We start from the raw sequence: 69,976 nt of genomic DNA, 5'->3' as shown, positions 1-69,976 counted from the left end.
CCGAGGGCAGGAAACGGGCAGGGGCGAGGTGGGAATGTGAGGGCAGCGAGGCCTGTGCCGGCTGGAGCGCAGCAGCCGCTCCCCTGTTGGGAGAGAGTGGCACCCAGCCAGACACAGGACAGGGAGAGCCTCTGGGGACCTGACACCAGGGCACGGCCTTGTCACGCTTCCTACACGACAGTCCCTTCTGGAGCCAGGCGCGTGCACTCCTTTGAGGATGTTTAATGTGGTTATTCTTTGACCCTGCAACTTTGCTGGGGTGTACGCACTAATACCTGACTCTTGTCCCACAAGCAAAAGGAAGAAGGACCCAACGGCGCTGTGCCAGGGGAGGAATGAAATACACCGGCTTACGGCCACACCCTCAAATCAGGCAGGAGACGCCACTCAAGGGAGGACACTCATCCGTAGGAATGACTATTCCACCCGCAAACCCAGAAACACACACATGACATGAAGACACGTGCGTGTGCTTAGGGAGCTGCCCGGAGGGAAATACACTCAGGGCACAGCCAGAGAGCGCCAGCCTACCAAAAGGATGTACGCGACTACACAAAAACAAGGCTTCTCTTGGTCTTCAGGGAAGAGCTGGACACAAGGGAATATTCCTTGGCCACTGTCCAGCAGGGCCGCTTTGTCTGTATTGGAACCCAGAGGTGTGGGGGATGCATAGGCAGAGACGGGGACAAGCGCCCATGAGAGCCGCTGGTGCCTGGAGTGTGGGCGGAGCAGCCGGAGGGACCCTGCCGCCCTGAGTCCTCCACCTCCAGCCGCCCCCCGACCCCAAGTGTGGGCAGCTGGGCCCGCCCACTTGTCTCTAATTGGGCACATGGCCAGGTGAAGTCCAAAGTGAGCCGCCCACAGGAACTTCAGGCCCACGTTCCTGCCCTTTGGTAAACAAATTCTAACCTCAAATTTGAATCCACGCGCGGATGTGCACCTAAAATAATACCATGTAAATGCCTTGAAATATCTCCGTGTCTGAAAAGTTCAAGTGTCACAGACGCTGTCTTTCTGATTCTCCTGAAATGGAAACAACTCAATTAGAAACCAACACTCTACCCAATGCCCTGGGTGTGGGGTGCCGGGGGTAGCTGAGGAAGGAGGAAGAAAAAAAATTAAAAACCCCAAGCACAACCCAGCAGAAATCAGCACAATGAGCCACAATCCCAAAAAGTCCTTTCCACCTGAAAACACAGTTCTGGCCAACCGCCGATTCCTCCCAGAACAACAGATTACGGGCCCGGGAGGAACCTACTGCTCGAGACAAATGCTCTGTTTCTGTCTTTTTCCTCTTTCTGTCTTTATGATGAATGCCTTCCAGTAAATAGCAAGACAGTGAAGTGGAATCGGGCCTAACACATGTGGCAGGGATGGCAAGGGACGCAGACCTGGGACTGCTAAGCATCGCAGATGCTCCTTGAGTTACACTGTGGTTACACCCCTATAAGCCCACTGTAAGTCGAAAATACCCTAAGATGGAAATGCATTGAACCCCTCTAACCAACCACACATCACAGCGCACGGCACAGTCGGCTGTCCCCATGGTGACCATGGGGCTGCCCCGCCCCCCGCCTCAGGGAGCAGATCAGAAGCACAGTGCTAGCCTGGGAAAGATCTGAACCCAAAATTCCAGGTATGGGTGTTAGGCAAGGTGTACGGTTCTCGTGGCCTTCATAAAGTCCAAGAATCATAAGTCAGGGACTTCTATACCAAAAGTCCCCGGCTCTCGGTCCCCATGGTGCCCAGGAATGTTAGTGGACTTCAGACGCGAGAGTTTTGATGTTATGCACACGCTGTTGGCAGGGAGGGTCCACTCCCAGGGAGAGGAAGAATTTCATAAAAACCTCCCGTTCTGGTTCCTTCAAAGTGTGGATCACAGGGGCGAAGAGCCCTGCCTCTCTCTGCACAGGGACCCGGGATGTCCACACAGGGACCTCCCTGCCCACAGGCCACCGACCCGCTGCAAACCAAGGCAGATGCAGGCCGGGGCTGCCCTGCTTGTCCCACAGAGGACGAAGGAGTGGGAGAAGGTAGGGAAGGGGGAGGGGGAGGCCCGGCTGAGCGACCACCTTCAGGCTCTGGGTGCCCAGAAGGGGCCCCGGGAGGAGGTGGCTGCTCGTTCCCCAGACCAGATGGCCATGGCCTAATGCTCAGTCCACAGACTAAGGTGCAAAGGGACTCGAGAGACACCCACATGGGACGTGTGAACTTGCCGCCTGCTTGCCCTTAAAGCTACTGGGTGGTTAGCGTGAGCGGGAGTCCCCAGGAAAGAGGACTTCCAGCAACCCAAGAGAGGGGTTGGGGGTTCCTGCAGCCTCAATCCGTGGAGCTAGGAGACGCACGTGAACACCCCAACAGTCAGCCCTGGAGAGGCTAGCATGGTCCGACGGTAGCCAGCTCCCTGCTCCTGGAAGCGGGCAAGCATATTCTGGACAAACCACTAGGAGCAGACCTAAGCCTCCACTTAAGGTCCAGATGCCGCAGCAAGCCCAGAGCCTGGGCTCTTCCTGGGCACAAGGCAGACACCTTAACTCCACCCACGGCCGCCCCGCCCACCACCCCGGCCCCGCCCACAAAGGGAAGCCTTCCCTTCTGCCCTTCGTTCAGTAAGGGATGCCCTACTGGATGCTGGCCACGCTCCCCAGGGCGGCCGTAGGAGCTACTGCAGCCAGGCCAGCGCAGCAGTCTCCTGTCCAGGCCGGGGTCTCCTGTCCAGTCCAGCCCCGCCCACCCCTCCTCTCCTGGCTCCCACTGTGTGAACACAACTCAGCAGGGACCAGCCAGACCCGGTCACGAGGAACAGGTTAAGGATGTGGGCTGGCTCCCCAACATGGGACCTGGCCAGAAGACACGCAACGTCCCCAAGCACTTCCTAATTCAGTCCATCTCCTACTTCTGTTTCTGGAAGCCAGGAAAAGCCCCTTGGTTGAGCAAATTGGGCCTTCATATCGAGAAGCTATGCTTTTAATAAAACAGATTAAAAAAAAAAAGGCGATCAAGTGGGGAAAAAGGACACTGGGAGAAGTCAGATAACAACCTGGTATCTGAAGAGCTTCCAGAAGACTCCTCCTTTGGGCCATGTTGGGTCCAGCCGTGGGCCCTGGGCTGAGAGGTGGGCGGCTGTGTCGCAGCTTCCGGGGCCAGAGTTGGACCCCGCAGACGCAGGGGTGTGAGCGATGTCTGCGCAGGCACGCTCACCTCTGCAATGCAGAAGCCTCAGGGTGTTCCCAACGTGCATTACCTGGAAACTTCCTTACTGCTCCGCTTTCCAGGGGCCTCACGGCGCCCAGCAGGACGGGTTTTTCCACTCTGGCTGGGGGCAGGCGCCCAGGGAAGAGTGTCCAGTGGCGTGTTTGTCTACGTGGTTCTCCCAGGGTCACTGGGCTGTGGACTTGCACAACCAGGCCTTCCGGTACCACAGGCGAGCGGACTGCTGACAGCGCTCCGGGGACAAGGGTGGGACACACCTTCCTGCCGCCGTGCTCTGAGCTCCTACCACCCAGCCGCCGCCGTGCGTGGAGCTCCTACACCCAGGGGTTTGGGGGCATGACCCATTCAGACCCACCGGAGAGGGTCTGAACAGGCACAGGTGTGTCTCCCCAAATAAAAACACAAAATGCCACCCCTGGAAACCCAGAAGTAACTCAGGTTTATGAGAGGGGTGTGGCTCTTTGTCTAAGCTATTCTTGGAAGTACAGTAAAAACGTCATCATTTCCGAACACGTTATCTTCCAGGAACTTTGGAAGGGAGCGAAGGCTGCCCCGGAACGGGAGTACCCTTGGTTCTCCTCCTGGCAGCCGACTTTGTGGCCTGAGCTGCCAGTTAGCTCTGGGAGAGGCTTCCTGGAAGCCGGCCCCGGGATGTAGGGGAGGGCAGGCTTCCTCCAATCGCAGAAGTCTGGGGAGAAGAGGGGGCAGCACAAAGCTGGAGGGTGGGCTCTGCAGGGGCTCAGGGACTGAGTACTGGGTCACACATTCCCCAGGTGTCGCAGGAAGACTTGAGGGGGAAAGAGGACAGAAGAGCAACTTTGGGGCTAGCACCATGGCGTAGCGAGTGAAGCCTGCAGGGCCAGCATCCCATATGGGCGCCGGTTCAAGTCCTAGCTGTGCAGCCAACTGGGGAGTGAACCAGTGGATAGAAGAGCTCTCTCTCTCTCTCTCTCTCTCTGCCTCTCCTTCTCTCTCTGTGTAACTCTGACTTTCAAATAAATAAATCTTAAAAAAAAAAAAGAAAAGCAAAGCAACTTTGGCAGTGGATGTGAACGCTCGAGGTGGACTGGGAAGACCCTAATTCCAAGCGTCAGACGTTACAGAAATAGCAACTGGAAAACCAGCTCGGAGTGCTTCTCCTTCTGATCACAGTGATCATGCAGAACCCGAACAAGTCACGTGCGTTCAACGAGACAGCACGCACCCCACAGACACACAAAGCACACGGAAGTGAGGACACTACACTCCCCCTCCCCCGGGCCTGGCATGTCCCCACTGCGGTCCGGCGTTAGACAGACGGATCCGACTTACAACACTTCAACTACACGACATTCCTACCTCCCCAGGTAAGCAAGCGCACCCGCACAACCAGTCTGTTTTTCACTTCCAGTTCGGGGCTCAGTAAATGCCAGGAGACACTCAAGACCTGATCATGCAACAGACTTTGTGTCAGGTGGGTCTGCCCCACTATGGGCTCCCGCAAGTGTTCTGAGCCGAGTGAAGGGGCCTCGGCGGAGCTTCGCTGTCCAGTCAGGTGTACTGAGTGCATTCTCAGCTTAACCGTGGCCTCTGGGACCTAGCCTCGTGGTAAGACAGGACGTTCCTATTTATATCCCGAGATGTGGCCCTGCAGTGGGTGTGAGAGGCTTTGGTCCCTGGAATGGGTGATGCTGCTAGGCGGTCAGCTCCGGCCTGGGCTGGGCTCCCAGTGCTGAGATACAGGGATTTTCTGGAACACCGGGCCCCTTTCTTCTCACATTCGACCCTGCAGCAACACCTCCGTCAGCCTCAGGGGTCACAGGAGGTCCTCTCCCTGCCCTGGCCCCTATCCCGAGCACCTGACGGCGCCCAGCGGCGGCTGCACCAGACCCAGCACGCCTCCGCCCTTGCACGTCCCCAGGTGTGTTCAGAACAAGAGTGGCCGGGGGGCCTGGGATTCATTTCCCTCCTGGTGAGGGGACCTCACGGAGGACGTGTGCAGGGCTCCGATGCAGACTTCTAAGGGGTAAAATGGGGGCTGGGGGCACCAGGGTTCTGACCCCTCGGCACACACGAACATGATCTGGTTTATCCGCCCTAGCCCAAGCCCCGAGGCAGGGCAGGTTCCAGGTGTGTCCCGGGACCTCTGGGAAGGCATCGGCTCACTCCTCAGCATGAGCCAGGAGGCTGAGGAAGGGCAACTAACTCACCCAGACACTCCGGGAGGACTCGTGGGCACGGCGCAATTTGGAAAGTGCTGCTATGGGGGGCTCCACTCAGGCTGGTTCTCAGCCCAGCTGTACACTGGGACCACGGGAGAACTTGAAAAATGCCCACGCCTGCCTCCCGCCCCTGCGACGCTGCTCCCGTGGTCCAGATGGTGCCTGGCCACTGGCACCTGAGATTCTGCAGGCCTCGGGGAGAAGCACCTGTTTAGGTCACCACCTCTGGACCAAGGAGGGCAACCGGCACGGTCCCCTGTGGGGTTCTTTCACATGACATAGTGACCGATCGAACACACCTGAGACGGACCCCAGTCCCTGCCTCTTAGGACGGCTGGGAGGAGCTGCAGGTGGGATAACAGAGCTATGACGGCGAGGAGAGGGGGAGGCGCGACCCACAACTCGGACCCGGCATTCTCTGCTCGTGTCAGCTTGCTCTTGCGCTCATAAAGCAAGGCCTTCCTCCCAAGCAACAGTAGAAGGACATTCATCTGGCTAAAAAAAAAAAAAAAAAAAAAAAAAAATTCAAAAAGACTCAAGCAGAACGCCCAGGAACATTCAGTGCTGGGCGATGTCACGAAGCGAATTCTTCTCCCATTTCATCATCTGATTTATGCACAGAGAGACCTTCCAGGAACATCGCCCTGCCTGGCCTCTGGGCATTTCAGATGGAGAAAAAACACCCCAGCACCCGAACAGAGGGCTCCTGGGCGAGGTCCAGCACCCAGTCGTTAACACGCGGAGGGCACAAACTCTGGGCCCCCTCAACCCAACACAGGAGGGCCCAGCCTCACGACAGTCGGACAGTTGGCCCAGGCCCGGCCAAGGCAGGGTCGGATGGCAGTTCTGCGAGCTGCTGACCCTGGGCAAGCGTGCAGACCGCTCTTACCTCCAGTTCCCCAGCCATAAAACAAAGATACAGGCGGCGTCTTCACAGTGGTTGTGGGGATGAAAGGAGGTTTTTTTTTTTTTTTTTAAGCACTGAAGTTAGTTCCTGGTAGGTATGCGGAGATTAGCGCACTTCACTGTTACAACATCCAGGATGTTCTATTGGGGTTCAAAGTGGTGCAGCTCTCCTGCAAAGTTGGGCAATCGCTGTAAAGAGGCTTAAAAAGGTTCAGAGCCGATGAGCCGACTTCGGAAAATCTGACGCGGGGGAACAACCTCAAAGCCAGAGTGAACAGCAGGGAGCGAAAGGAAAACAAGGGTCTGGTGAACACCAGTCTACACGGTACGCGTTAGTCACTGGTCACGTGACCGAGTGGCCCCTGGGTGAACACCGGCGAAGAGATGCTCGGAGAGAAACAGCAGGATACGAAGCGACGCAGACCTCACAGGTAAAGCGAAGTTCAAAGGCAGCGCCTTCAGTGCCGAGAAGGACCGGGAAGAGCGCGGGGCAGCGGTGCCCGGAGCTTGCGCCTGGTGTAGGGCGCTACGGGTGATGTTTCTCTTACTTCCCTTTCCACATTGTTTTCTTTAATACATACGCATTATTTTTATAATGCAAAACCAAACCCCATTTAAAAAATAATAAAGCTCCCATAGCCCACAGGCAATGATGGCTCCGTTCTTTACGTCTTCAAGGCCACGATACTTCTTGTACACGGCCCCTCAATCTTGAGAATTTAACTGAGACCCTTAAGATGTCTGATGAAAGGGCCCCGATGATTCGGGTGTCATCTCCTTTGCTTGAAACGCCCTCGCTCCTCTGTGGCCGAGACTACCGCGAGGGAAAGCCGGCGCCCACGCAGGTGCAGCCAGCCCTGTACTTACCACCGTGGGTCTCCATGGCGCGCTCCGGACACACGGCTGACCCCTCCGACCCCACACACCAGTACATGCTGGGAAGGCTCTGCGACATGCCAGCCATCGACCCTGGAGACAGCGGGTCTCTGAAGACAGGTGCCACCGCGGTCACTGCTGCTGCCACTGCCCGTGGGGTGGGTGAAGGCATGGGAACACGGTCATGGCTGAGCAGGAAGCTGGGACATCCTGCTGGCAAAGAGCAACATCAAATCAGAAAGCTGCGGCAAGTGTTTTCCTGCACCCTGCCAATACCGACTGTGGCAAGGTCATGCACCCTACCAATCCTGTGACAAGGTTTCCTTCTCTTTGCAACAGGTCTCTTCCCAGGCCATCACCAGGAGGGAGGAGTGAAAAAAAACAGAGTGCACCCCACCTCCCATCTTCACACTGGGTTTCCATCTTGTCTACCTGAGAAGCAATCACAAAACATGTACTTGTACAGGGTCCCTCTCAGTCAACACACATCGCAGTGCCAGGGACACACAGGGTCCTCCCTTTGCCCAGGACAGATTCTTCTGAAAGCCCAGAGCGGGACAGGAAATCTCACAAGGGGAGGCAGGTGAAAGGCCCCAAGAGAAAGGTCTCGAAGGAATCGCGACTGGTGAAGTCAAGTTAGCGGGAGCTTTGGGGGTTCACAGAAAGGCGCCCCACAGGTTTTACCCCTTGCTCCCAGGGGACGTTTGGCAATGTCTGGCCATATTTTTGGCTGTCACAATTTGGTGGTGGTGGGGTTGCTACATGTACAGAGTTAGGAGGGGTCAGGGACGGTGCTAAACATGCCACAGTGCACAGGACAGCTGTGCGCAACGCGAGCCATCTGGTCCCAAACGGCTCCAAGGTGGAGAAGCTCTGAGTCAGAGGAAGAGGAATCTAAATCGAGAAGTGGGCGTCTGCAGAGCGGGGAAGACGCCCCTCGGGACATCCAGGTCCCAGTCTCAGTTCTGTTCCAATGCCAGCTTCCTGCCCGAGTGTACTCCGCGAGGCAGAGTGACGGCTCCAGCAATGGGGCTCCTGCCACCCCTGTGGGGGACTTGGACTGAGTTCCTGGCTCCAGGCTCTGGCACCCACTCAGGGTCACTTGGGAATTCAACCATGACAAAGAGTGTGCAGTCACTCTCCACGCAGGGCTGGCGGGTCGCTGGCCGCAGTGGCAGCGAGAGGACTCGGCTGGCCTGGGGGTCCTCCACTTGCCCGATTAACACACTCAACAAGATGCTGGCTCCCCCCACAGCTGGTGCCGTCCAGACGGTGCCCGAAGCGGCGTGAGCCCTGGGCAAGCTACAGAGCAAAGGCCGCAAGGGCACTGGAAATCTCTTATCCCAGAGCCTGGCAATCAGGAACGTGGCCAAGTGGCGGCCTCTTCAAGGCAGAGGAAGGTGCAGGAGCAGGCCACACGGAGCCTTGGTCTCGCCATGATCCAAAGAGGGAAAAGTCTAGAGAAACGGTGTGTGGGTAACGCCTGAGCAGGACCAAGGGGAAGCCGGGTTGGCAAAGAACCCGATTCGGAAAATTAGCTGGAGATGGGGCCGGGGGGAGCCGGCAGCCAGGGAGTCAGGATGAGAGTGCAGAAGCTGAGCAGCTCCGTGGCCGCCGGCCTCTGGACACCCCTCTGAGAAGGGCGGCCCACAAGCACCAGGTGCCATTTGAAAAGCCCGAGAGGCAGACATTCCTTCTGAAAACAGAAGTGCCCCAGCACACACTGCATTCAAGTTTAAAAAAGACTGCAAAGTGTTTCAGGCTAAGCCTCGCCCAGGACACGCTGTTCCCCTTTTCAGTTTCCTTTTGCAAATCGCTCTACCGAAGTCGGATTCTGCTGCTGGAGCAATTTTTAAATGATTCGTACTTTGGCTTCAGCTCCAAGGTAGAAGCATGAAGACGAGGTAGCTCAAGATTGCTCCGTCTTTGTCTGCAAGCAGATGTGTGCTTCCTCCAGCTGCATCTGGGGATGGACCACGCAGCAGTGGTGGCCGTAGGTGACGCACTTTCTTTTCTTTTCGAAGTCTCCACAGAGCACCAGGAGGTCTCCTGCAGCCATGTTTGTCTTTATCATTTTTTTTTAAACTTCACCAATTTCCTTTGGCCAACTCTTAACTACCTGAATTCGTGAGTAAAATTAAATACTTAATGGAAAACAAAATAGAAGCTTCCATTCACCCTACCTTGTTTTCCCCAAGCCCTTTCTGGGAGGAATGGACTAGTGAGTCTTGAAGCTGGGAGGGGGGGCAGACAGCTCAGTAAGCTAGCTGCCCTAAGGTTTCTGACGGGAGAAACCCAGGTCTTTTTCCAGAAGGTTCTGGGAGGAGGGGGCCGACAATACCAAAGTGTTAGAAGACCCTTGCAGCCGGTGCCGCAGCTCAATAGGCTAATCTTCCGCCTTGCAGTGCCAGCACACCGGGTTCTAGTCCCGGTCGGGGCGCCGGATTCTGTCCCGGTTGCCCCTCTTCCAGGCCAGCTCTCTGCTGTGGCCAGGGAGTGCAGTGGAGGATGGCCCAAGTGCTTGGGCCCTGCACCCCATGGGAGACCAGGAGAAGTACCTGGCTCCTGCCTTCGGATCAGCGCGGTGCGCTGACTGCAGCGGCCATTGGAGGGTGAACCAACGGCAAAGGAAGACCTTTCTCTCTCTCTGTCTCTCTCACTGTCCACTCTGCCTGTTTTAAAAAAAAAAAAAAAGACGACCCTTGCAAGTCTGGCAGGTCCTAAGTGCTTTTATTGTCCAGCTCCCACGTGAATCAAAGGGCCAGGTCAAGGTGGCTGGTCCACAGTTCCAGATGCCAGCCGTTCCCTCCGTACTGTTCGTGACCCTCGATCGCTACTGGTTTGCCTACAAACCTAAGTGTAATGGGTTTGTGAACACCAACATATAATGGAGCTGCAGGCCAGAGAAGCATACCGTTCTGTCACAGCTCGGCACGCAACGGCTGGGAATGAAAGTCCTACGCAAGTCTGGAACCACAAACGAGGGCGTCTTCAAAAAGTTCATGGAAAATGTGGCTTATAAAAAACACTATGCATGAGCCAGCACTGTGGTGTAGCGGGTAAAGCCGCTGCCTGAGATGCCGCATCCCATATGGATGCCAGGTTGAGTTCCGGCTGCTCCACTTCACCCAGCTCTGAATCTACGTGGGTAAGCACTGGGGGATGGCCCAAGCGCCTGGGCCCCTGCACCCACGTGGGAGACCCGGCGGAAGCTGCTGGCTCCTGGCTCTGGCCCGCCCAGCCCTTTGGGGTATTGAACCAGCAAATGAAGAATCTCTCTGTCCCTCCCTCTCTGTAACTGTGCCTTTCAAGTAAATAAATATATCTAAAAAATTATGCATGGTTTTCAATATTTTTGCATCAAAATAAACATATGTTTTAATTCCATGTGGCACATGTTTGCAGTATTCTTGTATAAGTTATGCTTGTCCAATCATCAGTCACCATAGCATAGCTAGCCACAGTGGTCATGCATACTCAGTCACTGTAACCACCACTGGGCACTGGGCGTCTCCTGGGGACCCTGCAGAGGGCAACACAGACCTGGTCCCATCCCAGGAGCTCCAGTGAAGACCCTGAGGTGACAAAGAAGACATAGAAGGAACGCACAGCCAGTGGACTTGCAAGATGCGTGCAGAGAGAGGGGTGTGGAAGAGAGAGGGTGGCAACGGCAGGCCATCTAAGGCCACGCGTGCAGCCAGGGCCAGCAGTGCAGAGGCCCAGAGCTGGACAGTGACCCAGCCAGGGCAGCCGGGGGATGGTGGCCTGGGGCTCTGGACAGCAGAGGCCGGATTGCCTGGGGGTGTCGGAGCAAGGGGCTCCCTGGATTTCATGCCAGTGGCGAGGCAGGAGACATGCTGAACAGAGGGCCAGCACTGTCCTGTGCATTTGTTATTTTAAAACAAAATCACTCTGGCCGCCAAGGGGAGCGGGAGCGGAAGGGGGCTGTCACCTGGGAGAGGCTGGGGCCTGGACGAGGAGGGGCAGACAGGGCACAGTGTGGGACACCCGCTAAAGACAGCACCTGGACAATGTGGGCAACTGTGGGGCTTCCACCTGGGCCTAAGAGTGCACTTGGGGGGGGGGGGCTTACCCCTCCCCCAAAGTGTGCTTTGGGAACAAGCTAGGTGCAGGTTAAAATGCAGTTAACTCTCTCTCCCTTCCCTTCTGGGCCACAAGCGAGCCTAATGAGAATCAAATCATAAAAGGTGTCTAATGCCAATGTTTTCCCAAATCGGGCACACTCTAGCGGTTCCTCTAATTCACCTTGTTACCCGTGAGCGAGCGGGAGTTTTATATAAATAGGGTGCCTCCGGCTAGAGGTTTGCTAAAAACAGAACCGAAGGCCCCTGTTTTTCCACCGTGGCAGGGGAGGTGACTGGGGGTGGGGGGAACCTTCACGGCCTCCAACTCCGGGAGGGCAGGTGGGCGCTGGCACCGGCGGCCCACCGCCTTCCAGGGTGGACCCCCAGCCTGCCCGCACCCCTTTCTGGGGTCTGCGCTGGCAAGGTCGCCCGCAGGCTCCAGGGTCGCAGGCAGAGAGCCAGGCCCCAGGGAAGGACGCGTGCCGCAGACCCCGGGGAGGGGGAAGGCGCCCCGAGTCCCTTCCCGACACCCGCGCGCGCTCCAAGTAGAGGCAGAGGAAACCGCCCCGGTGTTTCTCGCTTTTGCCTCTTCTCGCCGGCCGCCCTGGCCTTGGCCTTGTCCAGCACGGGGTTCCGGGGTTCCCGCACGACCGCGCTCCCGCAGGCTGGCGGGATCCGGGCTCGGCAGGAAGAAGAGGGGCGGCAGGGGAGGATCGCCCCGCGCCCTCCGCGCCCCTCGGGCTGCGGCCCGCGGCCCCTGCGGGGAAGACCACCCGGGCCCGACCCCGCAGCCGCTGGTAGCGCGGGGCCTGGGCTGCGGGGCGCGCCGACCCACGGGCAGGCAGAGGCGGTGCGGACGCGGACGCTCGGCGCCAGGCCCGGCAGCAGGAGGCAGCCGGGCCCTCGGGGGGCGCGGGCCGGAGCGGCACTTACCTGCTGCGGCGGCGGCGGCGGGGTCGGGGTCCGGCCGCGCGGGGTGGGCCCGCAGGACAGCAGCCGGCCAGGGCCTGGCAGTGCCCGCGCCCTGAGCCCCCCGCGCCTGGGGCCGCGCGCCGGGGCCGGGCCGGGCCCAGACGCACTTCCTCAATCCTGCGGCGGGCGGGCGGGCCGCGAGGGCGGGCGGCGGGCGGCGCGCAGGGCGGCCAGCCCTCCCACCGCGGGCGCCGGCAGTCCCCGCCTCAGTTTCCCCAGCCTGCAAAGCCGAGGCGATGCAGAGCTTGGGTACTGACGCTGGAGACGTCCGGATCCCCGCGCCCTCATGGGGCCGGGCGCCCTGCTTGATCCCACGCGGGGCGGGGGCGCGCGGAGCTCCGCCAGGCACCCGCAGCCCCTCGGCGGGTGGGCCTCCAGCGTGCGTGTCGCCCCGCGTCCCGCCCTGCTCCTCGCGCGTGGCTCCTTCCCGGGCGGTGTAGGGAGAGGATGGAGAATGCGGATTGTGAAAGAAAGCAAAACACCCCTGGATCTGGACGACTTTTGCCCCGGCCCAAGCCTGCATTTGGATCCCAGTTCCCGAGAACTCTGGCGCCGATGGCGTGTGCCGTCGGGTGGCGCACGGATGCCAAGGCGCTGCCAAGTGGGGGACCGTTTCTAACCGTCCGCTCTGGGGCGGGCAAGGAAAACTCGGTGGAAACCGGCCACTCGTGGCGCCTCGGTCCGAGGCTAGTGTCCACGCTCCCCTGCTCCCCGCGCCCGCCCGGGAGAGAGGCAAGGCCGACGGCTCGGGAGCCAGCCGCCCCGGGCTCCTCTCTCGCGACGTGGCGACGCCAACTTCCCGGGGCTTCGCACGCAGCGCGGGGACAATGCGCCGCCCCCCTCGCCGCGGCTGCAGGGTCCCGCACGCGCCCCGGAGCGGGTGGGGGGCTCGGGGACACCCGCAGCTCCGGCCTGTTCCCCCGAGGCCGCCCTCCCCGCAGAGCGGGCGCAGCGTCTTGGTCCGAGTCTCACGCCACACGGCGGTTATGGCAGAGCCCGAGACGCCTGGAGGTGGAGACGGACGCAGAGCGGGACGCACGCGCGGCCCCGCCACCTAGCGCCGCCTCGCGGGATCGCCGGACCCGGGAGGGGACGTGGCCTGGCGGTGCCCTACTTTGTCTTTAAACCCGCTTGGGGAAATGTCCCCCGGGGTGGACCCGCGGATGGCCCGGTTCTACCCAGCCGTGAGCTCTGTCCGTTAGGCGCGCTCAGCCGCAGCGTGGCCTAGAAGGCGCAGACGGGGCGGTCACGCTTCGCCTTCTTCCTGAGGTCGTCTGACCCAGGACCCCCGAGGACCCCACACCCTCCCCCCAGGCTGGCGAGAACTCCTGCAGCCTGAAGCCGGCTCCTGAGCTCGCGTCTCCGCCCGCTGAAGACCAGGGCTGGGCCTCCCGCCCGCCTGCACCTGCGCGTCTCCCACTGGGCACCTGCCGCGCAGGCACAGCGTCCTCTCCTTGTCCACCTGCAGGCTCAGGTCCTGGCTCGGAGCGAGCGAGGAACAGCGACACTGGGGAGGCGGCACACGACCTTCCAAAGGGCCCACTTTATTATTCATTTTTAAAGTTGTATTTATTTTTATTTGAGATGCGGAGCAGTAGAGAAAGGTTGAGAGATCTTCCATCCACTGGTTCACTCCTTGAACGCCCTCAGCACCCGGTGGGGGGTGCAGGATGAAGCCAGGAGGCCAGAACTCCACGCAGACCTCCCGCTGGGGGGCAGGGACCCAAGCACCGGAGCCAGTGCCTGCTGCCTACGGGGGTGCCTGTTAAAGTTGGCCTGTGCCCCGCCCCCGAGTCCTGGGGACAGGCGCCTTGATGTGGGCATGTGGCCATCCCAGGTGGTGGGTTAGCCCCGCCCACAGTGCTCACGCCAAAGGGTCTGTTTGTAGAGAGACATGCCTCCACATACCTCCCCCCACACACCACACACCGCACAGGTACCACACACACACCACACACACACACACCACCACTCCCCACATACACCACACACTGCACAGGTGACCCACAGTCACCCCAACATACCACATACCTCCCCCCACACACCATGCACACCACATACCACACACACCACACACTGCACAGGTACCACACACACCACACACACACACACCACCACTCCCCACATACACCACACACTGCACAGGTACCACACACACCACACACACACACACCACCACTCCCCACATACACCACACACTGCACAGGTGACCCACAGTCACCCCAACATAACACATACCTCCCCCCACACACCATGCACACCACATACCACACACACCACACACTGCACAGGTACCACACACACACCACCCATACACATACCACACACCACTGCCGCATACACCACACATCACACAGGTGACCCACAGTCACCCCAACATACCACATACTTCCTCCCACACACCAAACACCGCACAGGTACCACACGCACACCACACACACACCCCACACACACCACCACTCCCCACATACACCACACACACACCACAGTCACCCCAACATAACACATACCTCCCCACACACACCATGCACACCACATACCACACACACCACACACTGCACAGGTACACACACACACCACACACCACTCCCCACATACACCACACACACACCACAGTCACCCCAACATACCACATACCTCCCCCCACTCACCATGCACACCACATACCACACATGACACACTACACAGGTACACACACACACCACCTATACACATACCACACACCACTGCCACATACACCACACACACACCATGTACACCACACACACCACACACCACACACTACACACATACCACCCATACACATACCACACACCACTGCCACATACACCACACACACACCATGTACACCACACACACCACACACCACACACTACACACATACCACCCATACACATACCACACACCACTGCCACATACACCACACACACACCATGTACACCACACCACTCCCCACATACACCACACACACACCACCCACAGTCACCCCATCATACCACATACTCCCCACACACACCATGCACACCACATACCACACACCACACACTGCACAGGTACCACACACACCCCACACCCCACATACACCACATGCATATCACACACACACCACCTACAGTCACCCCAACATACCACATACCTCCCCCCACTCACCATGCACACCATGTACCACACACACCACTCACTGCACAGGTACACACACACCACACACACATACCAAAACACACACCACCTATACACACACCACCCATACACATACCACACACCACTGCCACATACACCACACACACACCATGTACACCACACACACCACACACCACACACTACACACATACCACCCATACACATACCACACACCACTGCCACATACACCACACACACACCACAGTCACCCCAACATACCACATACCTCCCCCACACACCATGCACACCACATACCACACACACCACACACACACAAGTACCACACACACACCACCCATACACATACCACACACCACTGCCGCATACCACCACACATCACACAGGTGACCCACAGTCACCCCAACATACCACATACCTCCCCCCCCACACCATGCACACCACATACCACACACACCACACATCACACAGGTACCACACACACCACCTATACACACACCACCCATATACATACCACCCATAAACACACCACTCCCACATACACCACACACACCACCCACATACCTCATACCTCTCCACAACCCAACCCCATGCACACCACATAGCACACACACCACACACTGCACAGGTACCACCCACACCACACACTACTCCACAAATACACCACACACATACCACACACCACCCAGTCACCCCAACATACCACATACTCCCCCCACACACATCACACACACACCATGTACACCACATACACACCATACACTCCCACAGTTACCCCAACATATGCCATACCTCCCCACACACCTCCCCCCCAACACCCATACACATACCACACACACACACACAAATCATGTACACCACATGCACCACACACTGCACAGGTACCACACCGCACACACACCACCTATATACACACCACAAGCCAGTCCCCACATAGAGCACACACACACTACCCACAGTCACCCCAACATACCACATACCCCTACACCACAGTGTCACCTTAACATACCATATACCTCCTCACGCACAGCACACACACAACACCCACACACATACCACACACCACTCCCTACATACACCATGACACCACATACACACACACTACACACACCCCCAACATACTGCATACCTCCCCCACCACATACCACACCACAAACCACTCCCACCTATACGACATGTACCATACATATACCACACACACCCCCACACCACCCACAACCCACACACACCGTGTACACCACACACACACACAATACCAACACATAACATATACCCCTTCACACCATAAACATACATGTATACCGCATACACAATACCACCCACATACCATGCATGCCACATACCTCACTGCCCACACATAACATACCCCCCCACAACCATATATCCCACAGGTACAATATCACACCCTACAACCCCCCACATCCCCAACACCGTGCACATCTCCCATGCAGAACATATACACGCATACCACAACCCCCAATACCACACACACCACATGGCACACTACCCACACATACCACACCCTCCCGCACACGCATCACACACATCACACACAAATACCATACTCCCACAACACACACACACTATATATCACACACACAATACCACACCCCCACCATGTATCACACACACCATATATCACACAAATCTCACACCTCAAAACCCCCACCCCACACAACACACACACACATCTCCCATGCACAACACATATACACATACCACACCCTCCCACATACACACCACACATCATGTATCACACACAATACCACACACCCTCCATACCCCCACACACAATACCACACCCTCCATGCCCCCCATAACATACATACCATGTATCACACACAAATACCACACACCACACAACACACACACATCTCCCATGTACAACACATACACACATACCACACCTACACTCACAATACCACACACACACACACACACACACATATCACCACCTATGTGGTGTTCCTGGAAGGGGTCCTTTCAGGGAGTCCTGCTCAGGAAAACCAAGTGAAAATCCCCTTTTCTTCTTCTTTTTTTTTTTTTTTTTTTTTTTTTTTTTTGACAGGCAGAGTGGACAGTGAGAGAGACAGAGAAAGAGAAAGGTCTTCTTTTGCCGTTGGTTCACCCTCCAATGGCTGCTGCGGCTGGTGCGCTGATCCGAAGGCAGGAGCCAGGTGCTTCTCCTGGTCTCCCATGGGGTGCAGGGCCCAAGCACTTGGGCCATCCTCCACTGCACTCCCGGGCCACAGCAGAGAGCTGGCCTGGAAGAGGGGCAACCGGGACAGAATCCGGCGCCCCGACCGGGACTAGAACCCGGTGTGCCAGCGCCGCAAGGCGGAGGATTAGCCTAGTGAGCCGCGGCTCCGGACAAATCCCCTTTTCCTATGATTTTCTGCCCACTTCTGGATCGAGAAGGGACTGTTCCTAAATACATTAAAACACATACACACCAACACGGGCCTAAGGGTGCTCTGATACGAGCCACCCTGGGGAGGTTTCTTACAGGGGTCCTGCTCCCCCCCCCCCCACCGTGGCCACAGCAATCTGGGCTCTTGACCTAAGTGCACAGGTGGAGGTGGGCCAGCCCCGTCAAGTCCGAGGAACACTCCTGACCCAACCCGTCAGCTCACCGAGGTCACGGGCCTTAGAAACAACCTGGACCCCATTCCTACACCCTCAAGTTAAAATGACAGCTACCTGTGCACAGGCCTGGGGGATGCAGGGTTGTCCCTGTGCCCTGGGCAACCTGTGCCCTCTCAGTATCCCACGCCCACATCAACATCCCTTCTTGACGAAGACAGACAGCCGCCATGAGTCTTAGCCAGTGATGGCAGAGCCATCGGTGAACCCGCATGGCCACACAAAGCCCTGGGCCTGCCTGACCCATGGAGCAAATGTAATTTTATTCAAAAAAATCATCCACACTGCTTTTCTTTTCTTTTTTTTTTCTTTTTAATAAGCCATTTAGTACAGAAGGTCTCAGAAAGAAAGAGGCCCACCACAGAATTACAATGGGTTTGGTCACATGAAAAACCATTTCTCAGATATCTGATTTTATGTTATTGCTGCTGCCTGGATGAACAATCTGCAATTAGCATCAGAATTCCCAGTCCAGTAGATTTTTAGACCATACCACAGGAGTAAACCTTAAAAGAAGTGAAATCTAACACTAAATAGATTTCCATTGCTAAATACAGTATTTTACAGAAGGTTAAATATACCACCTCTGTGTACTTACAACTATAAAAAGATACATTAACTATAGCAATTATAAATAATGTAGTGTTTCATCGTAAAGGCATTATTGTACAAGGAAAGAATGAGAACCTTCCAACGTCTCACTGTCGTGGTTAGCGTCTCTAGTCACGTGATAAAATACTGCAAATTCAGTGTATGAAGCCAAATCCTGGTTTAGCAAGTCGCTGGCCGTCTACATGGTGCGCGCTAACTGAAGGAGAGGAGGTGGGTTTCCAAGCGCGGACCTTGGACGAGGGTGCACAGGTGACTGCCCACGTGGCTGGTCCCACGTGGGCTTCATTCTGCTGTGACCCCTCCAGCGCATTCTCAGCCGTAAGCACTGTTTTCCCAGAGGACCACTCGTGTATGGGGACAGCACAATTTAAGCTGGTTGTGGTTTTGCAGCCACATGGCAATGCTCTCAGCTTCCCAAGTGCAGGCATGGAATTGCAGATCACCGGGCTGCACCAGGGAAAAAAAAACTCCACGACCAAGTCTCCCGGATGAAGACCCAGGGCCTCCATGGCACCCAGCGGCTGCCTGTTAGCTCATCAGATGCTCCCATCAGAACAGGGGTTGGAACAGGCAGAGCTGCAGGCACACAGCGGCTGCCTGCGCTTCACCGACCTCAGATGGGCGGAACGGGACATCGGCAGAGCCAAGCTGGGCAGGCTCAGCAGGAACCACCACGAATACGGAGCGTGGTGTCCGTGCGCCATTTGTAAAAGCAAGTTCCAGCTCCGATTCGCCAGAAGCGGGGCTTAGTTGTCCCAGGACTTGCCACGGGCTGCGGAGTCCTTGGCGACAGAGGTGACTCTAACCATGCTTCCTGCCTACGCAAGTGCTGGTTTCAGGGCCGCCATGACAAGGGTGTTACAAGCCCTGTGTGCTGCCGCCTTGGTCCCATCCCAAAGGCGGCGCTGGCTTTTGGCTGAATCCCAAGGTTCATGTTTGCAGACTCTGCACTGTGCATGCCCAAGGCCCTGGCTACCCTCCCACGGTCCACCCTCTCCAGAGACGCCCAGCATTGGATATGGGGGCAAAACTATCCCCCCTTTTTTTAAATTAACAGTGCTAATCCTCTCCCATGCGTGGAACGGTCCCACCCTTTCCCCAGAGAGAGGGGCTTGTTCTGTGGGCAGGGCACCCAGAGGCCACAGGTGCAGGGCTCTGCGTGCAGAACAAATCCCTCCTGGTCTGGAGCAGCTCCTGGACATTTCAAAGGCCACTTCCTGTGATCAGAGCCCTGAGTGTCTTCAGTGTCTCCCAGCCCGGGTCTCAAGGGGAAATGGCTCCCCGGCCCCCTCCCCAGGCAGGGCTACGGCTTCCCATGCAGTACGTGGGCCTGGCCACAGCTGGGTCCGCAAGACACCCGCGCGAGGGGAAAGTGAAAGTCATTCAACTCCAGCAGGATGGACGCGTCCAGAAGCAAACGTCCTGGGCAGGGCGGCGGTGCCGAGGTCCGTCTGTCCCAGGGGTGAGGAAGGAGCCCACCTGCCCTCAGGGGCTCTTGTCGTCCAGCTTGATGGTCACGGTTTTCACTTCTGTGTATTCGGCCAGAGCGTATTCGCCTCTGTGAGCACAGAAAAGAACAGAATTCAAGCAGGGCGCCAGCACGCGGTGCCTCTCGGGTGCATTCATTAAAAACATTTATCAGATGGTCCCAACAGTCAGGGCTGGGCCAGGCCCAAGCCAGGAGCCAGGAGCTTCTTCTGGGTCTCCCATGTGGGTGCAGGGGCCCAAGCACTCAAGCCATCCTCCACTGCTTCCCAGGCCATCAGCAGGGAGCTGGACCGGAAGTGGAGCAGCCCGGACTCGAACCAGTGCCCAAGGGAACTTTCTAATGCTCGCTAACTCTGTCCGTGGCTGGGGTCTACCCAAAGGTCAGACTGTGACCGCCCCGAGAGAAGCGTGCACAGCCAGACGCTCAAGGCACCGGCTGCAAGTGGAAATGCTGATATCTGTGCAGGTGCCGCTTCTGAAATATTCCAAGGGCTGAGGGGTTGAGGGGCTGTCGTTGCAGAATAACGGGTTGAAAAAGAGGTGAGTCCCCCTGGGGTGCGGGGGCAAGAGCCTGCGTGGGTGCAGGGCCGGCGCAGGCAGCGGAAGTTACACGGCTCTGACGGCTTCAGGATGGCAGTTTGGAGCCGCTTCGAAGGACAGAGGGAGGTTGAGGCCAAGGCTGTGCACTGGGCCTCAGGGCCCCTGGTCCCCCGGTTCTCAGAGTCGGGCCTCAGACCAGCAGCCTCAGCTTCCTCTTCCAACTTGCTGGCAATGCAGGTTCTCAGGCCTCGCCTGGACCCCTGTGGTGGACAGAATAAGCAGCCCCTCCCCCGGGGGTCCGAGTCCTCCTGCCCTGAACCTGTGAGTAGGTTAGGTTAATGGCAAAGGAGAATTAATGCTGCAGGTGGAATTCAAGTTTCTGATCAATCTCAAACATGGAGTGATGGCCCTGGATCTCCTGGGTGGGCCCAGGGTCATCGTCGGGGTCCTCAGAAGTGGAAGGGGGTGGAGCCCCTGCGTCCCACATCGGAGTCCTGGGTTCCAGTCCCAGCTCCACTCCCAATTCCAGCTTCCTGCTGACATGCACCCTGGGAGGCAGCAGACGGTCAGTCAGGTGGCTGTGTCCCTGCCACCACGTGGGAGACAGGGACTGAGGTCCCAGCTCCCAGCTTTAGCCTGGCTCAGCTCTGGCTCTTGCGGCCGTTTGTGGAGTGAACGGGTGCATGGAGGATTCTCCTCTCTCTCCTCTCTCTCTCTTCCTCTCTCTTTACCCCCTTCTCCCTTTCAAATTACACAAATAAGTAAATTTTGAAAAACACAAGTGATCAACCTTCAAAAAAAAAAACAAGTGGGAGGGACTGCAGCAGAAGGGGGTCAGAGAGGAATGAGAGCCCCCCGAGGAGGCTGCGGCCCGGCTCGGAGCAGGTGCGAGGGCAGGCAAGCAGCAGCGAGGAACCCTGGGGCCTCCAGGGCCGGGAAAGGCAGGGAGACTCCCCAGGGAATGGGCCTTGACTTTGGCTCTGCGAGACCCCATCAGAGCTGCACCCCGTGATAACCTGCTGTGCCAGCCACCGATTTTGAGGTGCCCTTGCAGCAGCAATAGAAAGCAAACGCGCTCTGACCGGCCCTGCAGCGCCCCCCACTGGGCGCTCTGAAGGTCGTGCCTACCCGAGCCTTGGTTTAGCACTAGTGAAATGGGAACACTGTCACCCCCTGGTGGCTGTGGCAAGCAGAGCCGGTTCCCACCCTGTGACAGCTAACAGTGAATGAGGAAGATAACGCTGTCATTTAATCATGAAATGCCACGGAGGTTTGTCGGCAATTTTCTAAAACAAGTAGTTCTAGTTTTCTAAAACAACCCGTGAGAATGAGTGCCTTATTTCGTAATATTTCCTAAATGTAACACATAACATAAAAGCCATAAATATGTTAAATTCAACATTTGCAGGGCAGGTACTCTGTTTAAGACATTCAGGGGATAAATGAGAAACTAAAAACAAATAACATTTCCCAGCCGGCGCCGCCCCGGGTTCTAGTCCCAGTTGGGGCGCTGGTTCTATCCCGGTTGCTCCTCTTCCAGTCCAGCTCTCTGCTGTGGCCCAGGACTGCAGTGGAGGATGGCCCAAGTGCTTGGGCCCTGCACCCCATGGAAGACCAGGAGAAGCACCTGGCTCCTGCCTTCCGATCAGCGCGGTATGCCGGCTGTGGCGGCCATTTGGGGGGTGAACCAGCGGAAGGAAGACCTTTCTCTGTCTCTGTCTCTCTCACTGTCTAACTCTGCTTGTCAAAAAAAAAAAAATTCCAGCCATGTGTGAGAACCCGAGTGCTGTTTTCCTTAATATGTAAACAGCGCTTACAAACAAATAAGGAAAACACAAATGACCAAATGCAAAAGTCAACAAAAGGCATAAATAATCCGTGTGCAGAAAAAAGAAATGCCAAGTGTCCGTGCATGTAATGCTGCATTGCAAAAGTTCACAGCCGCTGATGGTTTAGCAACTTTGTACAGGAAAGCAAGCACAGTGGCGAAATCCTGCTGGACCGGCAGCGAGATCGCCCCTGCGGGAACCACAGGGACCCCCCCCCCATTCTTCCTAATCCCCCAGGCGCTGCCCTGGTTCAAGTTCTTGCAGGGATGTTTCAGCCCAGTGTGGTGTCTCCTAACTGGTTTCTCAGCCACTCTCATCCACCTCGGTGCTCCTGGGAACGCCAGGACGGGCCAGGGGCTGGTGGCTGTGCTGGCGAGAAGAGCCTGGTGTCATGCCTAAACCCTCAAAGATGCCCCGAAAATGCTTGCCAGGGAATGCGTGAACGGATGAGCAAAACGAACGGTGGAGGGTGTTTACAGTGGGACTGTGGGTCAGGGAGAGAGGCCGTGCCTTCCCACCTGTCTGCCGGGTGGGCTTCTGGGTTGCTGTGCTACTTCTGTTGCAAAGCAAAACAAAGACCGAAGAAGAAAAGCACCCCGGAGGAAGCTAAGTTGCAAGCCCCAGCCCCACACAGAAACAGATCCTGCAGCGGCCCCTGGGTGGGCGGCCAGCAGCCAGCCCAGCCCGGCCCAGCCCAGGAGGCCGACGATGGGGAAACCGTGTTCACCGCCCCGTGCTCCGGCATGGGAAGGGGGAATTCTTGCCACATGAAGACATTAATTAGACCCAAGTGAGGAGGGAAGCTGCCGTCTGCAGGCTCCTTGTGAGTTATCTTAGCACTAGTTTCGAGTGTATGATGAGGGTCCAAAGAACAGGCAGGAAGCACCCCACACTGTGCTCACTGAATGCCGCAGGTGCTCCTGGGCCCTGCTCTGTGGCGGGCCAGGGGGTACTAAGGAGCTGGGGCTCCCAGGGCAGTGGGCAGGGAGGTGGAGACCAAGAAAGGACATGGTGAGACAGCGTGGGAGCCCGCACAAGCCTGGACACAGGCAGGCCGCACACGCGTTCCAGAACCTTCTACACTACTCAAGGACAACTGTTTTGGGACCTGGAGTCTGTGCTACAAAGCAAGGCTGTGTGTGACCTCTGGCAGGAGGTCGGAGTCGGGGCTGGGGTCCCCAGACCCTGTGGCCTGCCGGCTGCCGGCAGCAGATCAGAGCTGACAAATGACCGTGTACGCCCTGGTGGCTTCCTTCCAGGTGGTCTACAAGGTGACCCCTGTCCACAAAGGCGCCGTGCTGCGGTGGGTCCCAGAGCCCAGCTGCCAGCCTTCATTCTGGACTCTGTCACTCACTGGCTCCCTGGGCCACTGCTGCATCCGAGATCAGCTGTACTCATCTCGTGGAGTGCGGTGGGAGGCGTGAAGGGACATGCGGGGGCAGCGAGGCAGAGCGCGCAGGGCAGGCACCCAGGGGCTGCAGCCAGGGCCTCCTGTCGCTGTGGGCACGCAGGTGGACAGGGCAATGAGGCAGGGGCTCAGGGAGCACAAACCCAACCAAGCCACCAGGGGAGGCCCTATGTTTTCTGCAGAGAGTCTTTGTGGCCAAGAATTTACAGACATTCCCTGACAGGGAACCCGCAGGGAGAGAGCACCCAGGCCTCCTAGGGTACTGGAGTCAGCTGTGGACTGAATCCCGTGCTTTGTCCCGGGATGGAAGCCTGCCCCGTCCTCCGTGACATCTTAAAACCTCACAGGGGGCCGGCGCTTCGGCTCACTAGGCTAATCCTCCGCCTAGTGGCGCTGGCACACCGGGTTCTAGTCTGGGTCGGGGTGCCGGATTCTGTCCCGGTTGCCCCTCTTCCAGGCCAGCTCTCTGCTGTGGCCAGGGAGTGCAGTGGAGGATGGCCCAAGAACTTGGGCCCTGCACCCCATGGGAGACCAGGAGAAGCACCTGGCTCCTGTCTTTGGATCAGCGCGATGCGCCGGCCACAGCGCGCCGGCCGCGGCAGCCATTGGAGGGTGAACCAACGGCAAAGGAAGACCTTTCTCTCTGTCTCTCTCTCTCACTGTCCACTCTGCCTGTCAAAAAAAAAAAAAAAAAAAAACAAAAAAAAAAAAAAACAAAAAAAAAAAACTCACAGGGGAGCCGTACAAAGGCGCCACCAGGGTCTGAGCTGGGGGGACGCATGAGTCCCTTCCCACTGTAAGACTTACCACACTACGTATGGGGTAAAGCATGTGTATGTAAATCACACGGGCTATTGAAACAGCAATAAACACTCCAGCCAGTAGAGACGTCCCCACGTGCTGTCAGGGATGGTTTCTCAGGACATCGGTCCTACAAGATGTTTGTCCACGAAGGCTAATAAAACCCTGCACCCCACCAAGAAAGACGCAGGGAGAGAAAACAGCCTGCAGCTGCAAACCACGGCGTCTCCCCCATTGAAACACCACCTGCGGCTGGGCCAGGCATGGGAAGCCCAGCCCGTATTTCAAACCCATGGAGCTCATGCTCCCAGCAAGCAAGACAGACAAGAAATACGGAGGGCTGATGACCATGCTGATGGGGCCAGGGAGGCCCAGCAAGAGGCTGGCCAGAGCGGGCACCAAGAAGGAACCTGGGGGACCCAGGGTGAGTCCCCAGGGCTAAGAAGAGGCTTGGAGTCTGCCATGGGTCAGAGCCATTCCTCCCTGCCAAGGGTGGGGATTGGTGAGAACAATGCCAACCCACAGCTGGCAAAAGCCACCGTGCTCAGTGGCAGCTGGGGCCCCCCAAAAGAAGGGTCCACGGCCTTCATGCTGTGCCCACCCCCCTGTTGCAAATACAGCAGGCTTGGGCGGAGGGAACACTCACAGTTCTCGGCCATTTCCCGACATCTTAAAGCCGCCAAACGGAGCCTGCGCGTAGAGGGCGTTGTAGCAGTTGATCCTAGAGAGAGAACGCAAAGATGCTCCAAGTTACCTGGGGAAGAACCAACCACATCTCTGGCCTCCCAGCAGCAGCATGTGATGTGGAGTGTTGCCTAAAGCAGGGCCTTGTGGGCCGGCGCTGTGGCGTAGCAGGTAAAGCTGCCGCCTGCGTCACTGGCATCCCATATGGGTGCCGGTTTGTGGCCCAGCTGTTCCACTTCTGATCCAGCTCCATGCTAATGCGCCAGGGAAAGCAGCAGAAGATGGCCCAGGTACTTGGGCCCCTGCACCCTGTGGGAGACCTGGATGAAGCTCCTGGCTCCTGGCTTTGGCCTGGCCCAACCCTGGCCATTGCAGCCACTTGGGGAGGAAACCAGAGAATGGAAGATCTGTGTGTGTGTGTGTGTGTGTGTGTGTGTGTGTGTGTTTCTCCCTCTCTCTCTGTAACTCTTTCAAATAAATAAATCCTTTTTTTTTTTTTTAATAGCAAGGCTGTTGATCAAAGATTCAGTGAGCCAAACACAGTGTGCTCTCTTCCCATCAGAAACCAAAATGTGAATATTGGGCTGGTGCTGTGGCATAGTGGGCTAGGCCTCTGCTTGCGGCGCCGACATCCCATATGGGTGCTGGTTCATGTCCTGGCTGCTCCTCTTCATATCCAGCTCTCTGCTGTGGCCTGGGGAGGCAGTGGAAGATGGCCCCAGTGCTCGGGCCCCTGCACCCACATGGGAGACCCAGAAGAAGTTCGTGGCTCCTGGCTTCAGATTAGCCCAGCTCCGGCCATTGCAGCCATTGGGGAGTGAACCTTTCTCCCTCTCTCTCTCTCTGTAACTCTGCCTCTCAAATAAATAAATAAATCTTTTATAAAATAAGATATGAATATTTAAATTCAGAGTTTCATTGGGACAGGAATGGGATGAGAAGACAGGAAAAAAAAAGAGGAAATGACCTCAAAGTCCTCCTGTTCCCGGCTGTGTGATTCTGGATGTGTTACTCAGCCTATGTGAACCTCAGTTCACTCATCTTTAGAATGGGGATAACAATACACGACCTGCAGAATTACAGGAGAGGCCGGGATTCGCACAGCATCTAGTCACAACCACAGATTTAGTTGGGGAGACAGGGCTGCACAGAGCCCAGACTCGGCACCGGGGCCCCCACGGCTGTGTGCACTTGGCCCCCGTGCCTGTGGGCTCCACATCCTCAGATTCTATCAACCACGGCTCAGATTGCGTCGGTACTGAACATGGACAGACTTCCTCTTGTCCTTACTCCCTAACAATGCAGTCTACCAACCATTCACGTGCCACTGCACTGTGTCAGGTATTGTAGCTGTCAGAAGCGATTCAAGGTGTTTGGGAGGGAGCTGGTGTTGTGGCACAGCGGGTAAAGCTGCCGCCTGGGACGCTACATCCCATGTGGCTGGTTTGAGGTAAAGTTGCTGTACTCAATCCAGCTTCCTGCTAATGGCCTGGGAAAGCAGCAGAAGATGAGCCAAGTGGGAGACCTGGAAGAAGCTCCTGGCTCCTGCCTTTGGCCTGGCCCAGCCCCAGCCACTGGGGCCATTTGGGGACTGAACCAGCTGATGGAAGATCTTTATCTCTCTCTCCCCTTCTCTCTGTACCTCTGCCTTTCAAATAAATAAATCATTTTAAAAGTGTTTGGGAGGATGTGTGTAGGTCCTGTACAAATGCTACTTTTATTTCATTTAGAGGACTTGAGCAACCGTGCGGACCCCAACTTGTGTGGATACCGAGGGACAGCTGTCCTAGCTGTGTGACCCAGCAAGTCCCACAGCGTCCACTTCCTGCTCCGTGAATTGGGGCGCCTGATACCGGAGCTGCATGAACTCCAGGAGGGGTTGTGAGGACCCATCAGAACAGAGTGTGCTGGCTCGAGACACGTGATGGCAAGCTTCCAGTTAGTGGAAGGCAAGAGGCTGGGGAGAGCCCAACACATGAACGCATACACACACCTGCACACACACACATGCACCCGAACGCACACACACCCTCCACATACACACACATGCATGACACCTGCACACATGCACGCACGCACACCACTCACCAGACGGTGCCAGACTCCAGCGCCGAGGCCAGCTTCAGGGCTTTGTCCAGGTTTTTTGTGAACACGGCTGCTGTGAGCCCGTAGTCAGTACTGTTGGCCCTTTTGATCACTTCTTCAAGGTTTTTGAACTTCAGTATCGGCTGCACCGGTCCGAAAATCTAGGATTAATTGCAGGAGTGGCAGTGAGAGGCAAGCTGGCACGGACATGGACGCCCTGAGAGGCGTCTCCTTCCGTCTCAGCCGTTTTCGCACGGCCGGAGCGCACACGGTGTAGCGATGGCTGTAGACCCAGCCAGTAGCGCCCTTCTGAGGTCTGAAGCATTGAAATGAGACAACAAAAACCCACCCCGACCACGGGCACTGCTGCACTCAGGGGGTCTCACTGTCACCAGGGAGCCCCAGCTCGGGAGCTTCGGGGTGACCCGTGCACTCCGGGCTACACAGAGGACAAAACCTCGGGGAACTTTTGGGGGAGTAACCTTGAGGGTGTTTGCAGGCAGGGCTGTAGGACTGTGCTTTGTTCTCTACCAAGCAACGAACACGCCCTGCAGTGTGTAGGAACCCCCGGCGGGGAGGAGGAGACAGCGTTCACACGGTCAACAGCGACGCAAAGGCACAGCACAACCGTGGAACCTCTGCAGGCAGCCTGCAGGGAGCCCGTGGCTGATGCCCTTGGGCTGGGCACCACCAGAACCCAGCAGGACCACCGGCGCCCCTCGGCTTCCCTTCCCGGGGATGGTGGAAGCTCTGGTCGCGCCCTAGAGAGTACAGTCGTAACCCATCCCGCCCCAATGAGACAGTGGTCAGACGCCCCCACCAGGAGGCCCTCAGCATCAGGCACCCAGCTTCCAAGTTCCGTGTGGGAAGCAGCCTCCTCCTGGGCCGGACTGTGGGACCAGAAGGTGTGCGTAGACCTGCACTCCTATGGGGTCTCCTTCATTTCCACTTCCAAGGACGCCCTTGCTGGGCACACGGAGGAGATACTAGCTGGACCTGCCCTTAAATGATGGACACGTGCTGCTTAGGTTCACTCTGGGGCACGCCAGGCAGTGAATCCATGGCTGTGGATCAAGCTGAGTCCATGGCTCAACGCCTGGTAGAGAATCCAGTCATGTGACCCACGCAGGGACAGAGAGACCAGGAGCAGAGTGGGAACCGAGGGCTGCAACGAACTCCCTGTCGCTACGTAATCCCTGGGGTTGCTGGAGACGAGAGGGCCCCGAGGGGAGGGGCAGGTCACACGGGAAGAGAGGCGCAGACCCGCACAGGGTTCTAGGCCCGCTGGCCCCAGAGGAGGCCCAGCCCTGCAAGCGGAGCCGAGGCCCCAGCCTGGGCCGGAGCTTTGGCCGTAGCCACCACGTACCTCCTCTTTGGCAATGCGCATGCTGTCGGTCACCTCCGAGAAGACGGTGGGCGTGATGAAGAGCCCCCTGTCTTCCACGGCCGAGCCCCCGCACTCCAGCTTGGCCCCTTCCTGCTTCCCACTCTCGATCAGCTCGAGGATTTTGTTGAACTGCTTCTGGTCAATCTGCAAGACACAAACCAAGTACAGCGGCTTCGCTCCGGCCGGGGGCTGCCGTCCTGGGCTGTGCCGCGCCTGCGACACCACCAGCCGTGCCACTATCCCCGTGTCCTTGCCAAGTCCTAACTCGTGTAGCAAGGTGCCAGGTCAGCTGCTCTTCCTCTGGTGCCCGGATCTGGCTCTGCATCGAGCAGAGGAGCAGTGGGCACAGCCCTCTCTCAACCTCACGCAGCCTGGGGTTAACGAACCTGCTGGACTCCCCCCCCACCCTGGAAGCCAGTCCCTGGGAGCAGCAGACATGATGGGGTCCCATTCTCTGCGGCCCAGTTCTTCACACCCTGCTCAGATTTACTGAGTAAAAATCCAGGGGTTCCCTCCTTGTCTGAGCTTTTATCTTCCAAAGTTTCAGTTATCTGAGGTCAACCCTGGTCTGAAAATATGAAGTGGAAAATTCCAGAAATAAATACATAAGGTTTGCATTAGGCACTTCTTTGAAGCGGGGGAGGGACTGTCCTGCCATCCTGCTTCACCCTGCCCGGGACACAACCCGTCCCTCCATCCAGTGCTCCCACGCTGTATCGCTGCCTGTTCTTCAGTTGGTCGGGAACCACATCCCAGTTATCACATCACTGTGCCAGTATGCAGGGCTTGGTTCAAGCAGCCCTCAGTTTACTTAATCATGGTCCCAAAGCACAAGCAAGGTGATGCCGGAAATCGTACTGTAGTCTGTCATTACTCATTTCTCACTGTGTGGAGGGGCTGGTGTTTAGTAGCATAGCAGGTAAAGCCACTGACCGAAATGCCAGCCTCCCATAGGGGCACCGCTGTATGTCCTGCATGCTCCACTTCCAATCCAGCTCCCTGCTATGGCCTGGGAAAAGCAGCAGAAGATGGCCCAAGTGCTTGGGTCCTTGCACCTCGTGTGGGAGACCTGGAAGAAGCCCCTGGCTCGCTCCCAATTTCAGCCTGGCCCAATCCCAACAGTTGTGGCCATCTGGAGAGTGAACCAGCAAGTGGAAGAACTCTCTCTCTCTCACTCTCAGTCTCTCTCCATAACTCTGATTTTCAAATAAATCTTTTTTAAAAAATTGAGCATAGAAAAATATGCAAGGCAAAGGCACATTTGATAACACAGTGGCTTTCAAAATCAGATACGAAGTTGCACCTGATGCACTATTAAATCATGAACATTAAAACCACAAGAGGCCCCATGTTTAACTCTCAGATGGGCACAGATCTGAACTCCGGTGGGAAGGCTAGAGAGAGAGACAGGTTCCTGTGCTGCTGGCAGGAACATAAGCCGATTCATTTTCTGTGGAAGATACTTGGCAATGCTTCTAGAAATGACAAAAGTGTTTCCAGACAGCAAACCCACTTTGGGGACTCTTAGCTGTGGATTTTCCGTAGCTCTGTGTGGGACTGCACACTCCCACGTGCTTATCGGAGGAAGTGAATTTAAATTCTAGAGGCTTCATCCAGCAAAATTCTACAAGGGAGCTTTACAAAGCACAGTGGGTAAAGCCCAGCCCATAGTGCTGGCATCTCATATGGGCGCTGGCTCCAGTCTCAGCCGCTCCACTTCCGACCCGGCTCCCTGCTAATGTGTGTGACAAAAGCAGCTGAAGATGACCTACGTGCCTGGGCTCCTGCCACCCACGGGGGGACCCAGCTGAAGCTCCCGGCTCCTGGTTCCCGCTGTTGCGGCTATCTGGGGAATGTACCAGCAGATGGAATCTCTCTTTCTCTGTCTTTTCTTCTCCCCCTAACTCTGCCTTTCAAATAAATAAATAAATCTTTAAGAAAAAAAGGTTCTAGCCTCTCTGCTCATCCTCAACCTTCAAGCCCACTTTGCCCCCAGACCCAGCTCTCCCTGGTGCGCCTCTATGGGCACACAGTTTAAATCTAACTATGCTCCTTGAGGTATGAACAGAAGAACCCGCCAGGCCGCAACTCCAGCCCAGGGGACAGGCTCCAGCTCGGCGTGCCCCGCCAGGACGCTGCCGTGTGCTGCCCCAGCCAGGTGGCTCAGCTGCCAAGGAAACCTGGAGGATTCTGGAGGATTCCAGCGAGCAGCTCACCGGCCGTGGACTTGGATCTAGGTCAGGGAGCTGTCTCACGGCCCTGGGAAAGACGGAACTATTTAGACAGCTGTAAGGCCTCAGAGTAAAATCTTATTAACAGAGGAAAAAAAGCCCTTCGGGAGGGAAGAATCCAGCAGCTTCCTGAGACAATACCCTGAGGTTAGGCAGCTTCGGAGCGCCTGGGGCAGCCGCAAAATGGCCCGGAAGCAATCCACAGCCTTGGGCTGGGCCCCCGCTCCCGGAAGAGCTTTGTGAATCTGGCTTCACAAGTCAAGCCTAGAGCTTGGGGCAGAGACTGGGGAATACGGGCCACCAGTTGCATCCCAGCCACCCCACTTCCGATCCAGCCCCCCGCTAATACTCCTGGGAAAGCAGCAGAGGATGGCCCAAGTGCTTGGGCCCCTGCACCCACGTGGGAGATCTGGATGGAGTTCCGGGTTCCTGGCTTCAGCCTGGCCCAGCCCTGGGTGTGGCAGCCTTTGGGGGAGTGAACCAGCAGATGGAAGACTCTCTCTCTCTGTCCCGCCTTTCAAATAAATACAGCTTTAAAAAATAAAAGCGTTGTGGACTTGATAATGTCTCGTGGTCATGTTTGTGCATTCAGATCTGAACCCCACTCGAGGCCGCTGACAACCTCGGTCCCGGTGCTGGGTTTGGGGCTGCGGCTGAGCAGGCCGTGACTGGGGATGAGGGGTGTGGGCCACAGGTGAAGCTGCTTTTCCTTCCAGGGTCACGTGGCATCTGAGCTGCAGGGCTGCGGAGGGAGAGCACTGTGGCCAGAGGCGCACCCCTCCTCCACGTGGGATCTCTCGTCTCCCTACGGGGCCATGAACCAACACTGACGCACACGGCCACAGCCTGATGACAAGTACAGACGTTCCTGCCCTCTGGATGGGAAAGCCTGTCTCTGAGTGCTTGGCCACTTCAAAAGTGGAGGGGCCGGCCTTGTGGCACAGCGGGTAAAGCCACCGGCCGTGACGCTGCCATCCTGTATTGGGTGCTGGTTCGTGTCCCGGCTCCTCCACTTCCAACCCAGCTCCCTGCCTGGGAAAAGCAGCAGAAGATGGCCCAAGTCCTTGGGCCCCTGCACACATGTGGGAGTCCCAGATGAAGCTCTGGCTCCTGGCTTCGGTCTGGCTCTGTCTTGGACGTTGTGGCCACTTGGGGAGTGAACCAGTGGATGGAAATTCTCTCTCTCTCTCTCTCTCTCTGTAACTCTGACTTTCAAATAAATAAATCTTAAAGAGTAAAAGAAGTGCTTCCTAGGTATCACCAAATTCTCATACTGTTCCTCTGCTACTCCCATTTCCCAGGTGAGAAACCGAGGCAGGGTGGGAAATGGAGACTTTCAGAAGGTCCCAGAGCCCAGTTGGAGCTCAGGGCCGTGGCTCCCCGTGTAAACACGTGTCACTACCCGTGCAGCGGGAAACAGACACACGTGGGCAAGCCACGACCCGTGATCTGAAACTCCAGGCCTAGGACGGGACTTTGGCTGACAGCGAAGTGGGCAGCTGCCGAGCTGGGTTTAATAATGCATGGGATGGTCAGGCTGCCCTCTTTTAAATATTTATCCATCTGTTTCGGCTCACGATCAGTAAGAAAACGATACAGGATGTGCCCTTTAAAGAGGCGAGCAGGCCTTGTGGTTATGATCATGTACACCCTGTCCCTGGCGTTCCCAACCAGGGCTCCAGAGACATGTCCCTGCTGCCCCAGCCCCCTGCCTCGGAGCTCTCTGCTTCCTGACAGTCCCTCTGTCCTCTCACTCGCATGTGGGCCCAACACTCTGGCCCCAGGCGCTGCCCCAGCCTTGGCCAGGGTGACAGCCCCATGTGTACGGGGACCAGGGTGGCTCAGCAGAGCGGCGACCTCCCAAGAGGATGAAGATGCTGCCCTGGGAGCGGCCCCTCCCCCGAGGCCCAGGCCCTGCCCCAGGCCCCAGGCCCCAGGCCCCAGCACCTCCTGTGCGGTTCAGACACGCTTGTGGGTTACCTGGGGTCCCTGTTCGGTCTTGACGTCGAAAGGGTCTCCCACGGGCCGCTTCTTAGCATATTCCACGCTGCGCTTGACGAACTCAGGGTAGACCTGCTCCTCCACGAACACCCTGGAGGCGGCCGTGCAGCACTGGCCCTGGTTGAAGAACACTCCCTGGTGGGCACACTCCACTGCCAAGTCCACTGCAGCGGACGGAGGGCAGCGGGTGGGGCGGGAGGAAGCGATTAAGTCGTTAAGGCAGGGCTGGCCACAGCTGCACGCCTAATTGCCCACGCCAGCAAACAGGCCCCAGGGTGGCTGCGTTTCGGAAATTAATTTTGTTCCCAGCATTTCCCACACAGAGAGGGTGGGGGAAAGGGTTTTGGGGTCCACCAAGTTCAGGGTTGGATGAGTCGTCCCTAGGGGACTTCTCAGCATGCCAGTGAGCACGGGGAGTCGCAGCAGCGTCACCTCACCTGGCTACAGACCCTTCTCCTCCTGCCCTCCGGCCCCCTCCTCCTCCTTGGCTGGAGGACTAGCTAATGGTCCATCCCATAAACCACTCAGTTTTGATGCAGGCCAGTTGGTGATAACTTTTACAGGAGGCAAGAGCTGGAAGAAGGGTTTTATGACGAAACGTAACACCACGTACGACTGAAAAGGGCTGGAAAAATGACACACAAGCCCTGGTTCTCAGTGAGGGCTGCATCTGACCGGCTCAGCGGGCACTAAAACGGGCTGCAGGGTGTTTAGTGGGTAGGAGCTCGGGACATGCTTAGTGGATAGTGGTAGGGGGACGCCACTGCAACTGCGGGCTCCTCATGTTCAACCCTGGCCCGGCTGTCCGGCCCCCACACGACTGCTGGCTTAGGAAATGCAGTTTTAGGGCAAGCACTGTGGCACGGTGATTTAAGCCACCACTTGCGACGCCAGCACCCATTTGGTTACGTTTTCCTGAGCACAGGGTAAAGGCAAGGCCCCCGTGACCGGCGGTGGCTCTGGGCCCTGGGAGGCGACCTGTTCCAGGCCCACGGGGCGGCTCCCAGGGCCTCTGCCTGTGGCTGGGAGAGCCAGGCCGCTGCTGTCTGGCAGGGCAGTCTGTGGAAACTGCAGTGGCAGCGGGGCCCTCCCTGCACCCCCCACCCAGGGGCCAGGCCAGGTGCCAACTGGACACTGCCCCTCCTCCCACACAACTCATTCCTTCCCTGCACCCTGCCAGGAGCGGGGGTGGCCGCCCAAGTGGCAGGGGCAGAGTGGCATGTGGCTCTTGATCCCGTGCCTGGGAGGCCAGCCGTGTCGGATTTTCACCTGGCCTGGCACTGCCAACATGAGGAGGCAGAGACGGCTGGCTCCCTGGTGGGTTTTCACGACTACTGCAAAACCAAGGCCCAGGCAGAGAGAGAGTCCTGGGCCTCTGCTGCAGGCGGCCTCCTGGGAGGACATGAGGGTGAGCCGAGCGGCAGGTGGGGCACGTGGCGTGGCCAGGGGGAAGAAACGGGAGGCCTGCCTCTTTGGGAGTGAAGTGTGGGACTCCCCGTGCGGGTCACGGTGGGCCACACCCAGGACGGCGTTGCTTCCGCAAGTGTGCGCGATTCCTCTGCACGTCTCTTACCCCTGCCCCTGAGAGCCAGCTGCAGGGGAAGCGACCGGCATTCATCATTTACACTTTAGTGAGAAATTGTGTCCGGCTCATTTTTCTCAGGGCTATTTGCCGTCTTATCTGCGTGTGGAGTAGAAAGCTTTGTTCTCCAGGAAAGGAATTTATTTCTGGCGCTGGTGGACAGGCGGGGGAGGCAAAGGTGTTTCAGCGCACTTGGCAAGTCACACGTTTTTTTGGCTGACCCTGTCTGCGTGGAATCGAATGCCTGCTGTGGCCCTTTCTTCCCTCTTCTCTTCACAGGAGCCAAGAACAGCATTACTGTAGTGTCGTGCCAGGTGGCTCCCTAGCTGCTGGGCAGGTTGCTTTCCCAGGAGAGAGGCGGGACGGGCGGACAGGACCCAGACCCCTGGGTGCTTTCCGGGTCGGCGGCACCCTCCTGCTGTGGTTAGCCAGGCCTGGCACCACCAGGGAAGGAACCTCAGAGCCTGCCGCCCGGGCTGGGAGGGGGGTAAGGAAGGCCCGGGAGTGGGCACGGCTGCCCCTCCCTTGCTCCATGGCTCCCCATCCCCCACCCCCCGCCCGGCCAGGGGACTCCGGCCAGGAGGGGGACTCATCCCGAGGGGCACACGCGGGCAGGCCTCTGCAGCCAGCTGAGCCCGCTCCTTTCCCAGCACAGCTCTGTCTCTGGGTTGAGGCCAGCTGCTTGATCCCCACCTGTCCGCCTGTGGCCGCCCATGGAGTGCACGTGTCTGTGTGAATGTGCGCGTGTGTGTGTATGACTGCATGGGTGTGTGTATGCATGTCTACTAGGTAGGCTCTAAGTTCAAGGCAGGGGGCAGGGCAGACTGGCGGGTGCCCGAAGGGGAGGGGGAGCACTCACGGTCTGCGTCAGCACACACGATGCACGGGTTCTTCCCCCCCAGCTCCAGCGTCACCCGCTTCAGGTTGCTCCGGGAGGCAGCCTCCTTAACCAGCTTTCCCACCTGCGGGTGGAAGACGGGCCAGAGTCCCCGGGGCTCCTACCAGCAAGCATTCCGCACCAGGGCCCCCAGCCTCCCTGCTCGTGAGAGCCTGCCCAGCCTCGGCTGGCATCCACCCGGCCCCGGGCACCTAGCACGGGCACTGAGCCTGCAGAAGGGAGTGCTCTCTCTCGCTCTCTCTCCTTTCTCTCTCTGTTGCTGCCTCTCACATAAATACAAGCCCGGGAGTGCAGTGGAGGATGGCCCAAGTGCTTGGGCCCTGCACCCCATAGGAGAACAGGAGAAGCACCTGGCTCCTGGCTTTGGATCAGCGCGGTACACCGGCTGCAGCGGCCATTGTGGGGTGAACCAATGGAAAAGGAAGACCTTTCTCTCTGACTCTCTCTCTTTCACTGTCCACTCTGCCTATTAAAAGAAAAATAATAAAGTATACATTTAATTTAGTGCAATTTTCCATGGAAAACTCATATTATGAAAAAAACCACTATACATTGATTTCCAAAAACTTTTTGCACCCCAATAAGCTTGGCCCTTTAATTGCACTTTCCAGGAACTTGGAAGCACGCTCATATTTGGAAATGTGTCCTTGGATGCTCAGGAGGAGAATTCTCTAAGCGTGGCAGTTTCTCTGAAGGGAGCTTTGGGGTGGAGCTTTGCATTTGGGAGTGTGCTGTCCAAACCGCTCTCTACCCAGGGGTCTGTGTAGGTGAACGCCCCTCTCCCCCACTTCTCTGCAGCACGATGGCTGCTTCGGCCACTCGGAGAGACCGGCGAGGGTCTGGTGTCATGTGAACCGGCCCTTCCCTGGTGACGCTGGCTGAGACAAAGCCCGCCAGGTGTCCACACATCCCCTCTGCGTGCTGCCCGCTGCCCCACCGCTCGGGCTGCCTGTGCGTGGATGCGCAGGTGCGTTTCCCATCTGAAGGAAAGCCCTGGGAGCGGCGGCTGCACACCTGGCTTCCGCCCCGCCTGTGGTCACGCCCCCGCCTTGCTCTGAGCTGCTTCCCACTGGCTCTGTTTCCTCTCCTCTCGCAGAGTTCTGCCCGACACTTATTTATTCTAGAAGAGGAGGCTGGGCTTTTTGTTATCCTAACTAAAATGTAGTCCAGTATAGAAGACAACAACGCCTCTCCCCGGGCAGTGCTCGGTCTCGGTGACGTCACAGCTGTCCCCTGCCAGCGGCCCGGGGGTGGGAGTGGGGGGCAGGGCACCATTACCTCTGTGGAGCCGGTGAAGGCGATCTTGTTGATCTGAGGGTGAGAAGAGATTGCCGCGCCCACGGTGGGCCCAAAGCCTGGCACGATGTTCACCACGCCGGGAGGGAACCCAACCTGGGGAGCGACGGAGCTGCCATCAGAGGGCAAGAGCGACTGTGCGCTGGTCCAGGCAGCCACAGTGGCAGGTGCTCTGAGCCGGACAACAGCCCCAGGGGAGCCTGGCCTGCAGGTCCCGCCTCGGCTGGCAGTGGGCACCCTGCAAGCTGCCTTGGGTTCTTCATTCCCTGCCCCCCACAGGCCTGTGAGCAAGTGTGCAAGGAGGGCACGGGGTGGCGGCCACCTTCCCGGAGCACAGGACCATCCTGTGTGTGTGAGAACGTGAATGCGTGTGACAGAGGTGAGAATGTGTGTGTGTGAGAATGTGAATGTGTGTGACAGAGGTGAGAATGTGTGTGTGTGTGTGTGTGAGAGAGAGAGAGGGAGAATGTGAGTGTGAATGTACGTGTGTGAGAATGTGAGTGTGAATGTGTGAGAACGTGCACGTGTGTGACAGGAGAGAACATGTGTGTGTGTAAGAGGGAATGTGAGTGTGAGAATAAGTGTGAATGTATGTGTGTGTGAGAATGTGTGTGTGACAGAGGACAGAATGTGTGTGTGAGAGAGGAAGAGGGAATGTGAGTGTGAGAATGTATGCGTGTGTGTGAGGGAATGTGAGTGTGTGTTAAAGAGGAGCGAATGTGTGTGTGAGTGTAAGAGAGAATGTGTGTGTGTGTCAGGGAATGCGAATGTGTGTGAATGTGTAAGAGACAACATGAGCATGCGTCTATGTGAGTACGTGTGTGGGAGAACATGAGTGTGTGAGTGTGAGAGAGAACGTGTATGAGAGAGAATGTGAGTGTGTGAGAGAACGTGAATGTGTGTGGCAGAGGAGAGAACATGTGAGTGTGAGAGAATGTGAGTGTGTGAGGGAATGTGCATATACATGTGTGTGTGTGGGAATGTGAGTGTGTGACTATGTAAGAGACAACATGAGCATGTGTCTGTGAGTACGTGTGTGAGAACGTGAATGTGTGTGGCAGAGGAGAGAACGTGTGAGAGTGTGAGAGAATGTGAGTGTGTGGGAATGTGTAAGAGACAACATGAGCATGCGTCTGTAAGTACGTGTGTGAGAGAACGTGTGTGAGGCAGTGACTGTGTGTGCACATTTGAGAGCATGTGTGTGAGACAACGTGTGAGTGCACACGAGGGTGCGTGAGTGTGAGTGTGTGTGCTGTGGGGCAGGGACGCCTGGTTAGAAGCCCCACACCCAGAGACCCTGCAAACCCCCTTCTCCACCCGCCCATCCACACTGCACGGCCACTGTGGCGCCTCCAGGGGGCGCTCTTGCCCCGGGAGCCCGCCCCTCCTGCAGGTGGGACGGCCACTGGTCCACAGCCTTCTCCCTCCCGCCTGCGTGGCGTGCACCGCGGGCTCCAGGAACCACGCGCACCACCGTGCGGACGGGGCGAGCGAGCGCCCTCACGCGCCAGGCCCACACACGCACCGCTTTACGCATCAAGGCTTTGGGACCTGACTTTGCACCTCTGTGACTTTAGACCCACGGGTCTCATCCACGTGACAAGGTCGTGTCGTCATCAGTGGTCCAGGGAAAACGGGCACTGGTTTGGGCCCGCGCCAGCACGGAAACAGCACAGCGAGGGCGCCCCAAGCCCCGCGGGGGGCAGAACAAGAGCGGCTCTCCCCCAGCCTCCTCTCCTCCTCTCTCCAAGTCTTTGCCACACGCAAGCTGATGACGGATGGCGTAACGTGTCACCAGGTGCATCTGGAAGGGTGGTGGGGTGGTGGTGGTGGTGGTCCTCTTTGGGCTGCTATTCCTCTGAGCTGTGGCTGCTGGGGTGAGAGGGGGCCTCTGGGGGAGCCCAGCAGGCGCTGGCGAGATCACCCGTGGAGAACCAAAGTGCTGGTCCCGCCCAGGTGCTCCCAGACCGCAGCTTTAGCCCAGAAGAAGAGCCGCCTTATAGGGCCGCGGGGAGGAACAGGGCTCCTTCCAGATCAGAGCTCACAGCAGGCGAAGAAGCCTCGGCGGCCAAGCACAGCACAGGGACTCACTCCCTTCGGCCTCCCGGAGCAGCGGCCACTGCCTGGCTCCCGGGCGTCTCCTCTGCAGGGGTCTCACCTCTTTGATCAGAGAGCCGAGGTGCAGGGCGGTGAGGGGCGTCTGCTCGGCCGGCTTCAGAACCACGGTGTTGCCGCAGCACAGGGCGGGCGCCAGCTTCCACACCAGCATCAGCAGCGGGAAATTCCACTGCAACAGAGCAAAGGCCATGGGCACCAGGGCCACCCCATGACCCTGTCCCAGGTGCCCGGCGAGGTCCCGGTGGAGGACACCAGCTTTGGGGGGCTTAAGGGGTAGTGTAGGAGTGTGTACGAGTCAGAGCTGTGTCCTGGGAGATGCTGCCGGGTTGCCCTGGCAAAGAGGACTCTGCTGTGGGTGCTGTCTCCCTGCAGGGGTGTTTGCTGTGCGGCTGACATCATCCTGGCCTCCACAAAGAATTTTTCTAGTCCTCACTTCCTGCCGTCTCCCCGTCTCCCCGGCATCCTGCCCAGCTGCCATTAGAGGCCTGGGGCTCCCCAGGCACATCACTGCTGGGCACAGCACTGCTCTCCCCGAACACCTGCAGGTACCCCCGTGCCGCACAGGAATCAAGTCCCACACAGCTCAAGGCCTCTGGAGCCCACGTCCCCGACGTGTGTGCCCCCCCAGCTCTGACAACACCCACTTTTCTGCCCCTTCCACGCCTCTGGCTGGGCCGTTCCCACTGCGTGAGAAACCCTCTCTTGCTGAACAAGTCTTTCTTATGCTCAAGGCCCCGGAGAGACATCACCTCCCGGGGTGGGGGTCCTGACCTCTCTAGCTGGGACCCCCAGAGCCTTCACTGCGTGCCTGGAGCAGCCCCTGGAGAGCAAGAAGGGGGCCTTGTCCATCTGCAGAGCCCGCGCCCTGCCCCCCGCGAATGCTCAGTGAACACAAAGGCCACTGGGTAAAATCGCACTAGACGGGGGCTCGGCAGGTCCCAGGGCCCTGGGGTGAGAGCGACAGATACCCGTCCAGGGCAGGGCCGTACTTACCGGGGTGATGGCTCCGCACACCCCCACAGGCTCGTGCCTGGTGAAGCACAGGACGTTGTCGTCTGCAAGAGAAGTGGCAGGAAGGGGGAGCTCACTCACCCAAGGCCAAGGCTTCCCAGTGGCCCACGGTCGTCCAGAGGCACAGAGGGGAGCCGAGCCTTGTCCATGACACGGAGCTGTGATCCGAGTTAACTTCCAAAGGGACATTCTGAGCTCGGGGAGAGTTGGGACAGGGCCACGGTGGGTGGGGGCCCTGGAAGGACACCCTGGGGGGAGGGGAAAGCCAGCAGGACTCCCTCGAGGCCACCCAGCAGAGAGGACAGAGCCCTTAGGGGCCCAGCCGAGGGGGCGGGGGCTGTCCTGCGCCGGCTCACCTGTGGGGATGGTCCTGCCCTGGATTTTGTCTGCCCAGCCTGCAAAGTATCTGAGGGTCTTAATACAGCCTTCCAGGTCGATGAAAAAGGCGTGCAGGAACGGCTTCCCCGTGTCCATCGTCTCCAGGGTCTGCAGCAACACCAGGACACCCGTTCAGGTTCTCGTTCCCAGCCGTTCCCGGGGAGGGAACACAGGCGGCTCATGGATCCCCAGGCCGCACGGTCACACATGTCACCCCAGACCGCGTGACTGCGACCTGGGCCAGATGGGCCAGGGCAATTTTGCTGACCCTAAGACTGGGGTTCGGCTAGAGCCCAGGCCGGGGTCTCCCTGGAAGGACCCCCCGATGCTAGGCCAGGCTTCCACATTGGCATCTGCTCGCTTGCCCCAGCCCAGAGGCCTCAGTGGCATGACCCTGACCTCTGGGCTGGGACACCCCCGGGAAGCTCTTGGGGGGTTGGCGGGTCAGGGGCTACTGGCTTCTGGGACACAGAGAAAGGGAAGACCTCTTGGCGGGCTGGGCCAGTGTGACAGTGGACAGAGTGACTGTGCCCACAAGGGTCACGGCGCCCACACAAAGACACAGTCCTTCCACGTGCAGGCTGCAGCCGGATGCGGGGCCGCGCCCCACTGCCCAGGGAGGTGACCAGGGAGGGCCGCGAAGCCTCTCAATGGTGGGATTCTTTTCTATTTCCAGCCAGGCTGAAGAGAACCCCTTTGTCCCTGAGACAAGCGGCCCCAGTGGAGCCCAGCCTGCGACCGCCAGTCAGCCCTCTCCGCAGGAAGTGGCCACCCGGACGCACAGCCCGGGGCGGGATTCCTGTGGACGTGGCCATGGAGTGAGACGCGGGCCCCACCTCCTCTGGGAGTCCCCGGCTCTCATCCCGGTGCACTCGCATGGGTCTCGTATCTGAACTTGACGCTGACATTGCCACTCCACGGTGCAATGCTGAGGCTAGCAGAGCTCAGGGACTCGGGCAGGGCCCCGCGGTGGGCCAGCGGCAGGACAAGCACTAAACTCGGGTGTCTGAGCGCCTGCTCCCAGGGCAAGCTCTCCCTGCTCCTACAGCACAGAAAAGCTGCGAATGAAATCCAGGTTCCAGGGACAGCTGGTGGATTCTGTGTGCAGGGCCCAGCCTGGCCACCTCTCGGCTTTATGTGCAGCTGTCAGGAGAGCAGCCCGGGCCGTCCGATGGCCTTGGCTTTAGAGAAGCAGTAACCGCTTCTGACGAACCCCAGCAGGGGGGCCCTGGGTGGGCCCTGGGTCTCTCCCAGCCTCAGATTCCTGATCTGTGGATGAGAATGATCACGGCATGGCCCTCACAGGGCTAACGTGGGAGCCAAGTGCGGTGATGTACAAAAGCACCGATGACAATAGGGAGAGTGACCTTGATTCTTGCCCTCTTCCCTTTGCACACCAGACAGGTGCCTGCCTTACCTAACAGGTGCAAACAAACAGTGCCCGGGTCTCCAGGGCCAGGCTGCCCCACACAGCATCTGCACGGCTGCCCACGGAGCCTGGAGCCTGCCTTGGCCCTTTCCGGGGTGGGACTGGGGGAGCAGTTGGTGGGGGCACTGTGGTTGAGGGTGGGGACAGGGAGCCCCCTTGGCCTGGGCCACCTCAGTCAGCTTACTCAGCCTCAATTTTCTCATCTCTGAAATGGGATAATAAATACCACAGGCCAAGTGCCTGCAACAGGCTGAGGACACGGCGGGCAATTTCAGACACGGGCCGTGTTTTGTTATTAACCTGGGCAAGCTGGCTTCCTGGAGTGAGAGCGTGGGTTCTTCAGCTTGGTTGTATAGAATCTGTCCAAGCAAAACTCAGGTTAAGGTCACTACAGACTCAGCCAGGAACGTCTTTTAAGAGAAAGAGGAGACTGGCAGGTGAGTAAGTGCGCAGGACTGAACCTGAGAAGTGTTAGCTGTTGATGGGAGCAACCGGCCTTGACACAACTTCTTGTTCTAGCTCAACCACGAGTGACCCACGGCCACGCCTCACCAGCCACGGCCACGCCTCGCCGGCCAGTGTTGCCCTTGGCATTTTACGAGAACGTACCTTCTGAGAAATGGGCACAGTGTAACCCCCTTCGACACTGAAGAACCACAGCTCAGGAACTGCCCCACCCAACGCCTGGCTGCCTGAATGAGGGCCAGAAGCCCCCTCTCACCTCCGGCTGAAAAAGGACAGGGGCCATGGAGGAACCCTGAGGCAGGGCCGGGCCTTACCTCTTGCAGGCAGCGAGGCCCGGATGGCAGAAAGCAACGTGCCGGGCGGAGCCGGGAGTGCCTCCCGCTCGGCTCCCCCTGCTACAAAGGCCAGCGGCGCCGGGACGGTGCGTGGGCTGCAGGGAAGGTGGCCCGGCTGCACTGCTGCACTCGGGGACAGGGTGGGAGGGTGCCCAGGGCACAGCCTCTGCAGCCTGCTCAGGGTGCACACGGACATAGCAGACGGATGAGCTCATGCAGGGGAAAACAGAAATGTTTTTGAAAAAGCCAGTTTGGCAGCTTGAGACTCGGGGCCGCTTCCCTGGCAGGGAGAAAGGAGAGGCTCTGGGAGAGCAGCGCTGTTCCTGGGAGGGCGCTGACCTCGGAAGGGCGGGGGGCGGGGAGCTGGGGTTTCTGTACAGGTGCACCCTTGGGAAAACGCACCCAAGGACAGCCCCAAGAGTACCTTCCCCCACCCCCAAATCCTTGCACGGACAAGGCGGTGATGTCACTGCTGGGCCGATGCTATCCTTTAGAAGGGCAGCCCTTTTGCTACTTGTTTCTAAAATAAAAAATAAAAAAAAACCGCTTTTTTCCAAATCAAACACCAAAAAACAGATTTCAGCCCCTACAAACTGGGCCTCAAGGTTGGGAACGAGTTTTAAAAACTGGCATCTGTGCCGTCCACGGTCACGAAGAGCTCACAGCCCGGGGAGGACCGGGGTGGCCTCCACCTGTGGAGCCAGCACTGTGGCAGGATAGGCTAAGCCTCTACCTGCGGCCCTGGCATCCCATACGGGAGCCGGTTCAAGCCCCGGTTGCTTCACTTCTGATCCAGCTCTCTGCTATGGCCTGGGAAAGCAAGCCCCTGCACCCACGTGGGAGACCTGGAGGAAGCTCCCGGCTCCCGGCTTCGGATCGGTACAGATCTAACTGTTGCAGCCATCTGGGGAGTGAACCAGTGGATGGAAGATGGCTCTCTCTGTCGCCCCCCCCCAACTCTGCCTCTCAAATAAATACATAAATTTAAAAAAAAAAAATCCAAGTGTGATTCGCTGCTTATTAACCCCTCCGAGGCCCCGTCATCCCGGGCAGCGGGGCTGCACTGCTGTTCACCTTCTACACCGAGGAGTTAAGGGGTCTGGGAGGCACTGGCTGAGCTGGGTGTTCACCTAGTTTGTTTTGATAACTGTTACTGTTAGCACATAGCAGTCATCTATTCAGTGCTTCTCCACGACATGGGTTTAAATGGATCAGTCTCACAGCAGCTACATATCATTAGTGATGACATTTTTCACAGAGAAATAAGTTGCAGAGAGGTTAAGCAATTTGTCTAAAGCCACACGGCTGGCAAGCAGCAGAGCTGGGATCTGAACTCGGGTCTTTCACATGCTGAGATGTTTCTAACCACTTGATACTGCCAGTTCGGGGCTGATATGAGAATGATGTTTGGTTATACAAGGCTTTTTTTTTCCTATGTTAAATGGTGGCATTTATTTTATCTTCATACATGTAAGAAAAATGGAACCAGCACATTCCACCTGTGGCTTCCCGAACATGTCACTGCATGGCCCTCTTATCCACGGAGCCTGAACCCCGGTGGCACCAAGTCCCACAAACACATACGTGCTTTCCCTGCACATGTACAGGGACTTCAAAAAGGTCACAGAAGGTGGAATGAAAAGATAAGTTTATTTTGGCCCCAAAATTCTGAGATCCATGTGGACAGCGTATTCAAATAGTTTGTGGAAAATGTGTATGACATAGAAGCACAGCTGTGAGAGCTGATGTAGTCTTATTCTAAACTTTAAAAAAGTATTTACTTGGAAGGCACAGAGACAGACAGACAGACAGGAAGAGCTCCCACCTACTGGTTCACTTCCCCAAATGCCTGCATTGGCTGGGTCTGGGCCAAGCCAAAGTCAGGAGATGGCAGAAACCCAAGGACTTGAGCCATCACCGCTGCCTGCCAGGGTCGGCCTTAGAAGGAAGCTGGAGCCGGGAGCCAGAGCTGGCCTTGAACCCAGGTTTCCCATACAGGATGCAGGTGTCTTACCCAGCATCTAAACCACTAGGCTAAATCCTCGCCCTCGATGAAGCTTGGTGTATAAATGAGGCAGCTAAGATGTTAATGATAATAATCAATAATAAAGTCATTATGACAACGCACTGCCACCAAAGTCACTTAAAATGTATATGTTGTTGTTTCTAGAATTTTCCATCCAGTATCTTCAACCACCATTACCCGTGGGTAACTCAAGCCTCAGAAGGCGACAGCATGGGTGGGGGGAACCGCTGCTCTTAGGGTGAGGGTACATTGAAGGGGTTCGTGGCAGGAAAGAAAAACATTCAGTGCACAAATGCGCAGGAGGGGCCAGGCCTCGGCCCAGCCCCCGGGGACGGTGGGTGCATCCCCCTCTGGCAACCACTGATGCCACCCAACTTCCAGGCGGCTGCTCGGTCAGGACGCCGAGCTGGAGGGCACAAGACTCAGGCTTTAGAATGAATGACCAAGTGCTGCAGCCCGGCCTGGCGGTGCCAGGGAGCCAGGCCTCAGAGGCCCGCACGCGAGCACCACCATCCGGCTTTCTCCCTCGCCCCGGGGGAACGAGCTGTCATCCCACACCGGCCCCGGTGCGTGTACTCACGGCCAGGACGGCGCGGTCCCGCTCCACGAGGTCGGCCAGCTGCTGCAGCAGGCGGCCGCGGCTCAGCGCATCCAGCCGGCGCCACGGGGAGCCCCTCTGGAAGGCAGCTTGTGCGGCCTCCACGGCCTTGTCCACGTCGGGCTGAGAGGCCAGAACAGACATGTGTCACCCGGGAGCACACCTGCAGCCCAGAGCAGCGGGGGCTCCGGCCTGCGGTGGCGCAGAGGGAAGAGCCGGCTTAGAAACCGCTCGGGGCCTCCTTAGCCTCCTCCTCATCCCTTTCACAAGCTCTCTACACAGGCTGAGCGCTAACCTTCTCTCTGATTCCAGGAGTGCCCGAAAACCTCTCCCGAAGTCACCAGCCCTGACGATGCTTCTTGGGGACCCAAGATGAAGACTTGGCGTGGCCTGCCTCACTTTGGCCAGGCCACACCTGCCGCTCACAGACAAGGAAGGGCGGGGAATCTGAGCTTGGCTGATGGCAGAACGGACCACACTGGAACAGTGGGCGCACAGGGTGGTACGCAGAGACTTCTCTGCCTCCAGCCTCACCCAGCCTGTGGGGACAGGACTGTCACATCATTCTGTGGACCAGGAACTGGACCTCTGGTGCCCCGACAGAGGAATTCCAACGGAACTTCACTCCTAACGGGATGGACTCGGCAGCCATTCTGAGTGCCGCCACCTCCCTGCCATGAGCAGAAAAATGGGCTTGGAGGTTCTGGGGGCATCCACAGGCCACTCGGGGACTCTCTCCCCAGGGAGGTACAGCCGGCAGCCGGCGCCGGACACCAGCCAGGAGGGAGACAACACCAAGGCTGTGCTTGGTAAGGGGAACGTCGGGGCACTGAATTCCTTGTCCCAGGCTCTAGGGTGGAAGGGACAGGGCCGCAGGGGACAGGGCAGCCCCTGTCTCCAGGGGCTGAGAGCAGTCACTGAGACCAAGGGAGGAACCGGAGCCCAGGGCTCCCACAGTGCCCCCCACCCTCCCTCCTGAGTGCGAGTCCCTGTGCGACTTCCCCTGGGTCAGAGCTTAGGAGGTGCTGCACACAGAGGGGTACGCACAGGTGCAGCCACCACACGTTGCCCACGAGACGGCCCTGGTGGAGTCAAAGCCAGGCCTGCTGCCTACGCAGACCCGCGCCCCCATCCAGCACCACCAACCCGGTCTCCGGCGAGCACCACGCCCTGTCCCGTGCTCAGGAGGCAGCGGCCATGGTCCCATCTAGCTTCCTCTGCAGAAGAGTTTCACCTCTCCCCTGCATCCGGAATACAAGCCATGGTCTGGGAATGTGTAAGGGACACACCCCGAGGTCCCTTAGCGTCTGTGTCACCACACGGACCCCCTAGCAGCAGCAACTGGTGCCGTACACGCCACGTCGGCTTTACGAGATCACGCTAAGCGCCAGAGAAAGGGAACCTGGGGGTCGCGAGACATCATCACTGCTCCGTCCCTGGGCAGCCAGGCTGCTTCCTCCTTGAAGTCTACTTTTTAAGTGTTTCAAAATGCTGCCTTTGGAGAAACACAGACTTGGGAAACGCTCTCTGGAAAGGCTCCGCCGTGCCTCCGGGTTCAAGTGATTGATAAAAACCTTCCCTTCGGCCATGCGCGGCGGAGGCTGAGGTCATCCTCGGAGATGCCGAGACATCCATCAAAGGAGAGCAGGAGAGTGTCTCCTTGCAGAGGGCCCTGGATAATTGATCCCATTCCGGGGCGAGGCGGACGCACGCCTGCAGCTGGCCCAGGCCCTCCCCGGGTGTGCGCCAGCTCTGTCTCGCGGCTCAGCCACGCACGTCCATACCGCGTGGTTATCTACCATCGGCTGGCTCGGAGGAACAGCAAAAGCACGCACCTTATCGCCTTCTTCCACGTCACATATTTTCTCCAGAGTCGAAGGGTTGTACGTGGCAAACTTCTTCCCGCTCTTGGATTGGTGCCATTCATTGTTGATAAATATCTAACCAGGAAGGGAAGTGTAACGAATTAGGTTTAAATCAAAATCATATAATTTCAACATGCTCAGGTCCTTAGGTAACGTCTTGTCTGCCTTCCCCGCCACCCCCTCCCCTTCCGCACCCTGGGGTGATGCCGGAGCAGGGGAGAGGCAGGGGGCACAGGGCTCTCGCCGAGAGAGCAGCCTCAGCATTAGAACTTGGGGGTTTGTCACAGTAAAACTCAGGTTGTTTCAGTTTATGGTTAGGATTTTTATCTCTCGCGAGAACATGGATTCACGGAGGAATCATTGAGCCAAGTCGTTAAATCCAGGCTGGCAATGGACGCTGACACCCTCGTAGGCTCTCGGGAAGGATGGAATAGATACTAACTGTGCACACCTGTGTCGCCGGGCAGGTAAGCAGTGAGCACCGTCCCGCTTCCTGTTGCAACCCCAGCAAGACTGCCAAGCAGCCCGCCCCGTGGGAGACCCCCGCCACAGCCGCGAGTCCCGACCGACCGACGACCAGCGCGGCACGCAGCCTGCACCCTGCCACTGCCTCCCTTTGTAATGTGTGTGTTCCTCCCGGGCTTGAGAAAGCCAGTGCGAAGAGGCTGGAACGCGTTCAGGACGGAGCAAACACCACTTACAGCCGGGACCCAAGGAATGCCCAGGAACCCTCTTCCCCGGAGCCTCCATTCTCCAGAGGACAAGGATGTTTGAAAAAGAAAAAAAAGAAAAGGAAAGACGCCATGGACAAACTCGAGTTACAAAGGCCATGCAGCGGGCTGCCTGCGGCGTCTACTCCTGGTTTACTCGCAGGGCCGTCTGCCTGGAAGAGACGCGGCTTCAGGAGCAGGAGCAGGAGCCCAGGGCAGAGCCGAGACCCTTGGCCCGCCCCACGGCCCGGAGGCCGGCCGCCCGGCCCGGCATGAGTGTGTCCCTGCTGCACCCTTGGAGCGCCTTGGCCTCACAACACCCACCCCACAACTGCAGAAGGACCCCAGCTGCAGACTGCTCGTGCGCACCGGGAGTATTCCCTTCCACCCACGAAAACACGGCTCCACGTTGCCAGGTCAAGAACACGCTCACTAGACCCCTGCACACACTCATGGCTTTATTTCGCTTCTCTTGGAATTGTTGAAGAGGGTTGGGTCAGGAAAGGGCGAATTTCAGTGGTTGTGAGACTGCACACTTGGCTCCCCAGGGACAACAGAGAGCGAGGAGTCGGGTCTTCTTGGAGAGCGCACGTCTTGGTTTCGTTCTGTGCACTGGGCTCTCTCGTATAAACGCCGCAGCCCACGGAGGAGGAAACCCAGTGTGCTGGTGGGCACCCTGGCAGGGGCAGGCTCCGGCTGGACAGGTGGGCAGAGAATGCCTGTGCCCCATTTGGCACCCGGAGCTGAGCGTGGCCGGCACCAGTGGGAAGTGCCGGTCTGGTTTCTGGAAGCTCAGAGCCCGCCATGTGAGCCCAGGCCCCCGGGGACATGCAGGAGGAAAAGGCCAGGCTACGATTACAGGTTTATTCTTCCAGATGAAACCCAATCCAAGAGTTCACTTTTGCCATCCAGCAAGTAATCACTCGGCCAAGGGGAGTGGAGCAGAGGAGTTTAGTTAGTGCGGGGCGGACACTGCAGCCAGCCAGAGAGGCCCATTTGCAGGCAGATGAAATTTCGTGGGTTGGCTAATAGAGACCGTCAGGGAAAACTGCTGATTCTGGGTCCTGCCTGGTGTCAGTTCCAAGGTGGCAGTGGGGACTGGAAGGAAGTTAGGGGGATGGGAACAGATCGCAGCAACGGGATGGATGTCTGGGATGCTGCGTCTCTAAGCAGGCTCAGGAGGAGAAACACTGCTGAGCTGCGTGTGACACTGACCCGGAGTCCTTTCTAATCAGAAAAAAAACAAAAAACAAAAAAAAACAAAAAACAAAATTCAGACTGCCCGACTCCAACCACATGGCCCGTCACAATGTTTCCAGTTCAGCAAATTTCTCCTGTTGATTGCCTCTCTCCACCAAAACAAAACAGGAACGCCAGTGAGGAAGCCCCTGTGAAGGTGGCCTGCCCACGCCGCTGTCTGTATTATTTTGAACCCCAAAGCAGGATAAAGGCCTGGAAGGGGGCTGTGCCCCTGGCCGTGGGACTCGGGATGAAGTGAACTCACACAGCGCTACGCTGCACTGGGCTGCGGACGGAATTCGTTCGTCACCAAAGGCACGGAACGACATGGAATTAGGACCGCGCCCTGGGTGGACGTGAAGATGGCGATTGCAAGAGGGAATCCTGCCGGCGCCATTTCCAGCGACTTGCACGGGACCCCTGAGCTAAACCCAGGAGGAGTGTTTGCAGAAAACAATAGTTGGAGGATTTTTATTTTTCATAATAAAAACGGATGTTTAAAGGCAGGAGAAAGGTTTAAAGAGAATGTCTGGAAGGACTTGAACAAGCAGAGAAAGGGGCCCCGTGGCGTGGGAGGAGCTGCTGTCCTCTGAGAGGTGTACGGGAAGGAGTGGAACCCTCCCCTCACCAACATCGCATGGCCCTGGTGCAGTGCGTGTTACAATCTAGCCGCTCAGTGCGTGTTACAATCTAAGCACAAACTAAGGAGCCCTGGGATAGGCTTCCTGGAAGCTGGACCACCCTGTGATCAGCCAGCGCCGAGGCCGAAGCCAGGCCTGGGGGAACCACCTCTGGTGAGTCGGTGACCGACAAGCACCAGGAACCAGTCTGGAGAAAAAGCAGATCCCCGGCTCCCCCGTGCCCCGTCTGTCCCACCGCCTGCCCGCCGCCCTGGGCCTCCGTTCCCCACTTCGCATCTCTCTCTGGCCAACACTGGCACGGCCTCTCCTGCCCCGGGGCTCTCAGCCCCCGGCCACAGCCTCGGCCGCACAGGCTGCAGAGGTGGGCCAGGGCAGGGACACAGCAGGCTGCGGCATCACCCACATGGGTGAGAAGGTGCAGCCTGGTGCCGGGCAGCTGGAGCCTCCTGAGGGTCTCAGCTCTCCAGCTCAGTCCACGCCACTACCTTTCCTCTGCCTCCATCACACAACCCAAATGTGCCACTGGCAGAGACAATGGCGGCTGGAGCTCCCAGAACCTTCCACCATCCTCCCTTGGAACAGACCCCAAGAATCATCGAGAAAGAAACAAACTTCTAAAACTTCTAAGTGGCCCACGGCTCTTGTGGGATGCAAGCATAAAAGGACAACATATTTACTTTCTGGTTTCTAATAGTTTCACGGAACTCTGTAAAAACAAAACAAAACAACACCACGGCCAGCAGCAGCCAAGCACGAACGGAGCTAAATCCTGACAAACTGAAGGTTCTGTTCCCAGAAGCTGCACGGGCGGACACTGCGAACCAAACGACGAGAAAAGTAGCTCCCAGCGCTGCCTCGCCGGGATCGGACAGCCTTCCGCAAGCAGCTAATCCAAACAGCATGCGATTTAAACGTGGGACCCACTGACTTCGCGGACTAAGTGCAAGAGACTAAAATCCGAAGGCCACACAGAGTGGCCGGCCACTTCCTCCGCAGCATTAAAAACTCTTTGAGAGCGATCATGGGGGCTTTTGAAAGCAAAACTGACCCGTGGATTTTCCAAGGACTGGTGGAGCTGGGGACTACGGATAAGGCGCAAAAACCAGCGGGGCCAAAGCTGAGGGCAGACACCTCCAGTCCTGGGGCTCTGAGGCACCGGGTCCCCTGCCCCCGCAGCGCCCCGCGCCCGAGCAGCCCGGGGAGTCCTCCCGGGAGCGGCGCTCAGGCCGCGGGTCTCCCCGCCTTCCTGCTTCCCGGGGCAGGTGATCTCACCGCTCCACACCTTCACAGCCCCGAGCGCAAAGCCGCGCGGCCGCCTCCAGCCGCAGCGCAGCGGAGCCGGGGGCCCTGGGCTTGCCACCCGCGGCTTCCCCAGGCCGGGATCCAAGCTTCTGGTCGGTAACAACGCGGGCGTTTGGTCGGCGAGCGCCTCCCTTCTCCTCCAGCCCTGCCGGCCAGCCGGCTAAGCGCGGGTGTCCCGGGACCACCTGCTCGCCGGGTTTCCCACTGGCAGCCCGGGCCCTCAATCTCATTCTTGGCGTCCCCTGGCACCCCCGGGGCCTCCCAAAGCCTGCCTCCTTCAGCCCCGGAAACGCTCCCCGGAGGTCCGCGGGGGACCCTCGCGCCCGGGGGCCACGGCGGCGCGCGCTTCCATCTGCCCACCGAGCCGCCAGGGGCCCGTCGGGGCTGCGCCGCGCTGAACCCTGGCACGGCGCGCCAGCCGAGCAGGCGGCCTGCCTCGCCCCGCTTCCAGGCTTAGGGCACCGAGCCCCGGCGCCCGCGAGCCCGCTTGGCGCACGGGGTCCCGCCCGGGATGCCCCGCCACCAATGCGGGCTCTGGAGCTCCCGGTGGACTCCTGCGCTTGCTGGCTCCTCGGCCCCCGGCCCCCCCGCCCCGCTGCCCCGCGCGGAGCCGGGCAGCCGTCGGGCCGGAGGAGCGCCCGCCTCACCTTGGTGAACTTGACCTCCAGGTTGCGGACGGGGCGCGGCAGAACAGGAGCCTTCTTGTCGGGCTGCCCGTTTTCCACGGCCCCGTTGGTGGTGGCCATGGCTCCTCCGCAGTCCCCGGCGCGCCGGCTCGGCCTGGGCGGTGCGCAGCCTGCTCCGGGGTGACAGCTCCGTGCCGCTTTATGCAGCGCCCCACGCCTCCCGCCGGAGGGGGCCGTCTAATTGGCTGCAGGACGGCAGGAAGGGAGGGCGGGCGCCGAGGCAGGGGAGGGGGCCGGCCCGCCTCCCGCCACCCCGCCCGCCGCGCCGTGCGCTCCCTAGCCTCGGAGTTGGCCCTCGGGCGAGTTCCTCGGGGCGCCGCCGCCGCTGAGCCCCGGAAGTCCGCGCGGGCTTGGACCCTGGGCCCGGGGGCCTCAGCGCCCGCTCTGCCCCCGCAGCCCGGCGGGTTTGCCCGCGGCACCTGCTGCCTCCTGCCTGCCGCCGCTCGCCCTTCTCGCCCTTCTCGCTCAACTTCGGCCGGTGCGCCCTGCTGCGCTCCGGGAATGCGCCCGCCCTGGGGCCCGGTGCCTCTCCGGGGCTCGGGGCGGCTGGCCCTCCGGCCTCGGCCTGGAGTGCGGCAGCCTGGCCTGGGCTCGCGAGACGGAGGACTGCCGCGTCCCACCCGGCCCGATCGAGGACCACCGGCGAGCCCACCCGGGCCTCGCGCTGCCTGGAAATCCCCCGCGGCCCTGGGACTTCCTGGGCGGAGGGGCGGGAGGCCCTGCCTGCGCCTGGCTGTGGAGCCCTGGCGCCGCGGGGCCTCCCACCCCCACCAACGCACAGCCTCAGCCCCGGCGGCGGCGCGGTGCAATGACTGTGAATTGTTGAATGCACACGTTATATACCTCGGTTAAAATGATGTCTTTAAAAAGCACACCCATCTTTGCAGCTGGTGGTTCAAAGAACTGACCCTCCTGTCCCAAGGCTGCTCGCAGCTCCCAGGGAGCCCCAGTTCTCATTTTGCCTTTGGGGAGCACTCCATTGACCACAGGAACTTCAGGCCCAACAGAGACAGGGAGCCTGGTGCGCACGCGCGCCATTCCTGGGTCCCGGAGCCGGGGGTGGTGCGCTCCCAGGGAAAGAAGGGGAGGCCCAGCCAAGCCATAGGACGTGCTGGGAGGGTCTCCTTATTTCGTCCAGGCTGCGCTGTGTGTTTTGAGGGTCTGGGGGTCCATCCCTGTCCCCTCTCCTGGACAGTAGGGCAAGCCAGTAGCCCCTTTCCCCCTGGATGGTGGAAAGCTCTCGTGCTGGGGGGGATGAGACGGCCCAGGTAAGGCTGGGGCCTCCAGGATGGTTCAGAGTCGCCCAGCACCAGGGAGCCCGGCCTTGGTCCAAGGCGCACTGATGCTGCGGAGCCCAGAGAGAAGCCACCCCTTTCCTCCGCTGCTCCTGTCAATCTCTGTGTCCTCTGTCTCCCCTAGCTGGCCCCTGGCTCCCACTCCTGAGAACACCTGGGCCCATGGGTCACACACCGTGGCCCAAGGCTGGCTGCTGAGCCCCAGTGTCAGGTGCCTGGGTCCCTCCTGTGGGTTTATGGGCCAGGCCTCTCTGCGCTGGGCTCAGGCTCCCGAAGCCAGTGGGAACACCTAGCATCTGAGTGCTGCCATTGGAGAGGTTTCTAAGTTAAGCTCCCAGTCCAGGAGCTGATCTGGGATCCAGGATGTGTGAACTCATGTCACCTCAGCCAGGACTTAAACACACAAACAAAACCCTGGGCATTTATAGAGGAAGCTGTGTTAATTAAGTAATTGCTGGATTGATGGGGGCAGGCAAAGGAGCCGGGCTTGGAACTCTGCTCCTTTAGGGGAAGAGGGGGGAGCCTGTTGGCTGGGAGTGGACAGCTGCCCATCTGCCGGCCAGGATGTCAGGAATGCAGGCCGCCTCCCCTCACACCCAGAGACGCCACCCGCTCACCTGCAGCTCCTCCTGTGGGTACCCCGTGATCCCCGGGGGAGCCTGAGATCAGAGCAGAAGCCACAGCCGTAGACCTTGTCCGAGCAGGAGGAGGGGCCCAGCTCTGGGCTTGTCCAGGCAGGCAGGTGCTACCTGGGCTCCAATGGCATAGCACTGGCGAGAGGAACCAAGGCAAATGCTCTTCTCCCCATTTTATAGGTGGGTAAACAGAGGCGTGCAGGTACTTGCCCCAGACATCCTCATCAGCGGAGGAGCCAGGGCCAGACTGTGTGGGGGTGGGTGGTGCAGGGCGTGGGGGAGAGGTTCCTCTGACATTCCTCCGTCCCATTCATCTAGCGAGGTCAGCACCTGTGTCCTGCAGTGGCCCTGGGCCACGTGCTTCCCAGGTGCAAACAGGATGGCTGCCTCTCCGTGTCACTGCTAGGAATCAAGTCCTGGCCATGGCCCCGGAGCCAGGGAGGAGGAAGGACTCACTGGCGCCCTCCGAGGGTTCCTGGGTGGCTGGGCGGGGCTGGGGCTGCCTCAGCACTGGGAGAGGCAGAGGTCGGCCCCTTTTGATTGCCCCCTTGAGCTGGATTCTGGGTGTGTGCCCCTGGCCGGGGCCTGGCGCTCTCCGGGACGTCAGGTTCCTTTCCTGTAATCTCCTTCCTACTTAGAGTGTTAGCGGAGGCTCAGGGCGCGTGTCACCTCTTAACTTTCCCGCAGGTCCGGCGGGGCGCATCCCACTCGGCCAGCTTCTCTTCTGAGCCATGGGGAAGTTCCTCTGGCTTCTTTGGTTCGCGGGCGCGCCCCTGGAACCAGTTCCTGCGCTAATCCCACGATGGAAAAGCTCTATTTTGGCCTCAGCTCTGTGGCGTTCCCACCGCCTGCTCCCTGGCTCCTGAGCGTGTCAGCTGATCCGGGTCCCCGCCACTTCACATGCCCGTGTGTTTGATGAACGCGTAGTAAAAAGCATGAAAGGGAGGCTGAGCTAAAATAGGAGGCCCACACCCCCCTCCCCGGAGCGTAACCTAACTCCGCCCTCAGAGGGACGAGGGACAACAGACCTGCTGGGCTCCGCCCATCCTGGGGCCTGGCTCCCACCATCCTGGGCTGGGGCTCTCACCATCCTGGGCCGGGGCTCCCCCCATCCTGGGGCTGGGGCTCCCACCATCCTGGGGCCTGGTTCCCAGCATCCTGGGCCGGGCTCCCACCATCCTGGGGCCTGGCTCCCACCATCCTGGGCTGGGGCTCTCACCATCCTGGGCCGGGGCTCCCCCCATCCTGGGGCCGGGGCTCCCACCATCCTGTGCCGGGCTCCCACCATCCTGTGCCGGGCTCCCACCATCCTGGGCCGGGGCTCCCACCATCCTGGGGCTGGGGCTCCTACCATCCTCTCCTGGCTTGGGCCTCCCTGGGCGACGGGGAGTCCTGGCCAGGCTCTGGAGCCCCCGTATGCCTCCCCATGGCCCTTCCCTGGGAAGCCAGGCTCCTGGGCTGAGGGTAGGACTTCAGCACTGGGCAAGCCGGCATGGCCCACCTCTCCACGTGGCTCTAGGGTGGGCTCTTTGGGGATGGGGGGTAGAGGGAACCTGCACACAGGTGTGTTCCCCTGCGAGGACGCCCCCGGAGAGGCGGAAAGAGCGACCACAACGCCCCTGCCAGCTGCTTTCTCTTGGGTCCGCTGGTTCCTTGAGGTCCCCACGAGAGGATCTTCCACACACAGCATCAGAGTGAGGCACATCAGGCAGACCAGACAGAAGCAAACAGGAGCAGCTGCACGAGGACAGAGAGGACGTGTCCGGGCCTCACACTCAGCCCCACGGGTCGCGGCTGCCGAAGCTCCGCCTGGGCCTTCCCCCGGTGGCTGCGCCATGCTGAGGCCGGGAGAGGGCGTGTGGGGAGGTGGCGATGCTGGGTAACCGTGGACTCTCCTCCTCTTCCCGCCCTTACCGAGGCAACGGCAGGCTTCGATAACGCAGCCTCCCCAGCCTCTCTTGCACACAGGGTGCCTACAGAGAAATGAACCAAAGTCTATCCACAGCTCTAGGTCTGCTGAGGGGCTGTTAATCCTTCCTGCTCCCTGGAACACAGACATGAGCGCTGGGGCTCCAGCAGCTATCCTGTGACTATAAAGCAGTTCAGAAAAGCCAGTTTGATGGCAAGGACGTTGGAGCCCACAGAAAAGTCTAGAAGCCTGATGCCCTGGAGCCAGCGTGCCAGCCCTGGCTCTCCTTCTCTGAATTCCGCTTCTCTGTTACCTGTGGCTGGTTGTAATGCTTCAGAAGACAGAGCTGGCTGTTTAAATGTCACCCCATCACTGCAAGAAGAACAGTGCACTCCCAAACCTGCACGGGATAATTATGTCTTCTTCATAAAAAAAAAAAAAAAAAAAAAAGAACCGCACATTATCAGCAGCACTGCTGTTTGGACTTTAATCAAATGCTCCAGACACACGCTGCATTCGTACCCTATAATAAATTTTAAAAACAAAGACAAAACCAACTCTGAGACAGAATAGATATAAATCGAATGATTCATTCACAGCTTGAATTGCCTCAACTGGGTGGGGAATCCCCCCGCCCTGGGGTGCCCCTGGGTGTCTGCTGGGCCGTCCCTCGAGCCCACTGGGGAAGGGGCTGGCCCCCAGAGGGCGAACGTGACTGCCAGGGGCCCAGGTGCAGCCGGTCTGGAAGTCGTGTGGCCTGGCAGCCGTACGTCCCCCCAGAAAATCGCTGTGTCCGGCCACGGGAAGAGTTCTCTCTGCAAGGCTTCCAGCCTTTTCAGAATTCAGATGTCGAGTGTTGAACTGGACTTGAGTCTTTTCGAGATTGGAGTTCAGCTTGTTCTGGAATAAAAAAAAAAAGCACACTTCCTGGTTAGAAGGAAAATCCTTCAAGGAGGCTTATAAAAGAGAGAGAGGGCTCAGGAAGATTCTTGGACACGAAGTGGCTCTCACTAAACAATCGTGCCGAGTTAAGGGGAGTGAATCAGAAACATACATATTAAATTTCCTTTGAAATCCACATGGGTATAAAAATGTCGGGAAAGGGGGCTTAGTGAGATGCGTTTTGCCAAACCCCAAATGTTTGAAAAATAATTTGAGTGTGTTAAGGTTTGGCAAATCACTCTTGGGTTCATCCGTCTCAGCCCCATGGCGACAGGAGTTCACCCCTCCCTTCGCTGGGCCCCCACCCCCCGGTTCAGGACCCTGGATTGTCAGCGTCATCCCTGGGAATCCTGCCATTATTTGCATCCTGGGGCGGAGACCACAGAGAGGGACGGTCCCTAGATTCTGCATTCTCACGAGAGTGCCCGGGACCCTCTTGCTGTTGTGTCTTTGTGGTGTGGAAGAGTGCACCCTGCGGCCAGAAAGGCTACAAAGCAGATCGAGTCTCATCGCGTGAGCAGACACGCAGAGAGGAAGTCGATTCCTGTGTACTTTCATTAGCTCTCTCCTGGGCGCTACGGGAATCCTGAAACACCAAATGCATGGTGCCCCTCATTATTGAGCATGTCTGAATGTGTTGACTTTATATTATATCATCTTATGATATCATAGTAGATTATTGCAGAGAGAGTTTATCCAGTAAGAGACAACGGATTGGATATGGTGTATTTTCCACCAGTAATGGCATAGATATTAGTAAAAGACTGGGGGTTACAGGCTTCACATGGGTGGCATGTGCATCTAATAAGACCCATGGATATTTTCAGTCATTGTGAATTTTGGTTCACTTTTTATTCCACGAAAAAGCGGTGTTTGCACCTGCCGACCACACACAGGAATGCTGCTGCACTTCCCCTCTTGGCCACTAGATGTCATGGGACCAAGTTGAGTAGGAAGTTGCTGTTGAAATTCATTTGACTGTGACACTCAGGCGGTCCCCCACCCACACACAGATGATGGTGCAAAACAGGTCTTGGCAGTAGAGTGCCCCAAGCTTCAGCGGTCCTTAGGCACAGCTCTGGGACCGGAGATTGGCACCCGGGACCGCCTACAAAAGCCCACTCATTCATGAAGCCTAAAACAGGTTCCCAGCTTTGAGATCAACTGATGTGGTTTGCTGCTCTCTGCCCAGGGAGCACTGGGCTGGTTCCTGATCTTTGTGTGCCTCGACTTCCTCTGTGGACAATGGGGGTGATGACTCCTGCCCAGCAGGGCATCATGGGGAGTAAGAGAGAGAGAGAGAGAGAGAGAGAGAGCAGGAACAATAAGACAGACGAGGGTCCCCGTCCCTGCCTGGCTCCCCATGCAGGGGACAGAGGACGCTGTCTGGAACCTGCCTGGCCTGCAGTTCTCAGTTCCCACCTGATCCTCAGCCTTGCCTGCCCCTCCCAAAGGCAAAACCACCACGGACCCTCTGAGAGCGATTTGCCAAAAATTGCCCAAGGGTAACTGATGAGCAGGCCTGGGCCGGGGAGGTCAGCCTTGCAGGCGGGCAGGCAGGGCAGGACTTGTCGATTAACCTCGGTTGGCTTCAGATTCCGCCTGGGAGGTGTAGTGGCTCACCCTCGTGGGATGAGGACTCTGAGGGCCAGTCTCTGCCGGGCGAGCAGGGGTGCCCATTAGCATCACTGGAGACTCTTGCTAGGGAGACAGATTCTAATTCCTTCCTTTATCTCCAGCCAAGAAACCCCCAGGTGGAATTTCTAGAACCTTCTAGAAACTTCTTCCCGACCTTCTCTCTGATCAAAGCCAGAGGTGACTTTCAGCCACTCCAGACCCCCAGGACAGGGAGTCTCCTCCCCCTGACACCAGTCCCCACCCCAACACACATCCCCTCACACATATTCCTGCTAAACCTGCCATTGGAGACTCTTCCCAGGGCCCTCTGGATACCTGGCCCTGGGCTTCTAAGACGGACAGGGCCCGCCGTCAGGCAGGCAGGAGGGCTGACTCTTCCGACTGGAATCTTGTCCTCCAGGTCTCTTTTCCCGGCCGCCTCTCAGGTGCCAGGAATTGCTCAGCCTCTGCAGCACTGTGGAGACGAGGATCAGACCTCATCGATTAGCTATGTCTGCCGTGAGCACAGGAGGAGGCAAAGGGCCTCCTTGCTCAGCAGTCACCAATCTCCTTAACTGGAAGGCATCATGCAGCTCTGCTGAGGGTGCACATGTAACAGGGCCCTGCCCAGTGCTCCCCAGGACAGTGTAACAGGGCCTGCCCAGTGCTCCCCAGGTCAGTGTAACAGGGCCCTGCCCAGTGCTCCCCGAGTCAGTGTAACAGGGTCTGCCCAGTGCTCCCCAGGTCACAGGTAACAGGGCCTGCTCAGTGCTCCCCAGGTCAGTGTAACAGGGCCCTGCCCAGTGCTCCCCAGGTCACAGGTAACAGGGCCTGCCCAGTGCTCCCCAGGTCAGTGTAACAGGGCCTGCCCAGTGCTCCCCAGGTCACATGTAACAGGGCCCTGCCCAGTGCTCCCCAGGTCAGTGTAACAGGGCTTGCCCAGTGCTCCCCGGGTCAGTGTAACAGGGTCTGCCCAGTACTCCCCAGGTCAGTGTAACAGGGCCTGCCCAGTGCTCCCCAGGTCAGTGTAACGGCCTGCCCAGTGCTCCCCAGGTCAGTGTAACAGGGTCTGCCCAGTGCTCCCCAGGTCACAGGTAACAGGGCCTGTCCAGTGCTCCCCAGGTCACAGGTAACAGGGTCTGCCCAGTACTCCCCAGGTCAGTGTAACAGGGTCTGCCCAGTGCTCCCCAGGTCAGTGTAACAGGGCCTGCCCAGTGCTCCCCAGGACAGTGTAACAGGGCCTGCTCAGTGCTCCCCGAGTCAGTGTAACAGGGCCTGCCCAGTGCCCCCCGGGTCACAGGTAACAGGGCCCTGCCCAGTGCTCCCCAGGACAGTGTAACAGGGCCTGCTCAGTGCTCCCCGAGTCAGTGTAACAGGGCCTGCCCAGTGCTCCCCGGGTCAGTGTAACAGGGCCCTGCCCAGTACTCCCCGGGTCACAGGTAACAGGGCCTGCCCAGTGCTCCCCAGGTCAGTGTAACAGGGCCCTGCCCAGTGCTCCCCAGGTCAGTGTAACAGGGCCTGCCCAGTGCTCCCCAGGACAGTGTAACAGGGCCTGCCCAGTGCTCCCCGGGTCAGTGTAACAGGGCCCTGCCCAGTACTCCCCGGGTCACAGGTAACAGGGCCTGCCCAGTGCTCCCCAGGTCAGTGTAACAGGGCCCTGCCCAGTGCTCCCCCGGTCACAGGTAACAGGGCCTGCCCAGTGCTCCCCAGGTCAGTGTAACAGGGCCTGCTCAGTGCTCCCCAGGACAGTGTAACAGGGCCTGCTCAGTGCTCCCCGAGTTAGTGTAACAGGGCCTGCTCAGTGCTCCCCAGGTCAGTGTAACAGGGCCTGCCCAGTGCTCCCCAGGTCACAGGTAACAGGGCCTGCTCAGTGTTCCCCGAGTCAGTGTAACAGGGCCTGCCCAGTGCTCCCCAGGACAGTGTAACAGGGCCTGCTCAGTGCTCCCCAGGTCAGTGTAACAGGGCCTGCCCAGTGCTCCCCGGGTCAGTGTAACAGGGCCTGCCCAGTGCTCCCCAGGTCACAGGTAACAGGGCCTGCTCAGTGTTCCCTGAGTCAGTGTAACAGGGCCTGCCCAGTGCTCCCCAGGACAGTGTAACAGGGCCTGCTCAGTGCTCCCCGAGTCAGTGTAACAGGGCCTGCCCAGTGCTCCCCGGGTCAGTGTAACAGGGCCTGCCCAGTGCTCCCCAGGTCACAGGTAACAGGGCCTGCTCAGTGCTCCCCAGGTCAGTGTAACAGGGCCTGCCCAGTGCTCCCCGGGTCAGTGTAACAGGGCCCTGCCCAGTGCTCCCCGGGTCAGTGTAACAGGGCCTGCCCAGTGCTCCCCGGGTCACAGGTAACAGGGCCTGCCCAGTGCTCCCCAGGACAGTGTAACAGGGCCTGCCCAGTGCTCCCCGGGTCAGTGTAACAGGGCCCTGCTCAGTGCTCCCCAGGTAGTGGCATCGTCACCTGTGTCTCTGGAGAACTAAGAAACGCCGACTCCATGGCACTGCCCTGGTTCTGTGGACTCAGCCGCAGGAGCTTCCAAGGCTCGCCCGGGGCCGCTGGGCTCTGGGCTCCCAACACCTGGCCTGGTGCAAAGCACTCACTCGAGTCCTTCTCTTTCTGGGTCGCTGTTTGTTTCCAGACAGGAGATGACCTGGACCCCAACTGCAGCCAACACCGTCCCAGCCAAGGTTGCCAGTCCTCGGGAGCCCCTTCCGGCAGTCTCCATGGAAACGACTTTGCACAGCTTTATTTTTTATAGTTTTTATTTATTTACTTAATTGAAAGGCAGAGAGACAGAGAGAGAGGAGAGGGGAGATCTTCCAGTTCATTCCCCCAAGGCCTGCAAAGAGCTGAGGCTGGGCCAGTCCAAAGCCAGGAGCCAAGGGCTCCATCTGGGTCTCCCACGAGGGTGGCAGGGCCCCAGCTCCTGGGCCATCACCTGCTGCCTTCCCAGGCACATTAGCAGGAAGCTGGTTCAGAAACAAAGTAGCAGGAACTCAGATGATGCTCCAGTATGGGATGTGGGCAGCCGAGCCATAGTTTAACACCCGCCCCCAGTGCCACAACGCCCACCCCTACAGAACATTATCAACACAGTTGCACAAAATCAAGATCTGGCAAGGCCAGGGCAATGCCACTAAGAAGAGCTGCTGTCTTCATTACATCGAACAGAAATTGCTCTTTGCACTGATTTTGAATGCTGGGGCTTGAGGTAGGTGGGCTTCCTGGCACAGGAAAAGACCCCAAAGAGGGAGGAGGACCTTCTGGGGCTGTGGGGGTCGCGCCCTGTGCCCCTTGGAGAGGCGGGGGTGAGTCTCACCTGGCCAAGAGCCCCACTTTGGAATGGGGGCCCCTGTGGGCTGTGGGACTCCACAAGGTGTCCCCAGAATGGCTGAAGTGGGGAGCCCGGCAATAAGTGTGGATGATGGACGGCAGAAGCAGGCCATGGAGGCAGAGCAAGAGGGAGGCCCCAAGCCTCAGGCCGCAGGGACGAGGTGCGGGCTGTAGGGTTGGAGGTGAACGCTGCAGGCAGGCGGGGAGTGGCTGGGCTGTCCCAGGCTCCTCTGGGAGAGCATGGGCTCTAGGCATTGTGTGTATTCTAACTCCTGGGGCAGCTGCTTCTTTGTCTCCATGTCTTTGGCACCTACTGAATTGAAACTGTGCATTTTTCTCGTAGATGCTCATTTGCCCTCTGTCACCTTTGCGGGACCCAGCCCCCTATTACGTGGCAGAGAGATTAGGTAACTCGCTCCAGACGCCCCTGCCCCTGGGCCGCTCTCTCTGATGTGTGTGACGCTGGCCTAACCGTGCAGAGGTGGATACGGGATGCTGGCTGCCACAGGGCTGGGCTCTTTGGAAAATGGGCCCCCTGAGGGAGGGCACTGAATTAGGCTCCCATCTGCTCATGGGGTGTCCTCCAAGGTCATGGTTCATCACTGGCAAGGTCAAAGGCAGTTTGGGTTCTGACTGGAATGGAACAGAAAGGAATGGAACGGAGCAGACCGGAACAGAACGGAGTGGAACGGAACGGAGTGGAGTGCAGTGGCAGGTTGTTCGAAGGAAGAGACATGTCCCGGGGTAGTGGAAGAAGGGCTGGAATAGACACGAATAGTGTGGAAGCGGAACTGCCTGAGCACGAGAATGAAGGAAGCAGCCTGCAGCCCCACACCGCACTGCTGCCCAGCGCCTGTCCCCTGCCCACAGTGCACCGCGCCTGACCCCCTCCCATGGTGCAACGTGCTGCTGCCCTGCTCCTGACCCCTGCCCACAGTGTGCGACTCCTCCCACCTGGCAAAGCCTCCGGGATGGACCTGTGCCCGCGCGGTGCATGCTGGGTGCAGCTGTGCAGGGCATCCTTGTGTCCCCACTGCAGGCCCCTGCCTGCAGCGCTGTGGCCCCAGCTCTTGGCATAACCGATCCCATCTTGCTGTGAGTCTCAGCTCAAACAGGGCGCCCTCAGAGAGGACAGTGGGGACGTGCCTGTCCCTTTCGAAGCAGAGTCCCCATCCTCCCTCGGGGACCCAGCTCCACCCTCTCTCAGCACCTACCCTACCGTTTTCTATTCGTGTGCAGGGACCCCCTTCCCGCAGCAGCCACCAGGTGGCGTCATTGGCCAAGGACAGCTTGGTAGGGGCCAACACAAGGGACCCCACAAAGCAAAATGCAGATAGCAGGTGGTCTGGTGCTCCCCAACTAAGAGATGCATCGTTTATTTGGGGGGCCACGGTGACTGTGTCAGGATAAACAGTCTTTCTAGAACACACTCAAGCAGAGCCTTGCGTTGGGGGGATGTGGGACAAGCTCCTCTTGTTTCGCTGCGCCTCCTTGGGCTGCCTCTGATGGAAGCCACATTAGAGCGACGAGCCTGATGTTGCAGGCCTGGCAAAGACAGCAGGAGCGCACGCCAACAGCTGCTGCTTCCTTTGACAGGCTGCTGACCCCGGCAGCTGCAGGGCCAGCGTTTGTCCATGGCCATGGAGCTGGCCGCGGCTCAGCTAGGAGGGAGCCCAGGCTGCACGGCTTCCTGGCCAGGATGCCTGACGCATGACCTCCAGGTGAGCGCCAAGCACCCTCTTGGTTTGTAACCTGTGGCGGGGAGGGGAAGGATCAGGCCTGAGCGGAGCAGGCTGTGTAGCCTCGCTACGGAAGCTGGGCACTGAGTTCCAGGGGCGGGATGTGCCGTCTGCTCCCAAGGGCTTGGTGAGTTCACTGGGAAAACAGCCCCGTGCGGGTAGAATAATAAGTGATCCATCCAAGACAGGAAGTCTATCCTGGAAGGAAGGCGTCCAGGCCAGAGAAGGTGCTCCTGGGAACAGAGGGGTTCTCAAAGGGAGAGTAGTCTGAGCTGCAGGCGTGGCCCCTGGGTGGCCACCCACTTTGGCAACAGGAAAGCCTGCAGCAGGGACTCCACTGTAGAAAGGTCCAGGGGGGTCCCAGCCTCCCATGTGGACCCTGGAGCCCAGGGCCGGGGGCCATGGTCCGGGGAATTCTGGGAGTGCTCTTAGTGGGTGCTGGGAACACGGACAGCTCCGCAGTGTTTTTAGCGATCGCTTATCTTCGGAGACAGCATGCAGCCGCGAGCTATTACGAGGCCACTTTGCTCTAGCCTGCACGAGGGGACGAACAGACAAATGTCCACTTCCTCCCGGAGCTGGGCGGGATGTACCGCCTCTGACTGCGTTAAACACGCAGGAGCCCGGGCCCCCTTCGACCGCGAGCTGCCTTCCTCGCTCCTCTTCCAAACCCTCTCCGCCTTCCTTCCTGCTACCCTGGGTGACCGGAAGGAGCTTATTTTGGGACTCTCCCATCCGCACCACCCACCCCTCCGCAGGTGGGAACGCGCAGGGCTGCAACAATGGCGCCGCTGTGTTTGTGTTGTCGACGCGCGAAGTTTCCAGCTTGACCCTCGCACCAGTTGCTGCGGAAAGGTACCGCCCCGCACACAATAACAAACCCGATCCCAGACTCTGTTTATGGTTATCACGGTTCACTTCATTAAGCCATAACTCTGATTACATTCTTTCTCCCGCCCTACCCCGCAGCGGGCTGGGCCGGCTCTGCCCTGGGAAGCCTGCGTCCCAACACAGCTTTGGCCAAACCAGATGAGGGGCAGACAAAGGGGCGCTCCCAAGCTCCGAGGGGCCCGGACCTGGGGGAGGGGCTCCTCCTGGGCCCTGGAGTCCGGCCCCCCCACCCTGACCACCCCTCCTCTTGAGACCTCCCCGGGCCTGCTGCACCTGCAGATCGCGCTGGAAAAATCCCGATTGCGGACGGGCAGGTGCATGAGGCAAGATGCGCTCATCTGGGCCGGAAGTGACGCAGTGCGCATGTCCCTGCCTACCCAGGGACCCTTCCTCCCCGCAGCACTTCTCCAGGGGCCCCTCGCTGCCGATGAAAAACAGGGGTGGCCCTTGGCGCTTTGTGCCAAGTTCTGGCCTTCAAGGTTGAACTGGCCGTGGCTTGGGCATCTCCACCCAGTCCCCCAAGACAGTTGCTGCTGGTGTTTGGAGGTAGGACTTTGGGTGGGAGTGTGGGCGGGCAGGTGGGTGCAGCAGCCAGGGCCCAGGGACCCCACGAGCTGGGAGGAGGCCTCTGAGCCCGTGCACTGCCGTCTGTGGTGTTCAGCGGAGGCAGGAAACCCGACCGTGACGGCGGACGTCGGTCCCCGAGGCGTCGGGTGTGCAGGAGGCTGGGTCCCCAGCAGGGAGGTGCTGGAGGGCGGGGCGTGTAAGAGGCGGGTAGACAGGGGCACTGCCCTCAGAAGGGACTACAGTAGCTCCCGTGGGCCCCTGCCGCGCGCCATGCCGCCTCCTCCGCACGTGGCAGCAGCGCCGACCGCCACGAGGCCCTGGACAGCCAGTGCTGTGCTGCTGGGACTTCCTGGCTCCCAGCCCTGGCGCGGAATCAGCCTCTTTTCTGCAATGTTATCCGGCCTCGGGCGCTCCGCCGTAGCGCAGGAGAGCTAAGGCAGCAGCCCGTGTCAGAGCGGCTGTGGGCGGGGCTTCCAGGGCTGTGGGCGGGGCTGTGGGCGGGGCTGCCGGGGTGTCCGGGCTCCCATCTCATCCTCAGCCTTGCAGGGCCCTGGGCAAGGCCCTGGGCCTCTCTCACCTCCGCCTCCCCACCTGACCACCGTGCAGCGCTGGTCCCGGCCATGGCACCCGTGAACCGCAGCTCCTGGCCTTCCCGGCCTTGTGTAGGCTCTGAGTGCCCTGGCCAGGCGGTGGCTTCTGAGCATGGCACTCTGGAGAAGCGCAGATCGGGGACAGTTGGGCGAGGTTTGGTTCAGCTGCTGCCGATGGAGACCGGAACCCAAGGTGGCTTAAGGATGGTAGAAGTTCATCCTGTAACACGAGTGTGGAGCGGAGCATTGGGGCTGGCCAGCGGCCCCACGGTCATTCACCTGAGACTCTCGTCTTCCGTCTTTCCTTCTGCTTGGCCATCTTAGCTTGTAATGTCCATCCTCAGTTTGGTCCCAGAATGGATGCTGGAGCACCAACCATCATGGCCACAATTCCAAGGGGGAAAGACAAAGAAGAAAGCCTGTCTGTTGGTTTAATTATCCCCTTATGAGGATCTCTCTGGAACCACCCCCTCATCCCTCACCCCTTACATCTCCTGGGCCTTGAAGGAGTCCAGAGGAGTCCAGGGGGACCCCTACCCCTAAGTGGAATCCCTTCCTCTGTTAGCAGGAGCTGAGGTTAGCAAAGCAGCCAGGGCCACCATGCACATTTGTGTCTGAGTTCCCGCCCCTTCCTGTGAGCAGAGTGGGAGGACGAGGGAGCAGAGGAACTGAACGGGGCGAGCAGGGCTCTCTGGACAGGAGAGGCGGGTGTCGGCCTTCCTCCTGTGGGCTCAGGTGGCCTCTGAGGGTGGCTGGTGTGGAGAGGCAGAGCTAGGGGGCTTCCTGGAGCTTCCCGGGGGGCCCAGCGTGCTGCTGCCCGTGCCTGGTGAGTGTAGCAAACGCACGCAGCGGTGCGTGCAAGGCAGCACATCCGTCCGTCCGTCCGTCCGTCCGTCGCTCCGGGCCCCAAGCAAGGACTCCGCGGGCCGCCTCGCTCCGATGGCGCCATCAGTTCTGCAGGAGAGGTCTGTGTGCAGAGAAACTGGGCCAGATCCGCAGGCCAGGCAAGTGTGCAACACCTTGATTTCGTTTAGCTTTTTCCTTTTTTTTTTTGTCCTTTTGCAGCTGGGCCAGCCAAGCCCACTTCAAGGACAGGAGCCGCATGGGAGCAAACCCCGCGTTCCGGAACTGCCGGCCGAGGACGTCATCATCCTTGGGGTTCCCACCCCGCGGTTACCTTGCAAGACTTCTCAGTGCCCTGCCCCGTGTCTCCCGCTGCACCCCCCTCCCACCCCCGCCCCCGGCGCATCTGCTGTGGGCCGAGTGCCCACCCATTTCCCACACACGCCTTTGCACGGAGAGGCCGCAGCAGCCGCCCAGCGGGGGACTCCAGGCTGTCACTGCCGGCCCTGGCCAGAGAGCCAACACCGGAAGTGTGTGTGTTCTCCGTCCCGCGGTGGCCGCACACCTCGGATCCACAGCTGACACAGCCCTCCCACGCCTCACACAGGCGCTGTTTGGGAATGCGTGGTTTGGGAGGGGGAGGGGGAAGGCGGAAGCACGTGGCTGGGGCTGGCGCCCTGCGTACCCACGCGTGCTCCGGGGGCAGCATGTCCACGAGTGATCCTCAGGCTTCGGGGCCGCCCCGGGCACGGCTGGCAGGATCTGACTTGGGTTTCTTGGAAGGCCTTGCCTTAGATGCAGTGGTCTAAGGTGAGGTTAAATCGTTTCTTAAAGTATCATCTTGCTGAGCTGAGCCCGAGCCAAGGCATCCTCGGGCGGGCTCTGCACCCCCCCCCCCCATACATGTTCATATTTAAAGAGAAACACACGACAAAATACCTCTCGAGTGACCTCACTCTCGCTGCTGTCCAAGACGGATCTCCGTGAGTGCCTTTGGTTGTGAGGGGCCCCAAGAGTGGCTTCATCTGTGTTCATGCTCCGCCCCCACCCCAGCCAGCAGCCTGCAACAGGGGAGGGGGCGGGGGCAGCTGGGCTGGGTCCACGCTGGGTCCACGCTCCTTTTACAGGGACAGAGAGATCTTCCATCCCTAATAGCCGGAGCCAGGAGCCTGCAACTGCACTTGGGCCATCCTCCGCTGCCTTCCCAGGCGCATTGGCAGGGAGCTGGATCAGAAGCAGAGCAGCCGGGATTTGAGCCAGCGCTCTGATACCGCAAGGCGGTGTCCAGGCCATGGGGCTTAACCCGCGGTGCTACAGCTCCGGCCCGCTCTGCACAAACTGTTTCCTCCTGCTCCTGCCTCAGCCTCCCTTGGAACCGCGGGGGCGCTCTGCCCACTGTGCCTTGGATCACGCTCGCTTGCTCAGGCATGGGTCTCACCAGCCGTGGAAGAGGGGGTTCATCTTGATCACCTAGAATCTCAGTGGCCTGGAACATTCCAGAGTGCAGGAGCCTCAAGGGGTGGGAGATGGAGTTTCCGGGGCAACCTCTTGCCTCCTGCCCAGCACAGGGCAGTAGCCACCCCTACTCTGTCCCCGTTTCTCACCTCTGCTGACCCCTCTCCTTCCCAGGCCTCAGGCCACCTCCTTCAGGTTGCCCCCAGCCCCCTCTGCTCCTCAGATCGTGCATGGGAGGCAGAGATGCACGTGGGGACGGCCGGGGACTTTCACGGGGTGCCCTCCAGGGAGCGGCGCCAGCTCTGGGGCCCGGGTGGTGCCTGGGAAGAGGCAGAAGAGGCGGCTGCGAAGGCCACAGCTCACAGCTGGCAGAGCCCCCGGGAGGGGGCAGCAAGCCCATCCCCCGCCAGGGTCCCCAGGCTGCCTTGAGGGACTCCTGGGTAACTCCCCACCGCGTCCTCCTCGTCCTCCTCCAGGGACCTGGCCCCGCCTCGCGGCTCTGGGTCTCTGGTTCAGAAACAACGGCTGTGTTGAGAAACGGCTGCCGGGCACCTCTGCCCGGGGCCATGGCTCCCGGGGCGGCCTCAGCTCTGGGCCGGTGCAGGCGCCACGAGACAATGGGAGGCGTTGTGTCTTCTTCCCAGGAAGCTCCGCTCGGTGTCGCTGCCAGGGAAATGGAGTCTGGGGCAGCCACAGCATGATGCCATCGGGGCAGGCCCAGGTTGGGCCGGGCCTTCCTTCCTCATTAACACCGCTGGCTGGCCCGGCTGGCCTCGGGGCTCTGTGCCCTAATTCACCAGGCAGGCGCTGGGCGCAGGCAGGCCAGAGGCCGTCGGTGGAGGGGGCGCCGCTTTGATGTGGGCCAGGCCCTGATGTGGGCTGACGGCTGGCGCCCATCGCGGCCCCGGAAAGGTGGCATAAGCCGGGTCGGCCTTTGGGAGGTGGGTTTTTGCACCTGGGCCTGATGAAGTTTGATGGGGTTTAACTCTCGAAGACAGCGGGCTTTTGTTCTGCAGGACAAAGGCCGCACCCGCCCTGGGCCGGGGCGCGGACCTCGGCGGTGGACGTGTTTCCTCCCCATCGCCTCTTGTCACTCTCTTTGTGGAAGTTTAATTAGGACAAGGGGCTTTCAGAGGCTCATTTCTCACTCCAGCAACTTCCCAACACTTCCTAACGAGGAGCTGGGGCCCCGAGGGCCTGGGGGGGGGGGGGCTGCGGGGACAGGCAGGGAGGGCGGGGATGCCTGCTGAAGAGCCGAGCCTGCAGAGGAAGCTCGAAACCACAGCAGACCCTTGGGGAGCCGCGCAGTGATCTGGGAAGAAAAGGAAAGAAAACAAAATGCAAAGTGGCCTTTGTTTTCTGGGTGGCCAGACGGTAATTTTCCCAGATTCTCGGTGGTTCTGGAACAGAAAGCAAAGTGTCCACGGTTGTTGACTTTGTGGCGTCAGCCCGGGCTCGCGAGGGTGGGTCCCTAACACCTTCACCTCGGCTCACTTCCGGGAAGGCTTCTCCCAGCCTCTGGGCCCCACGCCCAGCCCGGGGAGGCCCAGTGACCCCACAGCGCCCCTGGGCTTCCCCGGAAAAGGTTCCGCACTCATCACCCAACACGGACCCCACCGTCGGTGTGGGCAGAGCTGGGGGAGGGGGATGGGGCTCCCTGCTGTCCCCACCCGCGTCGCTCTGGCTGCAGCCACCAGCTCCCAGAATGGGAGTGCCGGGAAATGTCTTCTGCCGCCCTTCCGCCCCGGGGCCTCCCTGACCCGAGACTGTGTGGAAAGGCACGTGGACAGGGACAAGGACAGGGACAGACGGAGTGGCCCCAGTTACAAGGCAGCCCTGCAGGTGGGTCCTCTCTGCCCTCAGCAGCCTGGGGAGCTGTGCAGGTGCAGTGGGTTTTCAGTGTGCCCCCAGATTCATTGACACCCCTCTCTTCGAGAGGTGGAGCCTAATTCACCCATGCCCGAGTGTGTCCTGGACTGGGCGCCGGGCTTCCTGTGCGTGAAGCAAGGTGGGAGGAGCCATCCCGGGCCCTGAGGCTGGGTGATGGGCAGCCCTGTGGCTCCCTACTGGCTCTCTCTCATCACATCTGGGGGAAAACAGCTGCTGCTCCATGGGCACGCTCAGGCAGCCCAGGGGTGACAGGTAGCGAGGTGCCCGAGGCTGCCGCCAACAGCAGAGAGAGGGCGCCACCCCAACTGCCCGTCAAGGCAGTGTCACCCTAAAGAGAGCTGGAGTTGGCATACTCCTGCCTCCAAAGCCGGCCAGTCTCTGCCCTAGCGGACTGGCCTGCCCTGCCTCTGCTGGGCGTGGCCTGTGGGAATCAGGGTCACCTGTCCAGACAGCGCTAAAGGGAGCAAACAGCTGGCTCCTCGCTGGCTAAGCGCCACCCCCGCCCCATGCACAGAAGTGTGACCGAGTACCTCCAGGGCCCAGGCTGTCCTGACCACCCTGACACATGGGGCGCTCCCACCAGGGCCAGCCCAGGGGAAGTGGGG

At 59.0% G+C, this 69,976-nt stretch overlaps 2 protein-coding genes across 2 annotated transcripts in view; both read right to left on the bottom strand.

Annotated features, from left to right (window-relative positions):
• Positions 1-12,371, bottom strand: part of LRRK1 (leucine rich repeat kinase 1) — a gene marked incomplete in the record, with an annotated part of 134,301 nt that extends 121,930 nt beyond the window's left edge. Inside the window, 2 exon segments of the mRNA XM_070053315.1 lie at positions 7,188-7,406; positions 12,215-12,371. Coding sequence (XP_069909416.1) covers positions 7,188-7,368 — 181 coding nt within the window.
• Positions 12,372-18,322: 5,951 nt separating this feature from the next.
• Positions 18,323-51,868, bottom strand: ALDH1A3 (aldehyde dehydrogenase 1 family member A3). The gene is made up of 13 exons (XM_051822933.2): positions 51,641-51,868; positions 47,072-47,176; positions 45,219-45,359; positions 40,362-40,491; positions 39,988-40,049; positions 39,035-39,163; positions 36,859-36,972; positions 35,542-35,644; positions 33,080-33,264; positions 28,848-29,012; positions 27,485-27,642; positions 25,359-25,433; positions 18,323-20,204 (listed from the first exon to the last, which is right to left on the bottom strand). The coding sequence occupies exons 1-13, from the start codon at positions 51,737-51,739 to the stop codon at positions 20,132-20,134; spliced, it is 1,539 nt and encodes a 512-aa protein (XP_051678893.1). The 5' UTR covers positions 51,740-51,868; the 3' UTR covers positions 18,323-20,131.
• Positions 51,869-69,976: the final 18,108 nt, after the last annotated feature.

The sequence above is a fragment of the Oryctolagus cuniculus genome, chromosome 12 (assembly GCF_964237555.1).
Source record: "Oryctolagus cuniculus chromosome 12, mOryCun1.1, whole genome shotgun sequence".
NCBI classification, from domain to species: Eukaryota; Metazoa; Chordata; class Mammalia; order Lagomorpha; family Leporidae; genus Oryctolagus; species Oryctolagus cuniculus.
This window is presented reverse-complemented; position numbering and strand designations above follow the sequence as displayed.

Bases quoted from the DNA above. Each gene is read 5' to 3' on its own strand.
- ALDH1A3 (XM_051822933.2), bottom strand. From the start codon at position 51,739: ATGGCCACCACCAACGGGGCCGTGGAAAACGGGCAGCCCGACAAGAAG. The intron at 39,164-39,987 runs GTAAGTACGGCC...GCTCTGTTGCAG, and splicing joins TGTGCGGAGCCATCACCCCG to TGGAATTTCCCGCTGCTGAT. The intron at 25,434-27,484 runs GTGAGTGGTGTG...TTCTCTCTCTAG, and splicing joins CTGGAGTCTGGCACCGTCTG to GATCAACTGCTACAACGCCC.